This window comes from Pinus tabuliformis, chromosome 1_2, assembly GCF_031772625.1.
Source record: "Pinus tabuliformis cultivar Carrire ecotype Pingquan chromosome 1_2, CPIR1, whole genome shotgun sequence".
NCBI classification, from domain to species: Eukaryota; Viridiplantae; Streptophyta; class Pinopsida; order Pinales; family Pinaceae; genus Pinus; species Pinus tabuliformis.
The window spans coordinates 817,861,016-817,933,104 of NC_142298.1; positions in this window are offsets into that span (position 1 = coordinate 817,861,016).

Genomic DNA, 72,089 nt, shown 5'->3' on the forward strand with positions numbered 1-72,089 from the left:
TTTATAACACAGCTCGTTGCAGTATTTACAATGAAATACCTTCTCAAAAGAAAAACATCATGACAACACGACAATATAACAACCATACCACATACTGGAGCTTTATAACAAAACTCATTATGGTATTTACAATAATGCACACATATACACATGCACATTTTCTCAACCAACAAATAGAAGGATATGATGCCTACATATGAAACAAGAGAATCTAGAGGCTCACACCTCCACCCTCAAAGTAATACCAAGATTCACCTCCTTTCCATGGAGTCCATAATCCACTGCAAAGTCAAATCTGCATCCAATGTCTAGCGCTACAATCCTGCGCTACTTGTCCTCTCAGTGAACAGTTACCGACTCATTGTTCCAGGGCACACTCCCAATGTGCATCTGGTTCCATCTGGAAATGCTCATGACCAAAAAAAATCCATCCCCGACCTTCCCTTCTATGCTATACAGTCCCTCGAGAAATCTGGTGAACCCTTCCATGCAATCACTCACGTTCCAAGTTCCATTGGCACCCCCATCCCAGGCAGTGCATCCCTTGGCAATGCTTCCTCGCATCAGAAAATACAAAAACAAAGGCATATACCTGTCTCAAAACCATCATACCATTCATAGCATGTTCATGGAAATAAATGGACACAATAGGGTACAAGTGTCCCACAATGGCCCTGTTCTTGATGTGCTTTACCAACATACTGTTGCATATTCCAATTCTTTTCAATGTTGCTACTGATTCTTGCAGTTGATTTTAACCACCCAATTAGGCATTTTTGTGCTTCCTGTACCAAGCACATAACTTCCATTATATTAAAAAATAAATTGAAATAACTTCAAATCATACCTCATGGGTATCTCGTCAATAAGGTACATTTTCAATCATGTTCGCTTCCTGTTACAACAAGTCAAACTAACGGTTTGATCAAAACATTATGTATAAACATATCACATATGGTTAGCTCAAAACACAACCACCATAGATCAACATCATAAATCATATGTAACCATCATAAACTAGAATCATAGATCACATATAATCATCATATACCATAGTCATAAATCACCTGCATAATAAAACTTAAATAAAATGCGGATACTTATCCTTTCATCAATCCTTAGCTTTTACCTTTGTCTTTATTCCGTATGAACTCTAGATTAGTTGCCACACCAGAAAAACATCCAATGCCTTCTCCTCCACCAGGTGCACATATGCATAATGTGTGTCACACAAATACAACCACACATGCCATACAACACCATGCAACGCATGTACCAATACCTGACATACAACACATACACCTACACCTAGTGTACATACGTATACGTGCACAATGTAAATCACAAGACATACATCCACACACAATGTGTGACACCACAAAATGCATACATATAAACCCGATATACAAAACGACTCATACACCTACACCTGGTGTACAACACAACTCAAATACATATTTAGAATGCAACACAATGAGTGCATATGTCATGATACCATGACTACACAATGCACATACATAGTATCGCATGCCTGCAGCACAACATGTATGACATGCACTCAATCCCACATGTACCAAGCACTACATGCATAACGTGTGCACAACATCACATGTACACGACACCACCTGCACAACATGTACACAATGCCATATGTACACTGCACCAATGTACAACGTGTACACAATATCACATGTACACAGTACCACACGCATGACATGTACGCGAAATCATACGTACACATCGCCACATGCACGACATGTACACAACACCACCTACACATAGTGCCACTTGTACAATATGTACACAACACCACATTCACACAACACCACTTTTACAATCATGCACACAACACCATATATACATAGCGTCACATGTAGAACATACATGCAACACCACCTTTACATAGCACCACATATCTAACATGTACATAACATCATTTGTACACAACACCACATATCCAACGTGCACAAAGCACCATATGCACACAACTCCGCATATACATCATGCGCACAATACAATATGTACATAGCACTGCATATCCAACATCTTCATAGCACAATCCAAACCCAACATTGCATATGCAATATTCACACAACACTATCTGTACCATCATGTACATAATGTTGCATAAGCAACATTTACACACGCTCTGTATACACAACATGGCATGCACACAATATCATAGATACAACATGTATAACATATACAACATGTCCACAACAATAGTACCACACCTTGAAAACCATACTGTCTTTACCTAGAAACCTTGCCTCCAGTGTCTTATCATGCTTGTCCTAGCATGCTGCAGACCACACTGCCTTCACTTTGCTAATGTATCCCTCAGTATAAACTGTCCATAACATAAGCATAGGAAAAATGCAAGCATACAATATAAATTCATATTCACATGATACTGATCTCATATGTTTGTCATGACTACTCTTCCCACTTGATTCTGCATAGACCAGGAACCTATTCATGTCATTTTCCTACATAAGAAATCATTCCTCCACAAGAATGATTCCTGATGACCCCGTCAGACAGTGACATAGATACATAGACACATACATACATATATAATCATTAGCATAAAACAATCATCATCCTGTCAGACAACAACATACATACATACATGTATACATATAAATGTTAGCATTAATAATCATGATCCATGATGACCCTGTCAAACATGACATACATACACACCTACATGTATAAACATCAACATAATCATGATCATAACATAATTACTAAATATCAAGGTCAAGGTTAAGAGAACTTCCTTTATTCATACACAACATTGAGAAAAATTGTTCCCAACATAGCCAAGGCATCTGACACCTCAGATCCATTTACTTTAACTTTTCTTGATTACCTTTCCCATTATTTATCTGTCATCATCCATTTACCACAATCCACCCAACCAGTCCAACCGAATGTCATAGTCTTACCTTTCGTTGTGCTTACTCATATATCGAGCTTCATTCATGTCTTACATTAATGTTGGGTACCACATAGCTCTCCTCGAGCTCCATCAACTTTTCCTCTTTCCCAATCAATTCTCCAGGAAAAATGCAAGCATACAATATAAATTCATATTCACATGATACTGATCTCATATGTTTGTCATGACTACTCTTCCCACTTGATTCTGCATAGACCAGGAACCTATTCATGTCATTTTCCTACATAATAAATCATTCCTCCACAAGAATGATCCCTGATGACCCCGTCAGACAGTGACATAGATACATAGACACATACATACATATATAATCATTAACATAAAACAATCATCATCCTGTCAGACAAAAACAAACATACATACATGTATACATATAAATGTTAGCATTAATAATCATGATCCATGATGACCCTGTCAAACATGACATACATACACACCTACATGTATAAACATCAACACAATCATGATCATAACATAATTACTAAATATCAAGGTCAAGGTTAAGAGAACTTCATTTATTCATACACAACATTGAGAAAAATTGTTCCCAACATAACCAAGGCATCTGACACCTCAGATCCATTTACTTTAATTTTTCTTGATTACCTTTCCCATTATTTATCTGTCATCATCCATTTACCACAATCGACCCAACCAGTCCAACCGAATGTCATAGTCTTACCTTTCGTTGTGCTTACTCATATATCGAGCTTCATTCGTGTCTTACATTAATGTTGGGTACCACATAGCTCTCCTCGAGCTCCATCAACTTTTCCTCTTTCCCAATCAATTCTCCAGACTCAAAACATAAAAGGAAAGAACGAAAACAACAAGAAGAAGAAATCCATGAAAACCAATAACAACAAAACTTTGCAAACGAAGTGGTATGGCCATATTCTAGACATAAATAAAGTTGTAAATTAAGTGCAAGCAAATAAAAAAGGACCAAAAGAACAAGACTAACAACAAACACCATGTATCAATCCCCATGGTTCCCAGGGAAACTCAATGAGAGCCTTATTCAATATTTCATGGCAACCTCTCTTTGCCATGCAGTGCCTTGCATCAGATTGCCATAAACACATAATTTTCAGTGTATAAATAAACATAACAATACATCCGTTACCTCATCTTGTTGTGCCAAGCACGTTGCTTGCAACTGAACACATCCACGCCATCTCTCAAGGGACTCCAATCCTTTGACAGATCCACCTGTAACTAAAGACTAGCTAATATACCTGTCAAGTACATTTTCATGAATCTAGCACATATCCACATAATGTCAAACAAAATAAAGGTTAAGAAGATTCCATGTATGCAAAGCACTCGTTCATTTGGAATTAGGGTTTTCAAACATAGCCAAAGAATTCTTACCCGATTCTTTTATTTTACCTTTGCTGCAACTGAGTCTTACTATATACTATCACGTCACCCAACTGTTAGTTATATAAACACATCAATTATTACCTATTACACTCAAGTACATATCAATTGTCTTAACACATATGTTTTTGTAAAACCATCTTAAAGCAAGATCACTGGAACATATACTCATATTACAAAATTCATCAAACATTGAACCCACTTGCAAAATACCATGCTAAATAAATCTAGGCACCAAACACTCAAGCACCAAATATATGTCATAATCAAATAACCAAGCACCAAATATACAACATAAGAAAACTCATACCTTAGTGTATATCAGGGAAGGCAATCTTGTCTGCATAATCAATCTAGTTAGCATGATATAACTTCACGAGATATCAACTCAAACATAAATAAGATCATGCTATCCGTAACGATCACTTAACTAACATGTTCACATCATAAACTTATAATCAATCACCATTCACACATATGCAAAGTCAATCTAGATTAGTACATCACCATATCACAAATATGTCGGCAAATACTTGAATATCGTAACCATAACCATCTGCATAGATCAAATTAGGTTAACATAATACATATACCATCAAGATCTTCAATTCAATGAACATAACCATCACGCATATGACCAACCTAGATTACAACATCAAGATCCCAATGAAATAACCCTAATCATCAAGTTAATAGCACATAACAACAATAAGATATATATCATGCTCATCAACAACATAAAACCTAATCATCGAGTTAATTGTCATATAGCAACAACAAGTTAACCTACAACATACTCATCAGCAACATATCATATAACATAATCATCAAGTTATCTAACCTAACCAACAATAGCAATGCTTACAACCACATGTTACTATCACTCTTGACTATCTGACACATGTGCATATAACTACACTAATCAACAATCATCTATCATGTATGTAACCATGAAATCAAAAAACATGTACATAAACTTAATGTATATAACCTAATGCATATAACAATCCTTGACTTACATACTTGCATGCCAAATATACATTACTTGTATGACGATCTGCTCTTACCCCAAAGTCCAATGCTGCAACTTCATTATGATGATCTTCATCTCTTGCTTTACCTCATTCAACACATTAGCATCATAACATAAAAATAACACCATGATGACCTAAATTGCATACCATGACTTCACAAGGCATGTTTGACCTAATATTCAAACTATAACCAAAACCATACATGCATATCAACTGTATATAGACATATAACAAATGAGTACCAAACCATACACACATCATTCTAGCTAGAGCCCAGTCATGAATGCATGACCATTTCAACCACACAAACCATGACCTCATGCATGACAATAACAATCACTCCATTGTATACATTTCCACATGCAACCAACAATGTGCATAAGCTATGCCAAATCAGTCACACATGCGCATAGACACATGTAGTCGAACATAAGTAATCAATTCTTGTAATCAACCTACAAGACTGATACATGTAATCCAAAATATTCAGGAATGTAACCTAACATACAAGGATGTAAGTAGGTGACATAAAATCAATATATAATTGACATATAATCCATACATAATCAGTCACATACTTATGAAAATGCATTTCACGAAATCAATATCAAATTCTACGTGATAACCATATTATAACCATAATCGAACATCAAGCAGATGCCGCAAGTATATAAGTGTTAGAGACACACATGCAACTGACATGCATGCATGACTAACACATTCAAGCCATCTAATCCAAGAGTTGAACCATGCTCTGATACCACTCTGTAACACCCTCCTCCCACATCCACCCAAGTAACCATGCCAACTAGGGTAAACATGAGATGATAGGCTACTATGATCAGGTTGACCCTCCTAGGCGACCTTAAGGAAGTAAAATCGACGAAACGTTACACACAGTCATCCAACATCATCAACAAAACCCTCATGAGACAAGTTAGCCATCAGACAGACTATCCCCGGGTCCTACTATTGTTCTAGACCTCTGAGGCCATAGTCGCTCTCATGCTATGGGCAAGGGAGTGACCACAGACCTAAATTTGCTCTCATAGGCCTACATGCCAACGACTGTGGACCAAACTTGCTAGTTCTGTGCCAGCGACCCTGGGATTTAAGCCACTTTTTCAAGCCCAGAGCCCAGGCCACTGCCTAGAATGGAATTAAAGCTCAGAATCCAGTAAAGTACAAGGAAACAATGCTGCAAAAGTAAATAGTTGATCAAGACCTTAACCAGACCCCTACTAGCCATGACAAGAATTTCATCAAACATATTGTCAACATGTAACCTACAAGTGTAAATAACATAACTAAGTGTAGATATCTCATACTTATCTGAGAATTGCCATGAACCATTGTTTCCTCATGTATTTTGATGCCTTATCACTTATTAGGTCATAGATACAATATCCACTCAAATACAAGTAAAAACATGTTGAGAGCCAAACATAGTTGCTGCCATAAAATGTACATATAACTAGCATAATAGGAACATAAATACAATAAACATATCAACCATCAAAATCCATATATACACCAGTACATTTACACATAAAATCAATGGAATGCATTTCTCATTAATCAATACAATGAACCAACCAGTGATGGGACTACCACATTCCACCCGATCGTAGATTGGCTAAGCCAAGTCTCTCTTTAACCAATAACCCTTGTTTCATATTTTAAGAATGAATGTGGGACTCATAGAACACATCAAAAACCCCAATCAATATGGATTCCACCAAAGTTCCCACCTAAACCTTGAGGAATTTGAGTGCCTCCTAGTCTCTCGGGCTTTACCGTGCATCCACATTCCTATCCAGGGATCACTAGGCCCTACACTGAGACATACTCTCTAGGCTTTACCATGCATTCCATCCAGGAATCACTAGGCCCAACGGAGAGAAAATCCACCTCTTGGCTTTACTGTATATCCAACCATTCACCGACAACGATTCCTAGCCCCACTGAGGCACACAATCTGGCTTTACCGTAACCCACAGTCTGGTCCAGGGGTTACTAGTCCATTGGCTTCATGCATCCTTAGTTTGGTTCAAGGACCACTACACCATGTGTTTTTCAATTCCGAGATCCACCCCACTCAGCATCGAATCCAATTCGGCCATCCCACATAAACCAAATGAGAGAACCCATCTCATCAAAACTATTAAGAAATGGCAAGGCTAGGTTGAAAATACTGTCACACCTGGCAAAACCCATGCCATGGATAAAAGAAACACATGCAAACCCATGCATGACAAATCTAGAAAGGAAAATACACATGCAAGTCAATACCTACAATGAAGCCTGTTGTAGCCTCTTGATCTCGCCTTTCCCTACTTGATCTTTGCTTCCTCTTACCTTCTTTGCCTTTCTTGCTCCAAAGCCAAAGTGCTCCAAGAAAACTCTAAGTGTCCAAGATTATGACAGAGAGAGAGAGAATAATTAAATAGCTCCAAAGCTAAACTAACCAAGCTTGCCCACTGATCCTTGGAAGCCTTTTTATTAATGAGGCCTCTATTTTCTTCATTTTCCTCCTCACATGCAGCCTGTGACCTTTCACCTCCTTTTTCTCCTAATTTCCATTATTTTCATAAACAAATGTGCCAAAATACCTCATGCCTCTCCAAACCTTAGCCATTGCCTTTGCCAATTTCCTTAACCATAATAAACTGAATCAACACCCACTAGGATGTTTCCCCCACCATTCACCTTGGAATACGTGTCCCATCATCCATGGTATTTATATATTTTTACATGGAATTTTAACCAGGGCTATTACATAAATGTGTTTTCAATTTTTCTTCTAGCATAGCATTAGCTCTTGTATTACTTCATCTTATTAGTTTATGTTTTGTTTTATCTACAAATTTAGTTTGGTACATTCATGCTCATTCTATAAATCAATTGTTAATTTCATTTTCTTGCAATATGGTAAATGGTGTTCTGAATTTCATTTTGAGTGTGTATTAGCTATTTTGTAATCGAGTCACATTTTTATTTCAAGTTTGTAGGGTGATGATTTCGTAGTTGTGCTATGAAATCCAGCTACTATGAAATCCATAGCAGCGGTTATGAAAATATAAGCCTACAAAGTCATTTCACTATAATAAGTAGAATGACATTGAGCTAAGTGTGGAGTTGTGATCTCAATACACAGTACACCACATATCTGAACTAGGATTACTAAGTTGAGCCTTATTTAGACTTAGGACTCATATCACCAATGAGCTTTCTTTGAGTTAAGTTTGAGACATGTAGAAGTGGTAGGAATTTTGATACTTGTGCATGCAACACCAAGAGCATCAGAAGTCATTAGACCCTGGGTTGAAAAATTAAATAATAAGTGAAGACAACACCTCCTTAAATAGGAGTCATATATTCACACTGGCAATTTTTCATTAGAGACGAAATCATTATGAAGCACAAACAAAAATTTGTATCGAAAAAATAAAAATTTATATAATATGCCAAGTAGGAAACTATATTACACCAATGTAAAATAATTTGCAATACACTAATAAAGAAAAACTTGAACAAGTTTTCAAAAAACTCTATGGAAAAAAATTAGTTTCATTAAAAAAAGAAAAGAAAAGGATATGCATAAACTAAATGATATGCACAAAATAATTGAAGCTAATATCCAATAATCTCATTACAAGACTTAAAGAACAAGGTTGTACCAATTTTTTTTAGAGTTTTAAGGTGATTCGTGGACTTACAAATATATGTTGGTGTATCATATGACAATACATTTATGACGACATATCAAGGAGAAGGGGTGTCTTTTCACTTTTGTTGACATTTTTGGCTACCACAGTGGGTTGGATTTAACATTATTATGCTAATTAAAAACCTCAACAACATAGATAAAAAACAAATCTTAAGGGATATGCATAAACTAAATGATATGCACAAAATCATTGAAATTTATATCCAATAATCTCATTGCAAGACTTAAAGAACAAGGTTGTACCAAAAAATATTAGAGTTTTAAGGTGATTCATGGACTTACAAATATAAGTTAGTGTATCATATGGCCATACATTTATGACTACATATCAAGGAGAAGGGGTGTCTTTTCACTTTTGTTGACATTTTTGGCCACCATAGTGGGTTGGATTTAACATTATTATGCTAATTAAAAGCCTCAACAACATAGAATCTGCAAGTTAATTCATTGGAGAATGATAGTCTATGGTTGCCAATGGTAGGGTTACATTCATGTGTTCATGAACCATGTCTTTATTTTGACTCCATTATTATGTTCATAATCTTCCCTTAGAGCATAGCCTTTTATAATTTATGTTTCTCTCTACCAAGTGCACTTAACATGTTCTTACGTGCCTCCCTATCTTTTTATCATATCTATTAGGGAATGCAGTAGTGTAATCTATTCAGGTCCTTGTATCAAACTAAATAATTGAAGTTACATGCCTTCTATTCTATCCTCAAATTTTCCCATGTTCATTAGCACTAAGTATTAATTTGTTTTAAATCAATAAACTGAGTTAACTAATTACAACTCAAATATAAATCAATCTTATCTCCTTAATTTAAGGGATAACTCTTGCATGACTTTAGAAAGACTTCTAACTTGAATTTCTCCAACTAATTAATTTAAAATAAATAAATTAATTATTTCCAAGTAGCTGTTAAGACTAAATTCAATTTAATTCACAAGTTAATTCAAGGACAAATTAAATTGGAATATTCTTGTTGCCATATTTCAACACTCCCTCTATTGTCGAAATACATTGTAGTAACATGATCCTCCTCGCTACACAGTTTCTGAGATGATGATACCAGATGTCGATGTGCTTGGACCTATCATGAAATATTGGATTCTCAGAGAGTTTGATACAACTCTGATTATCACAACAAATCATGGTTGGATCCATCCTCTAATCAAACAAACCAACTAGGATTTTCCGCATCCAGATGGCCTCACATGCTGCGTGACTTGCAGCCATGTATTCTGCCTTTGCCGAGCTGAGTGTAGCCGACCTTTGTTTTCTGATGTACCAAGAAACTGTCGCTGATCCAAGGTTGAAAATCCCTCTTGATGTGCTCTTCCGATTTGATGGAGTCCCTGCACAATCTACATCAGTGAAGCCCTGTAGCTTCACTCCCTCTGTCCGTCTGTACCATAATCCATACTGAGATGTGCCTATGAGGTATCTCAATACATGCTTTGCCGCCTTCCAAAACATCTTGGTAGGCTGAACCATCGCTTGACTCAGCTGGTTCACCGCATAGCACAAATCTGGTCGTGTTTTCATTAAGTACATCAGTGAACCCATACGCTGCTTGCACACAGTAGCCTCTACCACTTCTCTTGAAGTAACAACCTCCTTCCTCCAGTTACTTGCTAGAGGAGTCTGCATGGGCTTGCACTTCTCCATGTGGAATCTCCTGAGTATCTCGTTGGCATACTTGCCCTGAGACACAAACAACTCCCCATCCTTCTGCCACACTTCCATGCCAAGGAAGTAATGCATGAGACCCATGTCTTTCATCTCGAATTCTCTTGCAAGGTCCTCCTTGCAAGACACGATCAACTGATCATCACTAGTCAATATGAGATCATCAACATAAAGTACGATGATCAACAACTTACCTTTCACCACGATGTGGTACAGGTTCACATCCGCTTCACTCTTTGTGAAGCCCAACCCAGTGAAGTAGTTGTCTATCCTAGTGTACCAAGCACGAGGTGCTTGCTTTAGCCTGTACAACACTCTCTTGAGTCGGCACACATGCGACTCACAATCGAAGGTCTCAAAACCTTCTAGTTGCTCTATGTACACCTCTTCCTCAATCTGGCCATTGAGGAATGCAGTCTTCACATCCATCTGATGGATCTTCCAACTCATCTGTGCTGATAGTGCCAACATAGATTTGATAGATGAGTACCTTGCGATAGGAGCAAAAGTCTCATCATAGTTAATCCCCTCGACCTGTGAAAATCCACGGGCAACAAATCTTGCCTTATGCTTCTCCACACTACCATCAGCAGCTTGCTTTACCTTGTAAAGCCAACGAGAACTCACAACCGACTTGTTCTCCGGTCTTGGAACTACATCCCAAACACTATTACGAACTATGGAGTCATACTCCTCCATCATAGCATCAACCCAAATCTACTGCTGCACTGCTTCCTCAAATGAAGATGGCTTAGTCTCAATACATTCCCCAGCAAGGGCCATGTATCCAGTGTACCTCTCAAGTGACCTCCTCTGTCTGCGCTGAGAATATGGTGCTCCCACATTCTCTCTCGCATCCTCCAACAATCTGTCAGCTTCTCTTGTGCGCTTCCATCCATCTCTGGAAGACTCTGCTTGAGTGGATGTCTCCACTCCTAGAACCTCTGCATGTGGCTGCTTCGCATCAGTCTGAGGCTCCTCCTCCTTAGGAACCAACAGTTCCTCCATAGCCTGTAGTTGGAGCTCCCTCTCAAGGGAAACTCGCATGGCCTTCTGCTCATCAAACTTGAGATCTCTGCGAATCACTATCTTACGACTGGTAGGCAAGTACACCTGATAGTTGTAAGGTGTATTAGTGTACCCCACAAATATCCCCAACTCTGCTGTCAGATCAAGCTTTTTCCGTGCATCCTTTGTCACATACTAATATACCGATGAGCCAAAGATCCTGAAGTGACCCACATCTAGTCTCTTACGGGAGAAAGCTTCCTCTGGTGTCTTCATCCTGAGTATGCGATGCAGGCATCTATTCTGCAAATAGATTGTTGTGTTGCATGCCTTAGCCCACAAGTGAAGTGGTAGGCCTTGGTCATGCAGCATTGCCCGTGTTGCCCCCACAATAGTTCTATTCTTCCTCTTGGCCACCCCATTCTGCTGTGGGTTATGAGGAGCCGTCAACTCTCGTTTAATTCCTTCCACTGCACAGAAGTCCTTAAACTCTTGAGAGACATATTCTCCACCATTGTCACTTCTCAAGGCCTTGATCTTCTTCCCTGACTCTTTCTTGACCAAAGATTTAAACTGAAAAAACTTTGTGAAGGTTTGGTCCTTCTTCTGTATGAAATAAATCCAGAATTTACGAGAATAGTCATCAATGAAAATCACATAATACCTTTTCTTCGCTGTGGATGCCGTCCAGAAGGTCCACACAAATCAGTATGAAATCGCTCTAAGATAGCCTCTGCTCGACTGTCTCGATCATGAAAGGAAGACTTGGTGTACTTTCCCAAGGTACAACCTTTGCATGTGTCAACTTGCTCAAGTTTACCTTTGGGAAGTCCTGTAGATATCTGCTGCATTATCTTCAAAGCCCCATGATGCAAATGGCCCAACCGCCTGTGCCACAACTCACCAATGACTTGGTTTTGCACCGATTCTGCTTTCGTACTCAATGATGCACAATCAACTACCTCTAGTTTATAGAGATTCTTCACTCGAATCCCCATCTTCTTGGTTTGACCTGTGGCTATGTGTCTTAGGAACGCCTTTCCTTTATTGGAGACAACATTGTAGCCTTTGTCCTCCAACATCGCAACCGATACCAAATTCTTCTTTAGTCTAAGCACATACATCACATGTGTCAAGGTGAGAGGAACTCCATGCTCCCTCTGAAAAGCAATCATGCCCACTCCTGAAACACTATACCTTTCGTCGTGACCCATCTCTATGCACATCTTAAGGTCTTTCTCCTCCAAGGCACTGAATAAATTTTGATCACCGGTCATGTGGAATGAGGCTCCACTGTCAAGATACCAGACACAACCCATCATCGTTGACACCATGCATGCGATGAGGGTAAAGTCCATTTCGAACTGAGAGGCTAATGCCTCACCTTCCGATCCTTCCGAGGATCCCTTCTTGGACTTCTTCGATGGGAAATTAGTCGCATAATGTCCCATCTTATGACAATTAAAGCATCTTACTTTAGACATGTCACCCCTCTTCCCTCCATGAGAAGAATTCAATTTGAAATGGGAAGCCTTCCCCTTCCCTTTCCTTGCCTTACTTGCTAAGGCCATATTTTCTTCATCATCATTCTTGCATGAAGAACCATTTTGTGTGCTCCTCTTGATCTTCTCCTGCATAAGATCCGACCACAGTCATTCCCAATCCGACAGTTTCTCCCTTCCATTCACAGAGTCCTGGTAGCTATTCCAACCCTTTGGAAGGCCAAGGAGAGCAAGGCTCACCATATCATCATCGGCAGTAGTTATTCCCACACTGCCAAGCTCATCTCTACAGGTGGTGAGATTGTTCATATATGTGGAAATAGTATCGCCCTTCTCCATCTTGATTTTTCGAAGCTTATCCTTGAGCGCCAATTTCCTCTAGTCGCTACTGTTCTGGTAGAGGTCCTTCAATGTCTTCCACATTGAAAATGGAGTATCCTTCCCACGGAGAATCAAGATAATATGGTCTCGAACTCCCTCAAGGATGATTCGTCTCGCCTTCACCACACAATTCTTCCACTCAGCCAACTCTTGTGCATTAGTTGAAGCTGGCTTTGGGATTTCTTGATCAATGAATTCCTTTAAGCCATTGTCTTCTAATACAACCTCCATTCTATCTTTCCATGCTATGTAATTCAAGCTAGCTTCCAAGGCATACTCGAGTCTCAAGCCATAGAATGCCATTGGCCAACCTTGAAGTATGATTTGAATTCGATTTGCACCTGCAACCCCGAACTTCAACTTTGAATTCTCTTCTCAGTATACTGTTCACAGCTCTAATACCATGTAGAAAATTTGTGATAGGTTAATCCGATAATGCAATATAAATCAAAGAAGAATACTATAACCTACTTCTACTATCAGTTTGCAGAAGCTTAAAGATCGAGCTGAAAAATATAACCAGAAGAAGAAGAATCAATGGCACAATACACATGAAAATACTTTGTGGAAAGTCTCAGATAAAAACCCCACACTATTGTATTATCATACATGGTGGAAATACATAGGAACTATATAAAGCCTTAGCTCTCACAGTTAGCCAACTCTCAGTACAATCCTCACAGATGCTCACAGGCAATCTTGACTTCTCTCCAACCTTCCTCTTTCCTTGCGTTGTTCCTTGTGGATGATTTTCCTATTACCAAGTGGAAAAACAAGCCTTCAAAACTGCGCAATCCTCAAGGATGAATCCTTGACTGCATGCATGAGTTTTCTCCATGAGAAAACACATGCAAATGATAGTACACTATCCTTGAACATTAATATCAACTGGGTCTTTCTCAAAATAGACATGCATGAGTTTCTGATGAGGGAATCTTCAGTTAACTGGAGTAGCACTAGTTGAGTGCATTAATGCATTAACTGGATGTTAACTCACTATTAGTTCCTCAAACAGTTTGGAACTAATTTAACAAGACTTAACTCAGTAAATTAATTTAACTAATTACAACTCAAATATAACTCAATCTTATCTCCTTAATTTAAGGGATAACTCTTGCATGACTTCAGAAAGACTTCTAACTTGAATTTCTCCAATTAATTTAAAATAAATTAATTAATTATTTCCAAGTAGCTGTTAAGACCAAATTCGATTTTAATTCACAAGCTAATTCAAGGACAAATTAAATTGGAATATTCTTGTTGCCATATTTCAAAACACTACAGGCTTTGCCGCAATCCTACCATATACCGATGAAAGGATCGTTAGGCCTTAAACAAGCATGGATGCTTGATAAAAATGGCAATGTTTGTATTAATGAAAATAAAACCCACTGGTCAGCTCCACGAAAGAGAGTCTGAACTAGGAGAGTCTGGCTCTGCATTGTTCATCAACATTACACATTAAATAGAATACATGGTTTTAGGGAAGTTAGAACAACATCCTAAGAAATAGAAACTAATTCCTATCCTGAGGCTATGTGAACCAACTCTACCTATTCTAGGATATTCTCCATTATCTTCAACACTCCCCCTTAATGGATAATGGGTTCACATATATGCCTAACATCTCCCTAAACATTTGAAATTTTACTTTTCCAAGGGGCTTAGTGAAAATGTCCGCAACATTATCACATGTATTACAATATTCCAGATGAATTTCTTTAGATTGCACTTTCTTCCATACAGAATGGAATTGAGTATCAATATGTTTCGTGTTTTTGTGAAACACCGGATTATTGGCCAGCTTGATTGAACTTTGATTGTCGCATCTGATTGTTGTTGCGACTATCTGTTCTTCCCCAACATCCTGGAGAAGTCTCCGCAACCAAAATGCCTCGCACGTTGCTGCACACATGGCTTGATACTCTGCTTCTGTTGAGGACAAGAAGACTGTGTTCTGCTTCTTGCTGCTCCAAGTGATCACCTCGGATCCAAGACTGAATGCATAACCTGTTATAGATCTGCGATCATCTACATTTCCTGCCCAATCTGAATCTGCAAATCCTACCAGTCTAACATCAAAAGAGTCAGTGTAAATAATTCCATAATCTATAGTACCTTGTAGATACCTCAAAACATTCTTCGCTGCATTCCAGTGGCTTAGACATAAATTGGCTTAACACGCTGACTGCATAAGCCAAATCAGGTCTAGTGGTGGTTAGGTAGATCAGACTCCCAACCAGCTGTCTGTAAAGTGTTGCATCCGCTGCTTTTGAGCCATCCTCACACTACAATTTGATGTTCTGCTGCAATGGTACCGGTGTCAGCTTGCACTGATCCATTCTAAACTTCTGTAATAGGCCTTTGACATACTTTGCTTGAGACATAAATGTTTGACCTGAATCTCTCCAGATCTCAAGACCTAAACAGTATCTGAGTTCACCGAGATGCTTCATCTCAAACATCCCTGACATCTGCTACTTGATTTCATCAATTAGATATATAGCATCACCTATAATTATCAAATCATCTACATATAATGAAATCAACACTAGACACCCTTGTTCATCTTTCATGGTGTAAAGATTAGGGTCATTCTTACTTCTATTGTAGCCAACTTGTAGAAAAAATGAATCAATTTTATCATACCATGACTTGGGAGCTTGTTTTAGTCCATAGAGTGCTTTCTTCAACCTATAGACTAAATGTTCTTTTCCCTTCTGAACAAACCCTTCCAGTTGCTCTAAATGAACCTCTTCTTTCAGTTCTCCATTCAGAAATGCAGAATTTACATCCAGTTGGTGCATCATCCAATGCTTCTTGGTATTTAAAGCAATTAACATTATGATCGTATTCAATTTAGCTACAGGGGTGAAGGTTTCTTCATAATCTATCCCCTCTTTTTGTGTGTACCCCTTTGCAACCAACCTAGCTTTTAGTTTTTCTATAGTTCCATCTGCATTAATTTTCGGTTTATATAACCATTTGCAACCTATGACCTGTTTTCCTCTAGGGAGTTCTACCATTTCCCAAGTGTTGTTTCTGATTATTGAATCATATTCCTGTTCCATGGCTATTTTCCATTCATTACTTTCATTTGCTTCTTTATAACTAGATGGTTCAACAAAATTCATCATACTAGTTATAAATGCATTTTCCCTATATCTTGCAGGCATTTGAGCTTTCCTACCTGATCTCCTGAGTGGTGGGGTGGTGGTTTCAAACCTTATTTCTTCCTGCTACTGCTGTTGTCGCTATTGCTATTGTTCATCCTCTGCCTTTGTTTGCTGCTGATCCTGATTGTTCTCTGCATCCTCTTCTTCAAAGTACGGAATGTCCCATCCATCATAGTGCTCATCAGTTTCTTCACTATCATGCTGATGGAATTTAACATCTCTACTAACAAAGATCTTGTGAGTAGAGGGATTAAATAATTTGTATGTTTTATATGACGAACAATACCCTATAAAAGTGCATCTGATGGCTTTTGAGTCTAATTTCTTTTTGTGTTCCTTGGGTATGTGGGCAAATGATTTACATCCAAATATTCTTAAGTGTTTTACTGCAGGCTTATATCCATACAAAGCTTCAAAAGGAGTTTTAAACTCAAGACTTCTTGTAGAACTCCTATTTTTTAAATAAATCGCAGTACTCACTACTTCAGCCCAAAAACCATTTGAAAGATTCTTACCTTTCAACATACTTCTCGCACATTCCACCAGAGTTTTGTTCTTCCTTTATGTTACTCCATTCTGCTGTGGAGTATGGGGTACTGTAAACTGCTGCAAAATTCCATGATCTTTACAATATTTGATCAGCTCATCTTTCCTATATTCTCCCCCTTGATCAGAATGGAGAATTTTTATCTATTTCCCTGTTTGTCTTTCAATCATATTTTAAAACTGCTTAAAGTATTTGAATGTATGAATCTTCTTACTTAAGAAATACACCCAAGAAAACTTCGTACAGTCATCAATAAATAGTAGGAAATACACTGCACCTCGTAATTATTTTATCTGCATGGGACCACAAAGGTCTGTGTGCACTAACTCCAGTATATCCCTCTGTTTCTTTTCTACTCTAACAGGGAATTCTTCTCTATGCATTTTTCCTAAAGTACAAGCATCACAATCATTATGTACTTGCTTTAGCATAGGAAGATCTCTTACCATTTCTTTCCTCTGTAGTAACAACAAATCATTGTAATTGATGTGGCCAAATCTCTGGTGCCAAAGCTCTTCTATAGTCAGGCTTGCTGTTGTCAATGCTCGAACTGGTGCAGGTCTCACAAAAAACTTGTACAGTCCTCCTGTTCGGATTCCTATACCAATTGTCTTCATTCCATCTAGCAGATCTCTAATGTAACAGTTAGATTTTAAAAATTCAACTTTCAAATCTTGATCTGTAATCATAGATATAGAAATCAAGTTCTTTGTTATGCCAGGCACATACATCACATTATAAATTTGTTTGATATTACCATCAGGTAGAATGACAGAAACTTTCCCACATCCTTTGATTTGATGACTTCTGTCATCTCCTAGGTAAATCTATGCACCTTCATTGATCTCTTTAAAATCCTCCAGCTAGTGCTTGTTCCCTGTCATGTGTGTTGACACTCCTGAATCTACATACCAAATGTTTGCATCAACATTTTCATCATGATCTGCCATGAACAATCTCAAATTCTGCACCTGATCACTATTCACGAGATGACCTGCATGTCTCTTTGGCTTCTGCTGTTCTTCATGATACTTCTTTTTCCTACATTCCCTGGCAATATGACCCAATTTTCCGCAATAAAAACATTTAGTTTCAGAGTAGTTTTTATTCGGATGCATACCTTGGGTTAGATTTGGCCGTTTATGTGAACTTGCTCCGTTTTGCTGTTGTGGACCTCCTTTCCCTTTGTGGAAGTTTTTCCTCGCCATCAATGCAGGATCAGCACTCTAGGGCTTTAGAGTCGATCTCCTCTCTTCTTCCTGCATCAATATACTTGTCAACTCTTCAAAAATGCGGGATCTTTTCTCTGGCATTTATCCCTATGATGAACATCTGATAATCGTCAGTGACACCATTCATTGTAATGGTCACAAGATCTATATCGTCCATTGTATGACCAATAGCTGCTAATTTGGTTTTCAGATCCTTGATCCTTGCTACGAATGAAGCAATTGTTTCATTCTCCTCCATCTTCATGGACATAATCTTACTCTTGAGAAATAGAAGACGATTTGAATTTTTGATCTCGTATAGTTCCTTCATAATTCCCCAGATCTCGTTAGCTAACTTACCTTCTCTGATGTGCGGTATAATGCAGTATTTCACTGACATCTTTAACATTTTCCTTACTCTTCTTTCTCCTTTCTCCCAATCTGGGACCGATGCTGATCCAGCCGCGGGCCTCGGCTCATCCCCATTCATAATCATCCAAGCACTCCGCGCTTCTAGCAGAGTCTGCATCTTAAACTTCCAATTATAATTGGAACCATTGAGCTTGTTATGCTCGTTCATGCATGCTTCAAAAATATTTTTATTCATCTTGGCGATTTAGCAAAAAAAATTTGACAGGTAAAAGATGTTAAATTTACCCCAGATCTGTGACAGAGACAGATCACTGTTGTTTGATCTTGCAACACACGCACAGATCTCCGTGGCTTTCTTCCCAACCTCCAGACAACCTCCTGTTGTTAGCTACAGCCTTGTTCTTGGCTTCCCCACTTAGCTTCTTTGACAACTACAGCCTTGTTCTTGGCTCCCTTTGCAATTTCTTTGATTTACACGATCGTCGCAGATATACACCAATTTTCTGAGACTAGTTGCAACTGTCGCAGAAATACACCAATTTTTTGAGACTAGTCGCAGATAAACACCCAATATCCGAGACTGTTGCAGAAAAACACCAATTTTCTGAGACGAGTCACAATCTCCACCCTCTAAGATTTACTGTGTATCCCACCATTACCAGCCAAGGGATTCTTGGGCCTACGAGGATATTCACAACCAAGCTTTACCATGTATCCTGCCATTACCGGTTAAGGGATTCCTAGGATTTGAGATCAACCCACTCAGTTTCGAAACCATCCAACAATCTAGCTCAACTAAGTAAAAGAACCCCATCTCACCATGTCTATCAGGAAATGGCAAGGCAAGGCTGAAAACCACTGTCACACCAAAAAAAAAACCCATGCCAATGACAACAATAGAACCAAATACACACATGCATGTACCATGCATGCCAAAAATAGCAAGGAAATCATACATGCAACTCGATACCTGCAAGTAATCCCATTATAGCCGCTTGATCAAACTCTTCCTTGCTTGATCATTGCTTCCCTTTGCCTTCTTTTTCCTTCCTTTTCTTTCCTTGATCCAATGCTAGAGTGCTCTAAGAAAACTCTAAGTGTGCAAGAGTATGATAGAGAGAAATAAAGAGAGCTCCAAACTAAAGCTGACAAAGGTTATGAACTGATCCTCAGAAACTTTTCTATCAATGAGGCCTCTATTTTCTTTATTTCCCATCATTTTCCTTCATTTTCTTTCTCACATGCAACCTGTGACCTTTCACCTTCCTTTTCTCCTAATTTCCATTATTTTCATAAATAAAATGTCAATTAATGCCTCTTTCCTTTTCAAAGCCTTTTCCATTGCCTTTGCCAATTTCCCTTAGCCATAATAAACCAAATGAACACCCACACTAGGATGTTTTTCCCAACATTCAACTTGGAATACGTGTCCTATGCCCATGGTATTATTTTTCCTTTGTCAACTTTATTGCATGGATTTTTAACTCGAGGTTATTATAGACCCATCCCCCTTAGAGGAATACCATCCTCGGTGTTAAATGACACCTATAATCAACAAGACCACTAAAAAACAAAACATACTTCCCATAGAGATTTATAAGACAATACGTTGTAGCATTTATAATTACATCTTGCTGAAAAGATGACAATCATACCATTTGCTAGAGATTTATAACACAATTCATTACAAAATTTAGAATGACAACCACATATACTTATGCACATTTGCTTCAATCGACAAATAATGATACTTTTTACTGAGATTTATAAATCCAACTCGATACAGTATTTACAATAATATACACATATACACATATGTACATTTTCTCAAATAACGAATAAAATGATACAGTTCCTGCATCCGCAACAATGGAATCCAGAGGCTCACACCTCCACCTTCAAAAGCAATACTAGGATTCACCTCCTTCCTAGGAAGTCCAGAATCCACTTCCAAAGTCAAACCTACATCTAATGCCCAATGCTACAATCCTATGCCACTTATCATCTCAGTGAATAGGTACCAGCTCATTGTTCCAAGGCACACTCCCAATGTGCATCTGATTCCATCTAGAAATGATAATGACCAAAAAGACGAGTATCATTCGATCATGTCATGTTAAATCCAAAAGGTGAAAGGTACATGATGAAAAAGTGTTTTCCACTGCCGAAGAGGTATGCTGTTATTTTGTAATCATTAAAGGGTTAAATCTTTGTTTTACCCGTCAATCAATTATCTAACACATGCCTGAAAACCATTGTTTTCCCATATGGTAATTATCCCTTTTCAATTGTTAATTTTGTTAACTTTAATAACTAGAAACCCATTCGGTTGAAGTTACTTGGCGGATATTCAGGATCGAATCCAAATCCTTTCTTTTGCGTGATCACCAAACTGTAAAGATAATGGAGAAAAGCAGGAGGTTAAACAAAACTGAACCAAAGGTGCACAATCTTCTTGATATTTACCCTAACATTTAGCAACAGTTTCAACAGGCTGGATGGGAGGATTTTTTCAAATGAAACACCAACTTCCACGACGAGATTGCATGACCATTTGCCCAAGGTTTCCATGGCCAATGTGTGGAAGTTGGAGGGATTTCGTTCCAGGTAATATAGGACTTGATTTCAGAGGTCACAACTTTGCCTACAGATGGAGAAAGAGATTTTAGGAGCCATGTGTTAGCTGGGATCAACGTGGCTTTCTTCCTAAAGGCCAAATTCAAAGAAATAAATTGCAAGACAAGGATTCAAAGATCTTGGCTGGAAGACAAATGGAATTGGCTACTACAAATTACCTAATCATATTTCACATGTGAAGGTCGCTATAACCGATTAAACTTGTACCATTTTCATTTCTTAGATCATCTGGCAAGACAATTGAGAATGAATGCATGCTTTTTTTTATTAGAAAGCATGAAACATATGGTTTCTTGAGTTGGGCTAGGGCCGACCTATCTCCACACTTCATTTATCACAAGGCTCTGATTAAATTATTAATCGACCATCAAGTAGCAAAGGTTGGAAGAACATGGGGTCATTTTTTGTTCTGGGGAGGGTTTTAACCCCAAACTCCTAAGGCTAAACAATAAATGAAAAATGGAACACAACAAACCAAGAACCCTCAGGCAGGAACCTCCTCTCAGGGCACTTCCACTGAGAAAACCAGAAACTGAAAGAAGGAATATAAACCCTCACCTTATGTTCCTAAAATACCCAAAGTGTATTCTAGAAGAAGTGACAGGCTTAGAAGAGAAAATCCTACTATAAACCCTCCTCCTACCACAAATCTTTCTCCTACTGAAAATCCTCATGGTGAAGGTCCACCTAATGAAAATCCCCCTACAGAAATCCAACTATCAGAGCAAACCAAAAGAAAGAGAGTTGAACCCCATGTTGAAGGGGTTCCAGTTGAAAAAGAGCCCACATTGTTTGATATGTTTGAATGAGGTAAAAACCCTCACACTAGGCCTTTACACAAATTGAGACTGAATATAAAGTTGAAACAAAACCCTCACCTTGCTAAAGAGGTCATAGATGTGGATAATGTTCCACTAAACTACCAAATCATAAACAAGGGTAAAGCTACAAGTTCAAAAGGGTCAAAGAAAACAAAGGAAACCAAGGAGAAAATCTCCATGGAGACTAGCCAGAGAAAATTACAAAGGATGGCTAAGGTGGACGTTCTACTGGAATCAACCAGTACCCTTAGCTGAGACCTAGTTGCCATCTTTTTGAACTTTTGATCTTTCACTATCAAAGTGAAATTTTGATTTGTCACTGATAAAGCGCTTGCCAACATTTTAACGCAAAAGAGCGCAGATGAGTGCTGACAATCTCATTGTTAGTTTATTTTGGAAAATAGTTTGAAAGAAAGTGTTGACATTTGGCCCATCAACGAAATCATCATTTCTGACAACTAAAGAATTGATGGTTTCATTATCAACAAATTTCAAGAGGATACCCGAGAAGGAAGGAGCGACAACAAAAGACCGATTTTGAAGGGATGACAATGAAGGAGGCATAACAATGATACATTTTCTCAGCGTCCTTTTTAGCACAATTTTCAGCAAGTTCTTTTAATTGAAAATTAGATATGTTTAGAAGATATTTTTACATGCATGTATATAAGAGATATGTACTATTATTTTTGGATTATTGTAATTAATTTTAGCTACAAACCTATTTAGTTATTATTATCTATATAATAAGTGACTGTAGAAGGAAAAAGGGTTGGAACCTTTTGGAAAAAATAACATCTTGTGTGTATTATTGATAAAATTTTAATGAAAGGTGTCTTCATGAGAAGTTTTCATAAATTCTTGTGTTATGATTCCCTGCCTGTCTTCTTAGTGTAATATTTTCCTCATGTCTAAAATACCGAGTGTTTGAAATTGGGACTCATATGTTTATGCTCCTGTTTCATTATTTTCAGAAATTCAAAAAATTGACTTTTCACTTAACCACTATACTGATTTCCTTCATTTTTTTCCAAATTCCTTAAAGTGTCAAAGGAATTATTACTACCTTTCTTTTATGTTTTTCTCACTTAAATTTGATATTATATAAGCATGATTGGGTTAGAATCCATGCCTAATAGTGGATTTTCTCATACTCCAACCAAGGTCATTCATTCTTGAATAAATCTGGTTATAGGACTTAATTGTAAACCTTCTACTACTATGACCTTGAGTAGTTGATTTTAGGGAGAGATCCCTCTCTAGGTTGAATGTCCATCAATCAACCTCAAAGCAGTTAGAAGTTACCTTATATTTTTTCCCTTACATCCAGGGTTTTCTCTAAGAGATAACACAATGGAAACTATTTGGTACCAATATCCCACAACGGCCCTGCTCCTGAAGCACTTTACGAACATACTGTTGCCTCTTCCAATTCCTTTTCACTATTGTTGCTAACATTACGCATTTAGTTCCGACCACCCAACCGAGCATTTTCCATGCTCTCCTATACCAAGTACATAACTTCCATTAGATTCAAAATAAATTAAAATAAATTCACATCATACCTCATCGGTGACTCGTCAATAAGGTACACTTGCAATTTGTTCACTTCCTATCACAACAAGTCAAACTAGTTGTTTGATCAAATCATCATGTATGAACATATCTCATTTGGTTAGCTCAAAGCACAACCATCATAATCAAAATCATAGATCACATGTAACAATCATAAACTAGAATCATAGATCACATGTAATCATCATAAACCAAAATCATAGATCACATGCATAGCTAAAACTAAAATAAAATATTGATACTTATCCTTTATCGATCCAAAACTTCTACCTATATCCTGTGTCCTTTCTTTACACACACCGGATCGATTGCCACACCCGAAAAAAACCTAATACCTTCTCTTCAACAACGTACACATACACATACACATAGTGTGCATCACACATGACATACAACACCATACAATACATGCAACTACACCTAACATACAACACAAACACCTACACCTGGCATACAACACAACACAACACATACACATACATTCAATGTACAACACAACACAATACATACAAAGAGTACAACACACCGAATACACATGTCATGATACCACAACTACACAATGCACATACACAGTACCACACATCCTAAAAACAAGACATACACACTAGACAATAGTACAATAGTACTACATGTACAACATGTACACACTACCACTTGTACATAGAACCACTTGGACAACATGTACACAACACCACATGTAGACACCACCACATGCATGACATGAACATAGAGCCACCACACACAACACCCCATGTACAATATATACACAACACCACATGCACACAACACCATATGTCCACAGAACCACATATCCAACATGCACACATCACCATCTATACATATCATTGTATAAAAAACATGCACACAACACCATCTATACATAACATTGCATAAACAACATGTATACAACACCATATGTACATAACACTTCATAAACAATATGTACACAACACCATATATACACAACACCACATGAACACAACATCACAGGTGCAACATGTACAACATGTACAACATATATACAATAATAGTACTACACATACATAGACCACACACTGACTCTACCAAGCAGCCTTTCCACTATTCATGCATGTTTCATCATATCACCAATCACACTACTTCCAGTCCGTTGATGTATCCCTCAACATTACCTGTCTATAACATAATCATAGGCATAGTACAAGCATATAATATCAATTCATATCCACATGATACTGACCTTGTATATCTGTCATGGTTACTCTTCCCACTTGATTCCTCATAAACCAAGAAGCTCTTCATGTCATTCACTTGCATAAGCAATCATTCCTCCACAAAAATGATTCCTAATGACCCTGTAAAAAATGACATACATACATACATACATATTTACATATAAAAATCATCATAAAACAATCATGATACCTGACGATCCTGTCAGATAACAACGTACGTACATACATATATACATATATAGACATCATCATAATCATAATCACAACATAATTACTAGATATCATAATTTTAAGGTTAAGAGAACTCCCTTTATTGGTGCACAAATGCACAACATTGAGAACAATGATTCCCAACTTAGCTAAGGCATCTATTACCTTAAGCCTGTTTACTTTACCTTTCATGTTACCTTTCTCATGACTATTCTGCCAACCTCCATTTATCCCAATGGACCTAACCAACTCAACTGATTGCCATACTCTTTCCTTTCGCTACCCTTTACTCATGCACTAAGCTTCATTACGGGTCTTATATTACCTTTGGGTTTCATCTAGCTCTTCCCGAACTCCATTAAATTTCATCTTTCCCAACCAATTCCCAAGACCCTCAAAACATAAGAGGAAAGAAAAAAATAAAACAATAAGAAAACCATGAAAACCAATAGAAATATGACACCTCAAACAAAGAGGCATGATCATGCACTAGAAATAAACAAAGGCGCAATCAATCACAACAACTCACAAAAGACCAAAAGCACAAGAATAACAACAAACACCATGACTCCATCCCCATGGTTCCCAAGGAAAGCTCAACTAGAACCTTCTTCAAGGTTTTATGGCAGTCTCTTTTTCCATGCAATCCCCTGCATCATATTGCCACAAACACATAAATGTCAATGCATAAGTAAATATAAAATTATACTTGTTATATTACCTTGCTGTATCGAGCGCGCTGCCCTGTAAATGAACGCGCACATATATCATCTCTCAAGGGATTCCAATTCCTTAGTGAATCCAACAAAAACTGAAAACCAACTATTGTACCTATCAAATACATGTTCATGAATATATCACATATCCACGTAAAGTCAGACAAAATTAAGGTTAAGAGGACTTTATTTATTCATGCAAAACACTCATTCATTTGGAATTGTGGTTTCAAAACATAGCCAAAGGAATTCTCACCTAATTCATTTATTTTACCTTTCACCTTGCGGTAATTGAGTCTTATTATGTACTGTTACATCACCCAACTGTTAGTTATATATACAATTCAACTACTACCTTGTCATGTTAATGCCAAGCATGTTGCTCTGTAACTGCTCACACATGTCAGTCACACATTCCAAATATCAAGACATCATGTCTATTAATTTGAAATCAACCTTTTCCAAGACTCATAGCCATGTCATAACCAACAATCAACTCACAGCCATTATTCATATTACTATAACAAGCACCCACTTACACTCAAGTGCATATAAATTATGTGAATGCATAATGCATTAGTACATCCATCTTAAAACAAAATAATTCCTTCATGCAACCTTATAGAAACATACTAAAATCATGCAATTAATCAAACATTCAAACAACTTGTAAACATGAAATGTTAGATAAACCCAATAGACAACATAATAAAACTCATACCTCAATGTATTTCAAGGGAGGCTATCACATCTACAAAAACCAGTCCAGATTAGTACGACACAATATCACAAATATATTAATTCGTACTTGAATAGCATAACCATAACCATCTGCACATTCTAATCCAGATGAGCATGATACATATAACATCAATATCTTAGTTTCAATGACCATAATCATCATGTGTATGACCACAATGCATATAACAACAAGTTACTATCACGAATGACTATCTTACACATGTACATATGACCACACTAAACAACTAGCATATATCATGCATGCAACTACAACAGTAATAGAATGGCAGACATGTACATAACCGTACTACTTATAATAACCATTAACCAACATACCTGCATGCTCAACATAGAAAATTGTATGAGAATGTGCTCTTACCCCGAGGTCTAGTGTTGCAACCCCACCTTGATAATTTTCTTCTCTTGCTCTATCTCATCTAACACATAAGCATCATAACATACCAACAACATCATTATGACACAAACTACATAATGACCACCACGATGCATGCCTGACCTACCATGCATGCATAACCACAATGATGAAAATGCATGCATAACAACATATAGACACTGACATGCATAACAAATGCATATACAACCAACATGCATTCATGACAAACACATCCCAACATCAACGTTATCAACTTCTACATGAAAATACAACTGTAACAATGAACATCACCATCCATACATAACAAGCACATACACGACCTACATGCATTCATGACAACCACATTCCTCCCATTGAGTTCAAGGGTTGAACCATTCTCTAATACACTCTGTAACACTCTCCTCCCACATCTACAAAAGCTAACTGGTCCACTGGGGTAAACACGTGATGAACAATTACTATGATATAATTCAACTCCCCAAGTACAGTTAAGGAAGTGGAATCGACAAACCAAAACCAAACTGACCTTCCTCAAAGGCTACAAGACCCCTAGGGCCTAACCAACCACTCCAAGTGCCAAACCCTTGAATTAACCTACTTTCTTACTAAACTAAACCATCCGTTGCACCCATGACAAGCCCTCCATGCAGTTGAAACTCTCGAGTCGCATGCATAACAAGGGAATCCATGCGACTGCAAACTTTTTCAAGTAGTTTTGTGCTAGTGACCCCGGGTTCTGAGCCACTTTTTCCGGTCCAAGGCTCGGGCCATTGCCCATAACTTGATGAAACTCTCAAAAGTGATAAATAACAAGATGTCAAGTCCTCTAATGTAAAACTTGAATAAGGACCTGACCTGACAAGGCCTAGCCATGACAAACATTCTGTCAAACACATCATGAACATGTAATATACAGGTCATATAAACACATCTGAGCATAGGGACTTCATACTTATATGAGAATCGTCAAGAAGGTCGGATGCCATCTCATAATCGCTGCAATATCCTCTATTAAGTCATGCATTCATTAACATTTCATTTACAAAACAAAACAAGGTGAGATCCATAACTCAAGTCTGTCATAAACCATGCTTATAACTAGTAGATCAACAACGATAGAAAAACCATTATAACCACATAATAACAAACACATTTACACATAATACATAAGAGGAAAAGAACTATTATTAACATATGCGAAATGAAACCAGGTCAGGCACTTTCACGTACCACCCGACCATAGATTAGGTTGAATCAAATATTTCTTTCATCCAATCACCCCATGAATATTCCAAGCATGAATGTGGGACTCACAACAAAACCAACGAGGGCTTCCTCAAACTTTACCAATAATTTCCCTGAGCCATAATAAACCAAATGAACACCCACACTAGGATTTTTTTCCCAACATTCAGCTTGGAATACGTGTCGCATGACCTTGGTCTTATTTTGTCTTTATTAACTTTATTACATGGATTTTTAACTCGGGATTGTTACAAGTCCCTCGGGGAAGTTTTCTTGGTATGGGTTCGATAAAGAAGATATCTCAATGAAGCAATGGAGAGAGAGTTATGTGATTACATTCTTATACTAATTGGAGTGTGAGGATTTATCTTTGATAGTGAAGAAGCAATGTCTTCTTCTAATATTTAAACAAAATGAAAAACATGAGGATGAAGTAGAAAGTGAACACATATCTTGGACCTTGATTAGGGTGTTGAAGGTCTTAGGTGGTATTTATTAGTACAAGTTTAGCCTTGAGAAACTATATTTTAAGCAAGATGCAAAATGAGGGAAATCAGTGAGTGCATAATACAAAATTTATACATCAATCCTCTGTAGCTATCACATCAACTAATTAGGAATTTGATAAAAGTTTGGAAAATATGCAGTTTCTTAAGAATGATTAAATAATTTATCTTGTTTTTAAAGACTTGTTAAAATGTGTCATAAAACCAAGTGAGGCAAAATTCAACAAATATGAAATACTAAAATAGATAAACAATTATGTGATCAAATGATATCATTTATGTGTAAAACAAAGGACTTCCTTTATATAACAATTTTACTATTTAGATTACAAAGATGTACTTCAAAAAATTTAGGAGATAGTATTCACAAGTTGGTTAATTTAGAAAAAATAGATTCACCCATTTTTCAAAAAATGATTCACTTAATTATTATATTATAAAACTATTTTGACTTAAAAATCGCCAAAATTTTATACAAGCTAATATAAAATCGTTAAAAATCTAAATAATTTTACAAAAAAATCACCAAACATTTGACAAATTTTATATTAAAGACTAGTAAGATTCCCCAAGGTTCTAAACTTAGATAAACTTCCATCTTTAAAATTTTCAAAAAGGTGTTCATGATCTACCTCTCTAAATTTGAATCTATACCTTACAAAAAAAACTCAAATTGTACATATTTCCCACTCAAATTGTACATATTTCAACTTTAAAAAATATTCACTATTAGAATACAAGAGCCATGTGGTAGCATGCCACTGCTCATTTGTACACATGAACTGTATGCATATAGTTTTTAGTTTATTTTGTTAAAATGATATATGTGAAGATGAAATTATTTGAAATAAAAAATCTTTATTGAAATTTTGTATATTTAAAATTTCAATTATATTTTTATATTAAAATGAATTAATAAATTCAAATAAGGTTTTAGATATAATTAAGTTTGAAATATTTTTATTTAAAAATAATTTTAAATGATTACCTAATTAAACTTCTACAATTTGACTACTTAAATATAAAATCAAATATATTCTTAACTACATATTTATGTTTAAATATAAATTATATTTTTTTAAATAAAAAAAATATATTAAAATATTGATATATTTGCCATTTAAATTACATTTTATTTTTATTTGATTTTATTAATAACTTTTATAAATATTTATTTTATTTTAAATATATTAGAAAATAAATATTAATATTAATTTGATTGATATTTTTATAAAAAAATATTTTATTTAAAAATGTTATTAAAACTAATTTTAATTAAATTTAATATAAAAGAGTATTGTGAAGTTCGAAAGAAAAAATTAAAAATAATTAAAATAAATATTTTTTCAATTGAATTTATTTTGGGTGAGGTTAAGGAATGATTATTATCTTTTTTATATAGATTCAATTATTGTAAATGGCATGTAAAGTTCATATAACCTATGAGGTGTACACCTGTTGTTTTAGTGGGGTTTAGTCAAGTTTCATGTTCAAATTTATACGAAGAAGGGTTAAAAATGGAAGCCATTTTTTTTGGAGAAATTAATTATTTGTATCCAAACTTAACTTAACTTCACCTAATCTTTACATAATAAGTAGATAATTCTACTTCAGATAACTCTGATAACTTCACCTAATCTTTACATAATAAGTAGATAATTCTACTTCAGATAACTCTGATAATAACATCCCACTAGTAAATAGATATAACATAATTTCACATAATTACAAATAAAAAACAAAATTATGTGTAACTAAGTTAAAACTCTATAAACCCCAAATATAAATAAAAATAAATACACCTTAAAAGTTGATAACAAAGAAGTCGCTAGCGTGTTGAATTGTAAGTTTATGCGTCATTTGGATATAGATATTTCTGCCTGGTAATCATAAATGTAAACACAAATTCAAAATTCATGGAAAGTAACTTAATTTCTTTTTGGTAAACGACTTGTAAAACATTATATAAAATGCAAGATGAATTGCCTTTCTTTTTCCTTTTCCTTTTGAGAGAGTGAAAATAATGAAAGGAGTAGCGAGCGATGATTGTTCATCTCTCTCGTCGAAGTGGCTTCAGATTGTGTCAAGATTTGAAACAAGTATTATTAGTAATTTAAAACAAAGTTAAATGTATTTTCTAATTATAAATAAATAACGGTGGACCAACACAATAATGACCTAATCTTAGCTATGCTTCTCTTCACCAAAGATTTGAAACAAGTATTATTAGTAATTTAAAACAAAGTTAAATGTACTTTCTAATTATAAATAAATAAAGGTGGACCAACACAATAACGACCTAATCTTAGCTATGCTTCTCTTCACCATAAATTAATGAGGAAGACTAATAGGCCAATGAGGAAGACGTTTGTGAGGGTACCGTCTTTATATATTATGAGGCTACTGTCATCCTTTTGTGAGCGGTTCCCAAAGGTGGTATGCATATCGGCGGTGTTAACATTGGAAGTCTACTGCGGGCTTGGCTGGTGGATCTTCACGGTAACTATTGTTTGGTTGTTTCCACCACCTGTGACTTTCCAAATTCTTCTATTGTTCATTTGTGCAGTATATATCGTGTTCTTAATCTATCAGTTACATTTCAAACACTCCTTGAGGGTTCCAAATGCGAGGTTGGCGGGCCATTCTCATTAAACGGCGTGTGTTAGAGATCGATACCCTGTCAAAATGACGGCCCATTTCAAATTGAACCTGTCAAAATCTATAATACCCGTCTTAACCTACAAGCGCCTCTAAATTGGCAACCAATATGTCCAACAGTCTAGTGTTTACAGCTCCAGACAGTACCTATCAGTACCAGGCTATCTTGACAGTACCCTGCCAACCCATGCGTATAGTTATTCCTAAAACATGGTCATCCTGCCATCATATGTTTTGACACATATTCCAGTTCACAACCACCGGTGAGTCACTTGACGTTCCAAATTCCAATGCGCGTAACCCAATTTCGTTAACTCACGGTTATGGTATCGTGATTCCAACGTAAGTTGCCTTTGTCCTGGACGATAGAATTTAACTGAAGTTGGTGAATTCAAAATTTGAAAATTGAAATGGGGAAAGGATATTCGCGCTATTCACCCAGCATAAATCATCTAAAATAGCAAGCATGGTCCATCCGTAGGAAGTATGATTGTGGGGTTAGTCCAACATTGTGCAGGAGTCTGTGGGAGCAGGATTAGAGATGGAACCATTTGCGCAACAGCGAAATCCCAATCTCTCCCAGAATTCGAATGAATGGAGGAGCCTGCTGTTGCAGAGCAGGTATCCAGACAATGGTTTAGTATCCAGATTGCACGCTGCAATTAAGTCCAGTTACTAGTTGCTGCTCTTCACCTAACCTACTGCTTATTACTTTATTTTCTGTTCTCTTTCTTTATTGGTTCCAGAGGCAGAGATTTTTGATATATAATTTTAATAATACTCTTTACAGAAGTGAATTCATATGAGACAAAAATAAATATTATTTACACATTGTTGTTAAAGTTTGATTTGCTTTGTCTAAATTGGTGTTTCTGATTATTTATATAGATTCAACATACTTAAAAATTTATAGGGCATTTCAATTGTAAAAAGTTCACCCGTTAAACTTGTGATTTCAATGAATCTCTACTAAATCATAGACAAATTAGATAAGAAAATAAACAGGGAAACTTTTCAAAATGTGACACTAGTCTTATATTCATCCAACCATGAAAGATTATAAAAAAATTGAATTTCTATTAAAAAGTATATGTTAAATAAATTCTTCTTTAAAAAATGCCAAAATAAAAATAATAAAAAAAGATTGAGACTCATAAATTTGAATAAAACTTAAAATAAAAGACATAAAAAATACAAAAAACTTCATCAAATTTTCATTTGACAGGTAAAAAAATTTGAAATTCCAAACCTGATTGGTGCTCTATTTTCTTTCTTTCCTCATCATTTATGATCATTCAGGTGGCATGCTCAGTATCACTAGGATACATTTAATTTTAATATATCGGTGGGATCCTTCTCCGTATATCTCGAGGTCTATTTACTGCAGGGCTGACATATTTTGGTGGGATTTGACGTCCATTTTCGAAAGATGGTCTTCAAATATTTTTTGGAATGGTCTATAATGCGATTTTTTTGGAGATGGATGTCGACATTACCATAGATGATGGTCATAGATAACATATACAGATTACCGGCTCTCTCGATTTTCCGGCAGCTCCTTTTTCTCTGCTACGGTCGTGTGCAGGTCTGACAACAAACAGCGAACAGGAGCCGCCGCCACTGTCCTGCCAGGACGACTCAATTAAAGCACTGAATGAATTTTTCTCTGCTACGGTCGTTTGCAGGTCTGACAACAAACAGCGAACAGGAGCCGCCGCCACTGTCCTGCCAGGACGACTCAATTAAAGCACTGAATGAATGAAACATACCGTGTGCTGCACACTCATCTATGTCAAATTTGAAATTTGAGCGCGCCCAACAAAACATTATTTCAAATTTGAAAATTGAGAGCGCTCAACAAAGCATTACATGAATGCCCATGTCGAGGAGGTTGGCTTCTTGGTGTGTTTCTTCTGGCTGCTATTGGACGATTACACCTTCAGTCTTTTCTAAATGTATATTGAATTTCTGCAATATTATAGCTATTTTGTTGTTGCTCTTGCATTGATCGATTGTTGGTTTCGTCGAAAGGACTTATCTACCTGTCTGGCGGCAACGATGAGCATGGCAAACATTGTAGCTACTACAGAAGTTTACAATGTGGAAGAAGACACGTGGACAATATTGCCTTCCATGACTCAAAACTGTGAAGAATATAGAGTTTTCATGGGGATAAAAATTATGGTAATAAGTGGAACCAACAGGGATGGTTGCATCCTGCAGCATACAGAAGTGCAGAAGTTTTTGATGCGGAGACGGGTACTTGGAACACGTTGGAAGACATGTGGACGTCTATTGCTTTCGTCGAGGGACGTTTTTCCATTTATCTCGTCTGTTGCCCAGTGGTGAGATCAGATTTTTGTGAGTGGTATTAATGGTGATCCGATCTCTTACTTATTTCAACCGTCAATTAGGCAGTGAATTGCAATTGAGAACGTGGAAGGCTTTGCTGGTTGTGTTAATAAGGTGCCGCAACGTTGGAGATTTGATGATTCTCTTTAAAATATTTTATTTTTAGCATCTTCAATATTTTTAATGCAGCTCATAGTTCAGTGATTCTGCTTCAGAAATGAATCATGCGTGGATGTATAAAATTTATTGTTTCTTATTTGTAGTCCCTGCTTAGCATTTACGAATTGGAACACATTATTTTCGCCAGTTGTCTATAACGCGATTTTTTGAAAGCTTTTTCGGCGGGTTTTTCTGGTCGAAATCCGACAAGAATTTATTGGAATCGCAAGTTTGATAGCTAGTTTCTGCACAATGAAAGCGTCCCAGGGGTTTTTCAGGGTGCTGAATCCAAATTTGCAGTTAAAAAACCTTTTTAACTGCAACAAATCAAGATTTAACCTCAATTTCTTCCGCCGGATTCCGTGAATCTCCAAAAAGTCGCATTATAGACAACTCCATTATTTTCTATTGAGTGGTTTGTTTTAGATGAAATAATATAGTTTTAATAGTTTTAATTGCCCTATACATTTAATAAGGTGTGATGGGATATATAGAGTTAATGAATAAATAAAAAAGTATACGAGAGAAGTGAAACAATGTTTTAGTATTTTTACTTTAGTAATTTCTGTTTGGAGTGTTATTGAAAATGTGCATTCAATTTTACTAACTAATGGTTGTGACAATTAAAAAATTATTTTTAATAATTTTCTTTTAATTTTTTTTACTATGAATTTTTAATAGATTCTACTATTTTATTTGTTTTGTTATGATTTTTTAATAGATTTTACCATATTAGAATATTTGTGATGAATTGATAATTTACTATTTTTCCAAAGTTTGGTAACTTTAACTTAAAAAAAATTGTGATGGGATATATAGAGTTAATGAATGAATAAAAAAGTAATTGAGAAAAGTGAAACAATGTTTTAGTATTTTTACTTTAGTAATTTCTGTTTGGAGTGCCAGTGAATATGTGCATTCATCTCTACTAACTAATAGTTGTGACAATTAAAAGTTTATTTTTAATTATTTTCTTTTAATTTTTATTTTTTATTATTATGATTTTTTAATAGATTCTACCATTTTATTTTATTTTTATGAATTTTTAATAGATTCTACCATATTAGAATATTTGTGATGAATTGATGTTTTATCATTTTTCCAGAGTTTGGTAACTTTAACTTAAAAGGTGTGATGGGATATATAGAGTTAATGAATGAATAGAATAGTAGTTGAGAAAAGTGAAACAATGTTTTAGTATTTTTACTTTAGTAATTTCAGTTTGGAGTGCCAGTGAAAATGTGCATTCATCACTACTAACTAATCGTTGTGATAATTAAAAGTTTATTTTTAATTTTTTTCATTTTCATTTTAATTTTTTATTATTATGAATTTTTAATAAATTCTACTATTTTACATTTTTTGTTATGAATTTTTAATAAATTTTACCATATTAGAATATTTGTGTTATTCATCACTACATAGTTATATTTGAAATTGGACATAAAACTTAGGTTATATATATATATATATATCCTACTAATACTTTATAAAAAATAATAATATGACACTTAAAGTCCACATTACTTGTAAATGTTATGTCACATTCCTTGATCATTTTTCAACATTTACAATAAACTAATTTATATATTTTACATGGCTTGAACTACAATATAAATTGGATTTCTTCTTTCCAAAGCGAAATCTCTCATGGCATCCCACACTACAAAAGATTAGCACATGTTGGCAATAGAATTTTTATAGTTGGAGTTCTAATTTAGTTGTAAATTAAAGTATCATTAATTTTTTTGCAAACATCTAAAATTAATTATATTTTCCTCATATTTTCATAGCAATTATTTGGCATGTTTCCATGGTAACAAATCATTAAAACTTAGTCTCCTACCAATAGAATTTATGAAAATTGGATGGAAATAATTCCTTGAATACTCAAAATTATAAAAAGTATGTTAGATGTCCATAGACATCTCAAAGTGTACCCCATGAGACACCTCACATTATCAAAAAGAATAAAGAATAAAAAATTAATTAAATTATAACTTTATTTTAAATAATTTTAATATTATTAATAATTGATCCACGGGGCACTCTACAAACAACTCCTAACTAATAGAAACAGAATCCTTTACATAGCAAGAATCACAACTGAGACAAGTAGGAATTACATTTTCCAAAAAACCCCCTTAATGACTACTTGTCTCGATATCAATTTGCAAAGTCTAGTCGTGGTCAAACACAACAAGAGAATATATCGATGTCCATATAAAGGAACAAGCATCCATCGGAATGCATGGGTGCCCAATCGCTGCAACCACCAATTTAGTAGGATGTCCTTTGCATACATGGTTTTGTCAGCCATTATAATTGCACACATGTACATGTACCTATAAAACCCCCTCCAACATCATCATCATGGGTTTTATCGGATTACCCATAACCATGCTCTGGGTTTTATCGGATAACCCTCAACCATGCCGCCAAGGGCTCTCAGCCACCAAGGCTCTCAGTCCAGCCACCAAGGCTCTGCACTGCCACCAAGGCTAAACTCAACCACGAAGGCTCAACACAGCCACCAAGGCTCAACTCAGCCATGAAGGCTCAACACAGCCACGAAGGCTCAAATCAGCCATGAAGGCTCTAACACAACCACGAAGGCTCAACTCAACCACCAAGGGCCTCAAATCTGCCACTATGGGCCACAAATCTGCCACTAAGGCACTCCAACCATTAAGGCTCACGAGAGACTCGACTCAACCAGAACCAAGGTTTTCTCGGCTCACCCACAACCATGCCAAGGGTTTTGTCGGCTGACCCTAAACCATGCCTATAGGAATCCTTGTTCACTTCATTCTTACACATGGTTTCTGGCTTACCACAAATCGACACAGCAAAATGGTTTCCGGCTAACCAAAAACCTTCAATTACAAAGTGGTTTTAAGATTACCACGAACTTTATGGGGATACACATGCCTCATCAAGCTTACATTTCACACTCCAACTCTTGGAGTTACCAAGTACATACTTTGCAAAGACCACTGCAAAACATCCTAGACTTGCTTACAGTTAATATGTGTGACTCATAATAATATTGAGTTTGGTTTATTTCAACATATACTCCTTTACCTTATTTGTGCATCTATTGCGGCATCAACCAACTTCTTCTAGAATAATACTTAAAGCCTTCATCTTGAATTTTTCTAACTTCAATTAGCAATTGCTAGGGTGATCAATTCTAACTAATTGCATTTACATGCTGAGTTGATCAGGCTCAACGTGTTTCACTTACAAAACTCAAAATTTAAGAACACTAGTATGCAACATTATGGAAAAGTTGGTTTCTCGATCTTCACCCATGTAGAATGAGTTTTCCTCTTTAATCCTTCAACTCTCATAAGTTACTTCTGAAACTATGGGTTGTCTTGTAGTGGGAGCACCAGATGTTACAGTATTGAATTTGAAAAATTACAGGTTACCTGTAACAACAACGGCCCATCCATAGGGAACTGAATCATGACCAACAAGGATCTTCAATATACAATTCTGAAAAACAATGAGAGAACGAGCAAACCCTCTCGGAAAAAAAAATGGTGCCACAGGGTGCTGCCTACTACCTATGGAATCACAACACTGCCTTGTTGATCCTTGCAATAAATAGAACTCAACTCAATATAAAGCTGTAATTGCCATGGTTTCTTCTCCTCGATTGTGGGGGTTCGCATCAGCAGCCACACCAGCTCCATGATGAGATCAAACAAATTAGAGAAAAGACTATCCAACACCATCCCAACAATTGATGGATCCTCTACTCCATACAGAAGGCTTGTCATAGAATAATTTTAGTTGGTATATACGGTCATCATGTACTGAATTATGTGGCCCAATGATTGTCCCTGTCTAAGAGCTCATATTGATATCATCTATGAAAATCCCATCCCTAAAGCCTTTCTTTCCTCCTTTTAGCTCTTGCAGTAATCGAAGATTTCTTGGAACAATAACAGTTGAGTGGTTGGCCATCAGAGCCAATCCGATCTAAAACGTTGACAGTGGTGAAGACCCTCCATTCTTCGCTCCTTCTCCCACTCCACAGGAAAATGTTGCTCCGACTGATGGCTCGATCTAATCATTGGTTCGACGTTGGCCCCTGAACCACTACTCTTATGCACTGTCGCTAAACCTCTGCTCTTCTCCCACTGGAGCTCCACCATTTCCGTGTCCATGTCCAGAGACTTCTGCCTGGACAATCTCTGTCGCTGCTAAAAAAAAACCATAGTCTGCATAGAAATTAATAAATTACTTCCAACACTTCAATTTTCTTCACCACGCCATGCCATTAAAATCCCTAACAGGCTTCGTCTTCACTCCTCCAATGAGCACACAAATTCAACCCATCAAAGTGGATTAGGAGCCCTTCAACACTGTGGATGCGTAGTGAGACACCATGGCTGGAAACACAAAAGGTCCTATGCATAAAGGAGGTCAAAGGAGGTCATAGGAGCCTACTCCCTCGGATTCAAAACCTCACCAGTCACCAAACCCTTTTGAGAAGAAACTACGTCAGGAAAATAAGTAGTGCACATAGGATTGACCTCATGGATTGTGTACTACTGTATCATCATACACCGCTGAGCTTGGCAAGCCATATCTAATGGGTTGTTTTCTGCAGCTCTTTTATCACACAAGCGGAATGATCAAAATAAAAATCTCGCCACTAACACGCTCACTTCCATCGATCTCGAAGGACGACTCCCTTCACAACTTACATCGTAGCTCTTTCTACATCCGGCAGGTTAGTCCATAATTCTCCAGTTGAAGCAGATCTCAGGGGTGAATCTCCATAACGACCTGTGCCCTGGCCAATAGGCAAAGAGTGATGGACAAATAAATATTCAAAAAACTTGTCTTTCCCTCGGGCCAGGATGGGTGAAGGACCAGGCCCTCACGGGCTCTGATACCATGTTAAATTTCCATAAGGAAATCTATATTATCTTTAATCAAATAATGTTACAAATAAATATATGAAGTGTTGTTTCAAAAGAGGGAAATTATCTTGGACACACAATCACTTGGTTGAGAGAATATCTCAACCACACACCAATCTAGGAAACAACTCCTAACTAATAGGAAACAAACTACTTTACATGGCAAGAATCACAAATGAGACAAGTAGGAATTACATTTTATGAATTTTTAATAGATTCTATCATTTTATTTTTTTGTTATGAATTTTTAATAGATTCTACCATATTAGAATATTTGTGATGAATTTATGTTTTATCATTTTTCCTAAATTTGGTAACTTTAACTTAAAAGGTGTGATGGGATATATAGAGTTAATGAATGTTTTAGTATTTTTACTTTAGTAATTTATGTTTGGAGTGCTCGTGAAAATGTGCATTCAACTCTACCAACAAATAGTTGTGACAATTATATATATATATATATATATATATTTTAACCGCGTAGTCTAACTAGGTGGAGGAGTTGCCCGGAAAGTTATGGAAATTCCGGTCATATTTAGAGAAAATCCGGCAAGGATTTTTGTAAATCCAAGTTATAGTTGTTAAACTTTAAAATTTTAGGTGTCCTAAATGTTTTTGATGGTGCTAAATCCATTTCTACCATCAAAAACACGATTCAAACACTACTTCTACAAGATTTTTTGAAATTTTTCTGCTCGGATTCCGACCACTTTTTTAACTTTTATTTGTTTATTATGATTTTTTATTAGATTCTACCATTTTACATTTTTTGTTATGAATTTTTAATAAATTCTACCATATTAGAATATTTGTGTTATTCATCACTACACAGTTATATTTGAAATTTGACATAAGTTTTAGGATTTAATCATATATATATATATATATATATATATATATATATATATATAAAGGTATCTTACTAATACTTTATAAACAATAATAATATGACATTTAAAGTCCACATTACTTGTAAATGCTATGTCACATTCCTTGATCATTTTTCAACATTTACAATAAAATATTTATATCTTTTACATGGCTTGAACTACAATATAAATTGGATTTCTTCTTTCCAAAGAGAAATCCCTAAGGGCATTCCACACTACAAATGATTAACACATGTTGACAATATAATTTTTATAGTTGGGACTCTAAGTTTTTTAGTTGTAAATTAAAGTATCATTAAATTTTTTTCAATCTTCTAAAATTAATTATATTTTCCTCATAATTTCATAGCAATTACTTAAGATGTTTCCATGGTAATAAATCATTAAAACTTAGTCTCCTACCAATAGAAATTTATAAAAATTGAATGGAAATAGCTCCTTGAATACTCAAAATTATAAAAATTATCTTAAATGTCCATAGACATCTCAAAGTGTACCCCATGAGACACCTCACATTATCAAAAATAATAAAAATTAATTAAATTATAATTTTATTTTAAATTATTTTAATATTATTAATAATTGCTCAATGAGGCTCTCTACAACCTAGTATGGGGAGATGTGTAGGGTTAGATGTTAGATGTGTGGGAGTTAAGTATGTGATTTTTTTTTAAATGTAACGTTCATAAATATATTTGGTCAAATTACATAAACAAAAAGGTTTGAGTAAATAAATAAATATAAATTTAATAATTAATAATTAATAATTAATAATTAAAGTAAACTGAGATAAAACAACAAATTTCAAAACTCATAGTTTTCCCCATGGTATTCTTATCTAATTATTAAATTAGATTAAAATTTAAAAATTTAAAAAAATTAAGAAACAAAATAAATTAATAATTAATAATTAAAATAAAAATGAGATAAAATAGTAAATTTATGGGTGGAGGTTTGTCTCTAGGTTTTCACAACTCATGGTTTTGTTTGTGATATTCTTCTCTAATGTAGCCTATTCAAATTTCTCTTAGCTAATGTGAGACATTAATTGCAATAAAAGTTTTTATCTAGAGCAAAGTTTCTATCTTTGTTACATTGCCTTCAAAGATTGTGTTTTTCTAAGTTGTTTTGTACGACAATAAACCATGGATAGTTAACACAGAGGTATATATTTTTATTGGTTTTATAGAGCTTATTAGGTTTTATGGTTTACAAACGAGCTTGGACTAGTGAGATTATATGTTTCAAACCATCATAGATCCATCTTAACTCTCGATGTATTAAGTGTCTAGCGATCTAAGTGCTCGGATGGATTAGATCTCTCCAGGTGAAAACATGTCCTCAACTTTTGCACTCAAATAAGATGTTTGCACCATGAAAAATTAGATCCCTCTTGGCTACAAAGTTAAGTTGGATCTAGGCTAATATTATTAATTCTATAAAGTATTATTATATGAGTTTAACATATATATTTTTAACAAACATCTAATATTATTAACCATGGAAATTTACTCCCCTTTACCATGGATATTCAATAAATAAACTTTGTTACAATACTATCTGCCATGGTTTACTAACACTAAATACCCAAAAAATAATAATTCATGTTCATATGGCACATACTCATATCACATTTTTTCAATTAATCAATTTAGTTAAAAATAAAAAAAAATAACATAATATTATCAATTTAATTTAATTAAAATAACGGTATATAATTAATAAAACTAAAATTAAAATAAACTCAAAATAAAAATAAACTAATATTTTACTTCCGTTGAGTTATAGGCCTTTTGTTAGAATAACTATATATAATTAATAAAACCAAAATTAAAAAAACTCAAACTAAACTAATATATTACTTCCGTTGGATTTTATATATATATATATCAATATCATAATTAATTTTATAGTTTTTAAATAATATATTTTCAGCTTATAACCATTTAATTATATAAATAAACATTATATATATATATATATAATTAACTTTATAGTTTTTAAATAATATATTTTTAGCTTATAACCATTTAATTATATCAATAAATAAATAAACATTATTAGTATGGAAATAAAATTTCGATTTATAGTTTTTAAATAATATATTTTCAGGTTATAACCATTTAATTATATAAATAAACATTATTAGTATGGAAATAAACTTTCGATAAAAAGTAAATTCAATTACTTAAAATAAAGTTACTATGTCAAATTTAAAGGAGCGCTGTCTTATAGTTTTATATCACTAAGGAAGTTTGTTTTATATAGCTAAGGAAGTTTGGGAAACATACGATTACAAACATAATATTTAAGTTTGTGAATCGTTTTTATTTTATCATGTTCCAAATTTTATAATTAAATGATATATTTAGGGGATAAAAGGATATGTTTAAAGGATGTAACTATTATAGTTGGAATTTTATTTTATTTTTTATTTTTTATTTTTTTTCTTCTTCTCAATTTATTAAGTATTTTAAAATTTGATATTAAGTATTTTAAAACTTGATATTAAGTATTTTGAAATTTAAATGTAAAAATATTATATATAAACAATTAGTGTGTATATATTATTGTTATTTTTTATATTTATAAATATGTAAATGGTTTTTTAGTTATATCTTTTTTTAATAGGTGTTGATGGATTAATTTTAAAAGTGGATAAAGAAAAAAATATCAAAGTTTTTTCAGTTATTCATTTCTAAGAATTGTTCAATAAAATATATAAATTTAGAATCTATATAATTATATATTTCTAAGAATATTAAGATGTTGTAATTATAAGAAAAAATAGTTGTGTTAGCATATAATTTTATATTACGTAATATAATCATCTTCTCAAACTAAAAGATAAGCATCTTGCAAGTAATAGGTTCTTTCACATGTACATCCCCTCTTATATCCATGGAATGTGCCATAACATAATTATATATTGTGCTATCAATTAGTGAATAATGTCCATGGTTTAACTTTCTAGTTAAATAATGTTTTTTATCAACCATAAAATAAAATTTTAATGTTAATTCCCAAGCCTAACCAACTAGATACATATTGGTGTCTCTGTCACTTCTAAAAAATGATTACAATAAGCATGGGTTCAATGTTGCACACTTACAACTTAAACAAGACAATATGCCTTTGCCTTTAATACTAATGAATTTAAGACATGAGTGAAATTTAGGAGAATACTAAGATTCTTAATTGGAATGTAGTTATTACATTTAGTTTATTTACTTTATCTTAAGAATTAATAAAGTTAATACCTACATAAAAATAATAATAATAATAAAATACATTTATGACTAAAATGAACACCACAAAGTAATGAAAAAATTATGAAAATAAATAATGAAGAAATTAAGAACACTAGGTTGGAGACTTATTACACCCTTTAGTTGAAATGAATCTAAATTATTTCAAATATGAAAGAATTTTGATTTTAATTTTAATTTTTTAACCGTGAATGATACACTTCATAGGTTTCAAATAAGAGTACATTCACACTTATGATAAGCATGTCATGGAAGAGGCTAATTGATTGGAGTTTTGCAATCATGCCCTACAAAAAGCTAATTAATGAGAATTTTTCTATCAAGTCACTTTTGGAGCAAAGGGAATCGAAGTTCCGCGTCGATTCTCCCTATTGTGCTAACTTATTCTCAATGAATCAAGAAATGTAGCTTCCAGAAAGTATGAATCACCCTACTAATACCTTTCCCTCCCTAAATTAATCAAGATAGGCATAATGCCTTAAAGATGAGTGAACTTTATTTGTTTTAAAGATTTTCTTTCTTAATTTTTTGAAAGTAAGATTTTTTTCTAGTTTTATATTTGTTTTAAAGATTTTCTTTCTTAATTTTTTGAAAGTAAGATTTTTTTCTAGTTTTATACTTCTATATTGGATAAGATATTTTTCTTCTATGTTATGATGGGTAAAAGATTTTTATATTCATATTTTGGAATAAGAGATTTTTCTTCATACTTAATGATATATTTTTATATTAAAAAGTGAAATATTTTTCTTCTGAAAGATTGATATATTGATATCATTGGAAATCCTACTGTCACAAGGAAACATGGGCTAACCATTAATCTGGTGAAGCAATATTGTATGAAAAACACTTATACTAGACAAGGTTGCTTCTGCTTCAACTTTTCCCTTTGATTGTGCTCATGAAGATTGAACAAATGTCTAGTTGGTAGTGCCATTTTCATTTTCATTCCGCTTTCACAACACAAAATCAATATCTTTATGTAATGCATTAAGTACATGGAATTTTTTTCATGTAAAATGAACATTAAACTTGGGATAAAAATTATTTAAAGTTCACAAGCCTTATTTCTTGATATATGGATTAAACCATATTATAAGGAGAATTATAATGATTGAATGAACATGAGAGAAGTTCCCATTTTAAGGAAATGACAGTGCAATTAAATACAATTAAGATTATTTAGTCCTTAAAGAGTCACTCCATCTTCCTATTTCTTTTCCATTTATAGGTTCAACATTTGAAACATGCAGTAACCTTCCATAAACCATAAAAAATACCTATCCATGGAAAATAAATTCACATAGCAAGCATTACTGCAGTACACTAGAATTCCATTGGGAGGTGTTGATTTTTCAAGCGTAATGTAGACTAGCCTAATATTTATGAAATATTGATAATTAATTTTGATATTGATCTTCTTTTATTTCCTTCCTCTTGCAATCATTATTTCCTTCCAAGTGTCAATGTCTGCCCCTCCCGACCTCTGGCTTATCCCTCACCCTAGGGTTTATCCTTTTACTTAGCATTTCTCTCATTTCATGCTTGATTTTCCCTAGCCTTTTCCCTGTGCCTGCAACTAGAAGGTTTGTTTTGTCTTAAACTTGATCACCTCACCGTTATTAGGAAGCCTAAAGTCCATCCCTCTGAGGGTGACCCTGGCCTCCCAAAGCCATTTAGGGCCATCTCTGAGATTTTCTAAGCCGTAGTCGTGCGTCCCGCGGCTGCGATACCATTCCCCACGCGACTTCACGACTTCGCAACCTCCGACGGGTTGCGACTTGCGACCACAATCTGTTGTGTGACCTGTGACCAGATTTCATGCATCGCGACCTTGCATTTACACCACGACCTATGATCTCAGTCGCTCAGTCACATTCTTGAAATCTGCGACCATGTGACTTGCATTCCCTGCGACCTTCCTGTCACCGGCTAAGTCTCCTTTTTGTTTTGCAGTTTCAATTGATTGTCATGCCATCTCTCTCATCGTGGGACTATGTTTTTGACATGCTAGGTGACATCGAGCTTGAGTGCATATCCATTTCTTCTTTCGAAGATGAAATGGGCCACCCAACGGCTAAAGCTGCTCAAGGAACCTTGGGAAGCGGGGCATGGGAGGCCGATCCAGAAGAACAACCACCTATCTTCAGAGACACTGCTTGCAACATAAGTAAAACCACCAGGCTCTCCTGGTATACAATCTACGAGGAATTTGCTAAGAAGGATATTCTAGAAACACAGGAAGACTTCCAGGTATATATCAACATCAAGAAGTCAAAATTACATAAAGTAGTGGCACATCCACCAGTATTCCCATGCATGGAAACCATCGAATGGATCTTGTAGTGTACAAGTACAGATGACTGGATGATCAGGGGTCATGATGGGGCACCCATAGCCACCATCTCTTCAACAGACATCAACACCTACTACAAATTTCCTGAGAAGCAACAAACTTTTAACACCAAGTGGCTCGTCGGGTTCACAACCCCAACGAAAGACATCTTGAGGGATTGGTGGCAAGAACCTGCAAAATTCTGAGTCAGGATAGACCAAGCTTACAAGACAGAGGGGCTACACAAAGTATATCATTTAATCATTGTGATGATGTGCCGGTTATATGGCAAGTGAGACTGTGATGTCTTTTTTGGCACATGGGTTCCTCTGATGTATGATGTTGCCACTCATGGAACTATTTTTAATTGAGCAAGCATCCTCTCATCATCTTCAAGGACAAACATATCCGCTGCCCAAAGCCCACCATTCGAATAGCCTTCGGAAGTTTATATGTTGTCATACCTCCTTGATGTTGTCTGTTCGAGGTGCTAGTCATCACGGATAGGACACTTCTGTGAGAGGTCTGTTACGAGATGACACAGGGTTTCTCGAAGGTTTTGAACAAAGGAAAGAGGAAACCATGGCCACCTTTTCCTCTCACTATTGGGGCATATGTGATAGAAAAATTCAAACAAGTAGAAGCAGAAGCTGAAGAGCTGGATGGGAGCCATTTCATGACCCTAAATTACCAAACATATGATCCCGAGAAAGTCGTAGCTGCCCATTGCAAGAAGGTGAAATTCAGTTGGTCTTATGCCCACACCAAGAAGGACCTTGAGGATGGGATTAGGAATTGGTATAACTCCACGAGGGAAATCAGCCCAAGTGAGCAGCAGGCCATAGAAGATGAGCTCCTCGATGATTCCCAGGAGGACATAAGCCTCAGAGAAAGAGCTTCAACCATGAAGAAACAACGACACAAAACACCAAAGGGAGCCGAGGAATCAAGGAAGCACAAAGGAAAAGAGGTTGAAGACCCCCTAAGTGACAGTGAGGAAGAAGAAGTTACGCTCATACAAAGAAATGCCAAATTGGCAAGGAAGAAGTGAGAGCTAAAGAGGCAAAGAGAACTGGAAAGCAAACAATCGCAGGACTCCGATGACCAGAGCCAAAATGAGAAAAGGAGAAAACAAGCAGAAGAGAAAAGGTGACAGGAAGAAGAAAAGAAAGCACAGGACGAGATAGAGAGGAAAAGGCAAGAAGATGAGAAAAGGAAGCAGGAAGAAGAAAAGAAAGCACAGGACGAGATAGAGAGGAAAAGGCAAGAAGAAGTTGAAAAGAAGAAACAAGCAGAAGAAGCTGAAAAGAGAAAACAAGAGGAACACAAAAGATTAGAACAAGAACTGAAGAACATGGAGGAGGAACTAGAAAGGCAATGGGCACTAGCAGAAGGAGAAAAGAGGTAGCAGGAAGAAGAGCTTAGGATAAACAAGGAAAAGGAAGCTGAGAAAAATGAACAAGGGGAGACAAGAAAAGAAGTCGACTTTGGCTTAGGACAAGGTGAGCTTCCTCCTTTGGATGTACCTCCTGCTACTCCCCTCACTGGTGGACACCTTCCCCTCTGAGAGCTGGGCATCCTAGCAGATCAAGACAAGGAGGTCTTAGATCTAACTAAAGTCACATTTGATGAAGTAAACCTCAAAATTATACAGGAGGGGAAGAAATTTTGCAGCAGGAACCCAGTTGACCCATTGTTAGGAACTACGGCAACGGATATCGTGCCCAATATCATGAAAAATCCTCAAATGATCACCTCCGCCAGCACAACTTTTGTGGCTGCCACAAAACACAACGTAACCCGGATGAGTAAACAAATTGTAGACTTGCAAAACAGGCTATATGCATCCAAGCAAAGGGCCACCATTGCAGAACAGGAGAAGAAAAGGATGGAGGAGGAAAACGCGACACTCTGCTTATTACACACAAGCTCAACAGAATTCCAAGTGGTAATCACATCAGAAACAGAGACCCTGGGGGAGACAATGGCAGTAGTGTATGAAGAAATGGAAAAATTGCACCACACTATAACACCCATCGTGACCATTCAAACTCACTCAAAAGAGAGGGTCGCCATGCTCAAAGAGGCCATGACCACTTTGCATAGAATACATGAATGGTCTGAAAAGTACTCCGAAGCCCCGGCAGTGGTCCCTAGGAAAGATTGGATCGCTATGAAAAATACTAGGGTCCAAGTTCGTATCGAATTCAGTCGAGAGGACAATTGGACAAAGATGCGGAGAGGGTACTGGCCTCTTACCGACAGTTGTTCAACAATTTGGAATCAGTGATCCAACTACATGGGCCCCCTTCTATAGGAGAGATTGGACAGGTGAAAAATCAGGGGGAGATCAACAATGAAGTGCATGCATTTGTAGAGAAATAAAGACAAGCAGCCCGTATGGGAGATATGCTAATCACAAGAGAGAATATCAAGAATTACGTAGTAGAACTAGTGAGGCTCTACACCAAGTTGGGTACCTTGAATAATTATGTGCATGCCAAATGAAACACCCTCCTCCTGGATTCACTTGAGTGCTTACACCGACATGATGAAGGCCAGCCACAAATCTCTCCTATTGCGGCAAAATACAACATATGGCGCGCTTACCTGACAGAAAATCTCGGGCTCAACATTCCAGAACTTTCCATCTGTAGATTAGTCAATTAGGATGGTAGTCATTTTTGTGACATTGTGTACTACGGTAGCACAGAATTCCCTGTGAACGTGAAAGGCCACGTAGAATGCCAAGAGTCATCTAGTAGATGAAAGGTCATGAGGTAGCCCAAGAGTCAAGCGTATATCAAGGGTCACCCTTATCCTATAAATGTAACCTCATGCCTCATTTGCAGGGGATTTTTGCTGAGGACTATTTTGGAGATACATATATATATATTACTTGAGAGAATTGAGGTCCTTCTAATTAATACAAGAGTTGATTGTACGTCTTCACTATTGAATTCTTCAAATTTCTATGTGCTTGTGCCATGAGTATTTTCCTCACTTGACGGATCGAATGTTCCTGAAAGCTATTTGATGTGTGGTCTCCTCACATGCTATTTCATGCTTCAAATCTAGTTTTTCTACATATGAATGGTATTTGGCTTACTAACTCTATGCTCGTGCCGGTGAACTATTTCTTTTGGTATTAGTATAATCTGTCTTGACTGCACATTTATGTACGCTTATAAATGGTTGATTGTTGTGAACTGATTTGCAATTGTTAAGCATTATTTATCTAGTATACATAAGTCTTATCTAAAGTCCTACTAACAGTAACTTTATATAAGATTGTGTTGTTTACATTTTGGCTATAAATGGTACAGGATATTTGTCAATTATTCTCTTTAGTTTATTAAAGCTCATACATTCGATTAAGTTCATATCCCACCTCTGTTTGAAGCTAGCTCTACAAAACTGAACAACAATCGGGCCTACATACCTAAAGGGATCTCCAACACACACAGTGCATGCTCTAGTTGGGAACCCACACTGGAGAGATCCCCTTGACTTTTGGTGTAAAATTCCAACCCATTAACAAAAGTGTATAATTCACAGTTAAGAAACAAAAATAAAAATTCTTTCAGAATTGAAATACTTCAGATTCATTTCACCTAAAGTGTGTAATAAGTCTCCAACCTAGTGTTCTTAATTTCTTCATTATTTATTTTCATAATTTTATTATTACTTTGTGGCGTCATAAATGTATTTTATTATTATTATTATTTTTATGTAGGTATTAATTTTATTGATGCTTAAGATAAAGTAAATAAACTGAATATAATAACTACATTCCAATTAAGAATCTTAGCATTCTCCTAAATTTCACTCGTGTCTTAAATTCATTTAGTATTAAAGGCAAGGGCATATTGTTTTGTTTAAGTTGAAAGTGTACCACATTGAACCCATGCTTATTGTAATCATTTTTTACAAGTGACACAGACACCAATATGTATCCAGTTCGTTAGGATTGGGCCTTAACATTAAAAAATTATTTTGTTGTTAATAAAGAATATTATTTAACTAGAAAGTTAAAGCATGGACATTATTCATCAATTGATAGTACAATGTATAATTATGTTATGGCACATTCCATGGATATAAGAGGAGATGTACATGTCAAAGAACCTATTACTTGCAAGAGGCTTATTTTTGGTTTGAGAAAACCATTATATTACAAATATAAAATTATATGCTAACAAAACTATTTTTACTTGTAATTATTACATCTTAATATTCTTAGAGATCTGTAATTATGTAGATTCTAAATTTATATATTTTATTGAACAATTCTTAAAAATAAATAACCAAAAAAAATCTTGATATATTTTTCTTTATCCACTTTTAAAATTAATCTATAAAAAAACATTTAGAAACAAATATAACTAAAAAACTATTTACATATTTATAAATATAAAAAATAATAATATACACACACTAATTCTTTATATATAATACTTTTACATTTAAATTTCAAAATACTAAATATCAAATTTTAAAATACTCAATATAAAATAAATATAACTTAAAAACCATTTACATATTTATAAATATAAAAAATAACAATAATATATACACACTTTTACATTTAAATTTCAAAATACTTAATATCAAATTTCAAAATACTCCATATAAAATAAATTTAGAAAAAATAAAAAAATATTAGAAAAAATAAAAAAATATTCCCAAATACAATAGTTACCTCCTCTGAACATATCTTTTATTCACTCGATATATCATTTAATTATAAATTTGGAGCATGGTATTTGGAAAATTATAAAAATAAAAACAATTCACAAACTTAAATATTATGTTTTTAATGTATGTTCCCTTAACTTATAAGAAAGTGCTCCTTCAAATTTGACATAGTGACTTTATTTTAAGTAATTTTTTTTTTAATTATCAAAAGTTTATTTCCATATTAATAATGTTTATTTATATAATTAAATGGTTATAAGAGGAAAATATATTATTTAAAAATTTAAAGCTAATTATGATATATATAGGCATGCGAAAAAAAAGGCCTATAGCCCAACGGAAGTAAAATATTAGTTTATTTGTACTGTGAGTTTTTTTAGTTTTAGTTTTATTAATTATATATAGTTATTTTAATAAGAGGGCTATAATTCAATGGAAGTAAAATATTAGTTTATTTGTATTTTGATTTTGTTTTAATTTTAGTATTATTAATTATATATAGTTATTTTAACATTAAACTTAATTGATAATAAACGTAGATATTTATAATTGTATATGGTGTTTTTTTCTATTTTGAAATCTGGTTTTTAAGATTTTAATTTTATTATTAATTATTATTGAGTAAATAGTATCTATTTAGTTTTGATATAATATTTTAAAATATTCTTAATCGTATTTATAGATCAAAGATTGAGATTTATCTTCAAAGTAGTTATGCTCTTTCTTCATTTTTAATTAAATTGATTAATTGAAAAGATGTGATATGAGCATGTGCTATATGGACATGAATTACAATTTTTTGGGCATTTAGTGTTAGTAAACCATGGCAGATAGTATTGTAGCAAAGCTTATTTATTGAATATCCATGGTAAAGGGGAGTAGATCTCCATAGTTAATAATATTAGATGTTTGTTAAAAATATATATGTTAAACTCATATAATAATACTTTATAGAATTAAGGATAGTGTTGTAGCAGAACTTATTTATTGAATATCCATGGTAATGGGGAGTAGATCTCCATAGTTAATAATATTAGATGTTTGTTAAAAATATATATGTTAAACTCATATAATAATACTTTATAGAATTAATAATATTAGCCTAGATCCAACTTAACTTTGTAGCCAAGAGAGATCTAATTTGTCGTGGTGAAAACCTCTTATTTGAGTGCAAAATTTGAGGAAAGGTTTTCACCTTGAGAGATCGACACTTAATACATCCAGAGTTAAGATGGATCTAGGATGGTTTGAAACATATAAGCTCACTAGTTCGCTCTGTTTGTAAACCACAAAACCTAATAAGCTCTATAAAAACCAATAAAAATATACACATTTGTCTTAACTATCCCTGGTTTAAACCACAAAACCTAATAAGCTCTATAAAAACCAATAAAAATATACACATTTGTCTTAACTATCCCTGGTTTAATATCATACAAAACAACCTAGAAAAGCATAATCTTTGAAGTCAATGTAACAAAGTGAAAAAGTTCCCAAGATTTAACTTTGCTCTAGATAAAAACTTTTATTGCAATTAATGTTGCTAAGAGCACCTTTGAATAGCCTACATTAGAGAAGAATATCACAGGGAAAACCGTGAGTTGTGAAAACCTGGAGCTCATAAACCTCCATCCATAAATTTACTATTTTATCTCAAATTTATTTTAATTATTAATTATTAATTATTCCATAAATTTACTATTTTATCTCAAATTTATTTTAATTATTAATTATTATGATTTTTTACTATTTTATCTCAAATTTATTTTAATTATTAATTATTAATTATTAATTTATTTTGTTTCCTATTTTTTTTTAAAGTTTCCATAAATTTACTATTTTATCTCAAATTTATTTTAATTATTAATTATTATGGTAAAAATCATGAGTTTTGAAATTTATTTTTTTATCTCAATCTTTTTTTTTATTCACCCCATTTCCGGGGAGGGTAGCACAAGAATCCAACCCAAGATCTCCGGTTAGGTGAGACAACTTCATTTCCACAACCATTGCCACTTGAGTTACCCCTTGCGGACTGTCAATTTATTTTAATGATTAATTATTAATTTTTAAATTTATATTTATTTATTTACTTAAAACTTTTTTAATGTAATTTGACCAAATTTATTTGTGAGCCTTACATTTAAAAAATATTCACATATTTAACTCCCACACATCTAACATCTAACACCTACATATCTAACATCTAACCCTACACATCTCCCCATACTTGGTTGTAGTGCCTCATGGAGTAATTATTAATAATATTAAGATAATTTAAAATAAAGTTATAATTTAATTAATTTTATTATTTTTAATAATGTGAGGTGTCACATGGGGTACACTTTGAGATGTCTATGGACGTTTAAGATACTTTTTATAATTTTGAGTATTCAAAGAGGTATTCCTATTCAATTTTCATACATAGGAGACTAAGTTTCAATGATTTATTACCATGGAAACATGTCAAGTAATTGCTATGAAATTATGAGAAAAATATAATTAATTTTAGATGTTTGCAAAAAAATTAATGATATTTTAATTTACAACTAAAAAACTTAGAGCCCCAACTATAGAAATTCTATTGCCAACATGTGCTAATCCTTTGTAGTGTGGGATACCATGAGGGTTTTCTCTTTGGAAAGGAAAAAGTCCAATTTATATTGTAGTTCAAGCCATGTAAAAGATATAAATTAGTTTATTGTAAATGTTGAAAAATATCCAGGAATGTGACATAGCATTTACAAGTAATGTGGATTTTAAGTGTCATATTATTATTTTTTATAATATATATATATATATATATATATATATATATATATATATATAAAATTTAAGTCAAATTTCAAATATAACAATGTAGCGATGAATAACACAAATATTATAATATAGTAAAATTTATTAAAAATTCATTAAAAAAATAAAATAATAAAATTTATTAAAATTAAAAAATTAAAAAATTAAAACTTAAAAATAAACTTTTAATTGTCACAACAATTAGTTAATAGAATTGAATGCACATTTTCATTCGCACTCTAAACAGAAATTACTAAAATAAAAATACTAAAACATTGGTTCACTTTTCTCAACTACTTTTCTATTCATTCATTAACTTTATATATCCCATCACACCTTATTTTAAGTTAAAATCCCATCACACCTTATTTTAAGTTAAAATTACCAAAATAAAGGAAAAATGGTAAATCATCAATAACATAAAAGCATTGCCAACATGAGCAGATCTCCAATTTGATATTATATTAACAACCACTTCATATGAAGAAAAATAAAACATAAATGTATATGGTAATTAAAACTATTTAAACGATATAATTTCATCTAAAACAAACCACTCAATAGAAAATAATGTGTTCGAATTCACAAATGCTAAGCAGGGACTACAAATAAAAAACAATAAATTTTATATATCTAGGCATGATTCATTTATGAAGCAGAACCACTGAGCTATGAGCTGGAAAAAAACAATAAATTTTATATATCCAGGCATGATTCATTTCTGAAGCAGAATCACTAAACTATGAGCTGGATTAAAAATATTGAAGATGTTGAAAATAAAATATTTTAAAGAGAGAATCATCAAATCTCCAACGTTGGGGCACCTTATTAACACAACCAGCAAAGGCTTCCACGTTCTCAATTGCAATTCACTGCCTACTTGACTGTTGAAATAAGTAAGAGATCGAATCACCATGAATACCAGTCACAAAAATCTGATCTCGCCACGGGGAAACAGACGTGATAAATGGAAAAACTTCCCTCGACCAAAGCAATAGATGTCCAAAGTTTTTTCTGAGCATCATACTTTTTCACTCGTTCCACATCGATCGCCTACAAATTCCCACTTCCAGAGAAAATTTTCTCACAACGTCCTATAGGTATATTTGAAATCCACATGTCTTCCAACGTGTTCCAAGTACCCGTCTCCGCATCAAAAACTTTCGCACTTCTGTATGTTGCAGGATGCATCCATCCCTGTTGGTTCCACTTATTACCATAAGTTTTATCTCCATGAAAACTCTGTGTTCTTCGTAGTTTTGAGTCGTGGAAGACAATATTCTCCACGTGTCTTCTTCCACATTGTAAACTTCTATAGTAGCTACAATGTTGCCATGCTCATCGTTGCTGCGAGGGACGTAGATAAGTCCTTTCGACGAAACCGAATATGCAAAAAATAATCGAGCACACAACACGTCAGCTCCATGGCGCCATTCACTACGTTGAAAAGCTTGAGTCCGATGCACCAGTATCATCTTCCCGCTGGACGCTGTTATTGAAAAACTTTCCTCCTGTATCATTTCTCAAGTGTTCAACCCTACATAAAAACCAACAATCGATCAATGCAAGAGCAACAACATAATAGCTACAGTATTGCAGAAATTCAATATACATTTAGAAAAGAATGAAAGTGTAATCGTCCAATAGCAGCCAGAACAAACACACCAAGAAGCCAACCTCAAGGACATGGGTATTCATGTAATGCTTTGTCGATCACTCTCAACTTTTAATGCTTTGTTGGGCGCGCTCAAATTTTAAATAGACTGTGCGGCACGCACACGGTATGTTTCATTCAGTGCTTTAATTGAGTCGTCCTGGCAGGACAGTGGCTGCGGCTCCTGTTCGCTACTTGTTATCAGACCTCAGAGATCCAAACAATCCTAGGTAATTTTTATCAGGTTAACTATGACCATCTGCCATAGCAATGTCGCATCCATCTCCCAAAAAGTCGTATTGTGGACTACTCCATATTTTTTTGCCCGTCCAATGAAAATCTAAAGACGAGTGCTTGTTTTCCATGCCCGTCAATTTACGTTTCCAGTAAATTTAAGACTATCATTTTTTTGGGTTACATATTAGTTACATATTAAAAAACTCACATTTATGACTGTCATTTTTTTTTGTGTTACATATTAAAAAAATCACATTTCTAACGGTTTTACTTAATAATAAATTTCTACAATGGAGTATGGAGTCGGCCAAAAAGGCATTCCATTCAAATTCAATCGGACATGGCTACAAGATTCATCTTTCAACAACCTGGTCTCAATTTTTTGGCACTCGGGTGATTAACCAAGTTGTGCGTCTGCCATGGGAAACTTCTCTCAGGAACCATCCCTTCTAAAAGGTCGGGTTAGGGTGTGGGAGAGGGAAAAAAAAGGCATCTTTACTCATGGAGCTCCGAGAAGTTAGGGTGTGGGAGAGGGAAAAAAAGGCATCTTTACTAATGGAGCTCCGAGATATCCATGCTGATATTCATTTTCTTGGGGAACAACTTTCCACTAGGTCACCACCATCTCACATCATGGACCAGCTAAAACATTTGGAGGCTCAAAAAAAAAATTGTATATACAAGAATCCACGTGGTGACTTAAGAGTTGGGCGACTTAGATCCAGGTGGGGGATAGCAACACAAAAAAATTTCACAATTTTGCTAACTAGCGGCGAAACCAAAATGCCATATGGAACATTAAGGGATCTAACGGCTTAATTGTATTCAAGGACGAGGATATTGTCGGGAGGTTGTACTTTATTTCTAGGATATTTTCAAAGCCAGTTAGGAGACTCAGATGGAAGACCTCTTAAGGGGTTTGGAGAATTGCCCCACGATGTTCGATGCAGTGCAAACGAGTTGATATACCTGTTGGAATTTAATTCCAACTGCAACAATGAACAGCTGTACATGAATCTGATTTGCAGTAAATGTTAAAGGTGTTCAGTGCAGCCAAGTCGCCTTTGATATTTCTGGACATTAATATGCATTAAAGTTTGAGTTGATTTCCCCTGCAGACAGCCGACTTGTTTTTGATAAAGGCATCACCGCCTTGCTGCAATAAATTCTGAGATAAACATTAAAAGATATTTTGTAATATTTTATTGTTTTAATCAGATATCTTTCAGCATATAAATACCGCACAACAGTTCTGTTTTAATGTTAGTAGAAGAGGCAGCAGCAGCTGAAGAATCACACAGAGCAGAGGAAAGCACGCAGCAGCGTGAAGAGGAAGAAGAATAATTTCAGAACAGTGAAATGCACAGCAGTGCAGAAATTTGAATGTAATTTGTTTTTTATGTTCATCTGTGTGGAACAGAATCGTTCCTTAGTGAATTTCTGAAGTAGATGTTCAGCAATAGAAGTTTTGAAATTCCCTCTGTATGAGGAAGACAAATCTGTAACAGTTAGTTTATTTTGATAAATACAAGTAAATTTTTCCTGTTTCTGTTACTCCGTCACCGTTGCTGAAACACCTCGTAACTCAAAAATTACTTGACGTCAAAAGTTTACGTTGCTGAAACACGACGATCAGCGTTGCTGAAACACCTGTTTCAGCAACTGAAAAAAAAACTGTGTTGCTGAAACACCGTTTCCAGCAAGCGAATTTTTCTGTTTTTCTGTGTAAAAACAGAGTGCGATTTTTGTCTGTTTGTTATGGGATTTATCAGAAAATTCCAACATGGTATCAGAGCTAGTCTAGGCACTCAGTGAGTCAAAAACAGAGATTGTTTTTCACTGTAGGAGCTGTAAGAAGTTTGTTAAGCAGATTTTTCTAGCAGAGAAAGTTTTTGCTTGTTTTTCAAAATACAGTCAGTATCTTTTCTTTACCAGTACAGGTTAAGATGGCAGATGCTGGAACATGTTTGACAAATCCCCAACTGCCTCAGTTTAATGGGAAAAATTACAGTTATTGGTCCATAACAATGAAAGCATTGTTTGCTTCTCAAGGAATATGGGAGCAGGTTGAAACAGGGTATGCTGAACCTGCAGATGCAACAGCACTGGCTGCTTTGACAGCAGCAGAAAGAGACCAGTTGAAGAGTGACAAGAAGAAGGATGCCAAAGCCCTCTTTTTCCTCTTCCAATCAGTACATGAAAGTGTTTTTCCGTGGATTGCAGCAGCAACAAAATCTAAGGAGGCATGTGATATTCTCCAAACTGCCTACCAAGGCATGGAGAAGGTGAAGACTGTAAAGTTGCAGATGTTGAGAAGAGACTTTGAAAATCTCAGCATGAAGGAATCTGATACAATAGATTCATTCTTCACCCAGGTTATTGGCTTGATAACCCAGATAAGATCTCATGGTGAGATTCTTGAAGATAGAAGGGTTGTAGAGAAAATCTTGAGATGTTTACCCTCAAGGTTTGAATCTATTGTGGTGGCAATAGAAGAAACAAAAGATCTCTCACAGTTCACGGTAGATGAGCTGAGTGCTTCTCTGTTGTCTCATGAACACAGACTGAGTAGAGGAACAGATTCCTCTTTTGAGCAAGCATTCAAGACTCAGATGTCTTTTGGCCAAAGAAGAGGTGGAGGCAGAGCAAATTACAGAGGTCGTGGAAGAAGCCAAAACAGAGGTAGAAATTATCCAGCTAGCACAAGCGGAAGGAGCTGCAATCAGAACCAAGCTGAAGGTTCAAGCAAACAGCAAGGTCATGGACAAATGTATGACAAATCCCAAGTCCAATGTCATTATTGTAAAAAATTTGGGCACTATGCCAATGAATGCAAGGAAAAACAAAATGACATGAACAATAGGCAGAATGTTAATTTTGCAAATGAAGAAGATAAGAACCCAAAGAATGTGCTGTTAACATGTAACATAGCACAAGACAAACAAGATGATTTTTGGTTCTTAGACTCAGGTTGTAGTAATCACATGACTGGAAATATTGCAATGTTTGCCAATCTGGATGAAAATGTGAAATCTGAGGTAAAAACAGGGACTGATGATAGGATAACTGTCAAGGGTAAGGGCAGTGTCAATATCTGAGCAAAGAATGGAGAACAGATGACTGTGCAAGCTGTATACTATGTACCTGGTCTGAAATGTAATCTTTTGAGCATTGGACAGCTCATGAACAAAGGTTACAACATGTTCTTCAAAGATGATTTGTGTACTATCAGAGACATACCTCCAAGTAAGAAGATCATTGCACAGGTGCAGATGACCAGCAATAGAATGTTTCCTCTCAAACTCAGGGCAGATTTGAAGGAAGGCAGAACTATTGCGGCTGTAACACAAGAAGTCTTTCAAGAACAGGTGAAAGATGTGAATTGGTTGTGGCATTTGAGATTTGGACATCTCAATTTCGGAGGCCTGAATTTGTTGCACAGAAAGGGCATGGTAAAGGGATTGCCGTTGATTGAGAAACCGGACAACCTTTGTGAAGGCTGCATCTTGGGCAAGCAACATAAAGAAAGCTTTCCAGCAGGAAAGAGTATAAGGGCAAAAGCACCCTTGGAAATTGTTCACTCTGATGTGTGTGGACCGATGCAAATACCATCATTTGCTGGAAATAGATATGTTTTAACTTTTATTGATGATTACACCAGAAAGACATGGGTGTATATGCTGAAACAGAAGAGTGAAGTGTTTGAGAAATTCCGCCACTTCAAAACTCTTGTTGAAAAGCAGAGTGGGCATTATATCAAAATGCTCAGAACAGATAGAGGAGGAGAGTACATCTCCCAAGAATTTCTGCGTTTTTGCAGAGAGAATGGCATACAAAAGCAGTTCACAGCAAGGTATACACCTCAGCAAAACGGTGTCGCTGAAAGAAAGAATAGGACCATTCTTGACATGGTCAGAAGTATGCTAAAGGCAAAACACTTGCCGTATGAGTATTGGGCAGAAGCTGTTACTTGCGCAGTTTACATCTTGAATAGATGCCCAACTAAAGCTGTCATGAACAGAATACCAGAAGAGGCATGGAGTGGTCAAAAGCAAACTGTCACTCACATGAGAGTATTCGGTTGTGTGGCATATGCACATATACCGAATCAGCTAAGGAAAAAGCTTGATAGTAAGGGGGAGAAGTGTGTCTTTATTGGCTATTGTGATGAGTCAAAAGCATACAAACTCTATAATCCATCCACCAAGAAGTTGATAGTAAGCAGAGATGTGCAGTTCATTGAAGATGAAGCTTGGGATGGAAGCTTGGAAAAAACAGTGAATGTGAAGACAATTGTGTCTCATGAAGAAGAAGAGGAAGGGACAGCAGCAAATAATCTTTCCTTGGTGGCTCCTCCTACACCACAGCAAGTACAACAAACCACACCACAAGCTAGAATCCGAACAGCCTTGAGAAGTCAAGGAAGAACAGTTGCTGTTACACCACAAACAACAACTGCTGAAACACCACAGGGATCAAATACACCCTCAAGTTCGGATGGAACTCCAAGCACACCAAGAAGACCAAGATTCAGAAATCTGAATGAGATTTATGAGCAAGGAGAGGTAAGTAACAATACCGGTCTGAATTCATTATTTGCTTTGTATTGTCATATTGATGACCCAATCCATTTTGAAGATGCTGTAAATGAAGATAAATGGATTGAAGCAATGAATGAAGAAATTGGTGCAATTGAGAAGAGTAAAACATGGGAGTTAGTGCACCTCCCTGAAGGCAAGGATGCCATTGGAGTTAAGTGGGTCTATAAGACCAAAAGTAATGCTGAAGGTAAGATTGAAAGGCACAAAGCAAGACTTGTTGTGAAAGGCTACAAGCAGCAACAAGGCAGAGACTATGATGAAACCTTTGCACCAGTAGCAAGGATGGAAACAATCAGAACAATGTTGTCTATTGCAGCACAACACAAATGGAAGATTTATCAGATGGATGTTAAATCTGCATTCCTGAATGGAGTGTTAAAAGAAGAGGTTTATGTTGATCAACCTCCGGGCTATGAAGTTGAAGGACAAGAGCATAAAGTTTGTAAACTGAAGAAGGCTCTTTATGGGCTGAAGCAAGCTCCAAGAGCATGGTACAGCAGAATTGATGCTTATCTGATTGAGAATGGGTTTGCTAAGTGTGATGGTGAACCCACACTCTACATAAAGCAGAATGACGGTAAGATTATTATTGTTGTTTTATATGTAGATGATCTGATTTTTACTAGCAATGATGCTTCTCTCATTGCTGATTTTAAAGCAGTCATGAAGAGTGAATTTGAAATGACTGACTTGGGCTTCTTAAGATATTTTCTTGGAATTGAAGTAGACCAAAGTGAAAATGGTGTTTTCATTTCTCAAGATAAATATGTAGAAGCTGTTTTGAAGAGATTTAACATGCAGAACAGCAAGGCTGCTGTGACTCCAACAGTAGTGGGGCTGAAATTAACCAAAGAAGACAGCAGCAAATATTTTGATCCAAAATTGTACAAGAGCATAGTTGGCAGCCTTATGTACTTGACTGCAACTAGGCCGGACATTATGCACGCTGTGAGTTTAATCTCCAGATTTATGGAAAGACCGAAAGAGACTCATTGGCAGACAGCCAAGAGAATTCTAAGGTATGTGAATGGAACGAAGGGGTTTGGTATTTTATACTCCTCTTCTGAAAGTTTCATGTTGACAGGTTACACTGACAGTGATTGGGCTGGAAGTGTTGATGATAGGAAAAGCACATCGGGATATGTGTTTCATATGGGATCGGGAGCCATCTCATGGGCTTCCAAGAAGCAACCAGTTGTGGCTTTGTCAACAGCAGAGGCAGAGTATGTGGCAGCAACAGCAGCAGCATGCCAAGCAGTATGGCTGAGAAGAGTTCTCAAAGATTTGTGTCATGAACAAGAAAATGGCACAACCATTTACTGTGACAATAGCTCAGCAATAGCATTGTCTAAAAACTCTGTTTTTCATAAAAGAACAAAGCACATAGACACCAAATATCACTTCATACGTGAATTGGTTAACAATGGTGAGATTGTTTTGCAGCACTGCAGAACAGAGGATCAGCTTGCAGACATCTTGACAAAACCATTAGCAAAGAAAGGTTTTGATCATTTCAGAAAATGTCTGGGTATGCAGCAGTTGAAATTAAGGGGGAGTGTTGGAATTTAATTCCAACTGCAACAATGAACAGCTGTACATGAATCTGATTTGCAGTAAATGTTAAAGGTGTTCGGTGCAGCCAAGTCGCCTTTGATATTTCTGGACATTAATATGCATTAAAGTTTGAGTTGATTTCCCCTGCAGACAACCGACTTGTTTTTGATAAAGGCATCACCGCCTTGCTGCAATAAATTCTAAGATAAACATTAAAAGATATTTTGTAATATTTTATTGTTTTAAATCAGATATCTTTCATCATATAAATACCACACAACAGTTCTGTTTTAATGTTAGTAGAAGAGGCAGCAGCAGCTGAAGAATCACACAGAGCAGAGGAAAGCACGCAGTAGCATGAAGAGGAAGAAGAATAATTTCAGAACAGTGAAATGCACAGCAGTGCAGAAATTTGAATGTAATTTGTTTTTTATGTTCATCTGTGTGGAACAGAATCGTTCCTTAGTAAATTTCTGAAGTAGATGTTCAGCAATAGAAGTTTTGAAATTCCCTCTGTATGAGGAAGACAAATCTGTAACAGTTAGTTTATTTTGATAAATACAAGTAAATTTTTCCTGTTTCTGTTACTCCGTCACCGTTGCTGAAACACCTCGTAACTCAAAATTACTTGACGTCAAAAGTTTACGTTGCTGAAACACGACGATCAGCGTTGCTGAAACACCTGTTTCAGCAACTGAAAAAAAACTGTGTTGCTGAAACACCGTTTCCAACAAGCGAATTTTTCTGTTTTTCTGTGTAAAAACAGAGTGCAATTTTTGTCTGTTTGTTATGGGATTTATCAGAAAATTCCAACAATACCGCACCGTCACTCTATAAGAAATACATGTTATGTTAATTTCCTTCTGCAAGGATATATTCCCAGCACCGAACGACTGGATGGTTGACCTCTTCTCACATTTCTTTGATCTTATGAATATTAAGCTAGTGGGGATGGTGGAGAAATATCGCACTCGGTGACACATACTGGGCTCTATCAAATGCATGTTTATTGCACTTATCCCAATGGTAACTTATCCATCCACATTTTCTGAATTTCGGTCGATGTCCCTCTGCAACATGACTTACAAAATTATATATAAAGTGATAACAGAGTGGATCAAGGTATATTTATCTTGTCATATCTCTGCCAAGCAATTTGGTTTTCTACCTAACTGGTCCATCCATGATGCGATTACTATCGCTCAAGAATGTATCCACTCAATTCAGAGAAAAAAAACTTGAAGCTTTGGTGATGAAGATTGATTTACAACCGGCTTATGATTGCATGTCTTCGACATTTATTTGTCTTGTATTACAAAATATTGGGCTATCAATCCAGATTAGGATGATGGCGTGTGTATCAAATACTTGGTTGGCGGTGCTCATTAATGGTTTTCCTATTGAGTTCTTTAGGGAAGGTCAGGGATTACATCAATGTTGTTCTCTATGGTCGCTATTGTTCATTCTTATCATGGATTGGATCAGTTAGAATATCTAATTGGCTAAATCAGGTAGCACCTTCAAGGGCATTCAAATATGTCGTTAGGTGGCAGCTTCAAGGGCATTCAAATATGTCGTTAGGTTTGCGCCACTCGCTTATTTTTCATTGATGATATTTTGACTTTTGGCATGTTGTCATTGCCATAATGGGAACTCTATTTCACTTATTCTGATGTTATGGTCTTGCATATGGTTTAATTGCAAATGGAAAAATTTAGTGCCCTTATATTCTTTTGGAGACACAAATGATATCCATATTATTTCTGCTACATTTGGGGTCAACTCCAAACCCCTTCATGATGGTTTTACATACTTGGGCTACAAAATGAGGCCTAATAACTACCGTTTCCAGGACTGGACTTGGTTGCTCTAGAAATTTCATAACAAACTAAGAAATTGGACTCATCAGGCTCTATCTTTTGGTGGTCGCTTCGCCTTGGTCCAATTTGTACACCAACAGTTGGCCATCTATTGGATGCACTTATTTATTTATTTTGCCCATGTTATTACTGAAATTCAGTCAATAATGGTTCGCTTCTTATGGTCTGGTTCTATGGGAGATGGTAATTTTTACCTGGTTAAATGGGCCGACATAGCTAGGCCATGGGAACTTGATGGGTGGGGCGCTCTCAACACAAATATTTTTGGTAAATACCTTATTATAAATTCTATGTGGAGAGCCCTCTTCAACACTGGCATATTACATCAGATATTTCATTTCAAATACTTAAAATAAAAGCATCTCTCTGACTGGATTTGCAGGGGTGAAATAGGTATCAGAGGTGGACCGTATATATGGCTTAGTTTCCAGAAATCCAAACATTTGTTCCTTCAATGTATTAAGCAGACCTTTGGGGGGGGAACAGGATCATGAATGGAAGGGACGATATATTGGGTGTGCATGCAGATTCTTGTCCCAGAGGAAATTTATTAGAGACAATTCATCAACGTGGTTTGTTTTTATTGTCACATATAATATCAGAATGGTAGGTGTTAGAGCCTAAATCTGCCTTAGGCTGAAGGAAGGAAAAATTCAGGATAACCACAAACCACGCTCAGCCTCGTAGCTAGCCCTACGAGGATAGGAGAGGGCTCTCTCCGGGTCAATCTCAGCGAAAAGTGTTTCAATGGGGCTTGAGATGACTTAAAATGGGAAACTGATTTTAGGCTAGTAAATAGATATGAAAGAGGTAATTTATTGAATGACTGAATTTTCTGGGCTGTATGGGACCAAAGGACAACATGAGCTGGGAAATTAAATCAAAGACACAGAGTATTTCGTGAGGCAAGATAGGCAGGAGGTTTAGCAATCAAACTTAAATAATATGGAGTGGAAAGACTATTGAGAGGTTGAAAAGGGCATAGTAAATGAATCCTTTTCAAACAGAAGAAGAGACACAAAGCGTGAATGCCTTCCCAAGGCAGAGCAGTAAACTGGATTCTACCTCTGTCACTTAACAACATTCAACTAGAAATGATTATGAATGGACGGTAAAACATAACAAAATACATATGCAACAGAAAGAGGACACATATGCCAAACTCATACCACATGAATCTCATGAATCAGAGCTGCATCATTTCATTAATTCTCTGCCAAAACTGTATAGTGAAAGTGTTGGGTTTTCCTCCACACTTCTCCCAGAAACTCCAACCTTTTACAAATGATTTACAATACAATGAATAATTTAGAGGTGGGAAAACAGATCGATGGAAATACAGAGCTGTTTCAACTAAAATCATGAAGATAGAAAAAGAGCTGTCCATCTGTTCTAAAGACAGAACAACGTTACATTATTCCACTCAAATCTGTTGATGACCAATGAAGAGGTGAAATCTGTAGGTGTAAATCCCTTTGAATCACAACTGAAGACAAGAATAGGCCATCTGTTCCTATCTCTCTGATGTAGTAGATATCTCCGTTTAATTTAGGCTTTCGGACTATTCGCTTCCCCTTACCGTTTGAATAAAACCAATTTTAATAAAAATAACTTTGACCGAAGGTTTTGACCGAAGAAGCGAAGGGAAAAAGGTATTTTAAATGGGGAAAGGGGAAAGAAGATGGGCAAAACAGGCATATTAATTGCAATCGGCATGGATGCGCGAAAGGGATATAACATGTAATGTGAATGACTTTTACACGGGAAAAGGAATTTTGTAATGATTGACGAAGAAGTTAAATGGTGGGACCGGGGGTATGAATAAGAGGATATGAGCGATTGGAGGAGGACTGAATTTGTTGAAAGTTTGGAAGCAAATGATAAAAGAAATGGCATATCAGGCCTATGCGCCACGCACACACCCAATGCGCCGCGCACGTCTAGCCTATGCGCCAAGCACCTTCATTTTACCACATTTCAACCTGTTAAACGCTGTTTCATAACAATTGCAAAACTTCATAAACCTGCTTGGAGCATAGGAGACTGGGTTGATTTGAAATTTATTAAGTGATGGCAAAGTTTTGGTGTTCCGGCCCTGTGCGCCGCGCGCGAGCCCAACGCGCCGCGCTCGTGGGAAAATACACAGTGGCAGGAGGCCCTATGTGCCGCGACCTCCCAATGCGTCGCACCTTCTCCCAATGCGTCGCGCGCATTCCAAACACACAGTTTCACCTCGGCTTCTTTGATGTAAAGATGCCATTTGAAAAACGCCCGACAGAGGTGCCAAGTGAGTCCATTGCAACATAATTCATCAAAGTATTTTGGGATTGGCACAAGATGGCTGTTTCTGGTGAGTTTAGCTTTTCAATTTGGCAGTGAATGTATATTTGACTAGGAACAACTGTCTGGCGTCTCCTCAATGGGTTGAATCTTGAGCAGAAACAGAATGCTTTAAATCGAGCTTCATTGCCATTTGAGTCCAAAATATTGCCTTACCAACTAGACATGTGAGGCCACCGTGCGTTTTTGGGCGATTTGGGCGAGTTCTAGCAATTTTTGAACCCTCTGTCTGTATGCGCCGCGTGGCCAGCCCAATGCGCCACACCCTCCCAGTGAACCGCGCCCTTGTTAATTTACACTGTGCAACGCGGCCCAATGCACCGCGCCGGTCAGCCAATGCGCCGCGCACCTGTTTTTGACCGATTTCTCCTAATTTCTCTTGCTTACCTCCAAACACAACTTTGCTTTGCTTCCAAGAGGGCAAATGAACTTTGCAATTTGAAGAAATGGCATATAAACAAGGAGGTTTAAATTTTTGGCTCATGAAACCCACTTTCATAATATTTGCAGAACTTTGGCACTTTCACCTTTAATACAAACTCTGTTTTTGTTTCCATTTTGACTTTTGAGATGAATGATGAAACTCTTGTCTTTTTGTGCAGGGATAGCTATCATTGGATTCGGCAAAGGAGACCAGGGCTGCGCTTGAAGAATTTCACCACTGAAGGAGCTTTGAGAATTACATATTCATTACAGAAAACAAATTTGACGATTTCTTCTTCAAAACAGAGTTTTGAAGAAGAATCATTCTCGAGCATTATTGATGATGAAAATTCTGAAATGAAAACTTATTGGAGACATCCTCATGGCCTACTGGCATTATTTGACATTCTGAAGACCAAACCCTAGACCTAATGACTAAAATGACTCTTGTTTGACCAAGAGACCATCCATGACTGTAAAGGACTGAAATCAATTTTGATGAATTTTGACCAAACCAGCAGGTACAAATATGAGGGGTAATGAGTGACAAGGCCCTTCCATCAGATTATGGCATGCCCCTAGTGGAATGCAACTGATTGAATCGAGCGAGACACCTAAAAATGAAATGCAGAAAGAGTTTTGATCTCTGACGGAGGACTGACAAGACCGACTCTAACAGTAGGGACCATTTCTGGTTTGGCAGGATGCTTCACGGATTGGATTGACGGGGAATTTAGCCCAAAAATGGTCTCACTTTGTCCAATGTTTGAGAAATATTGGTGTTTGTCGTTATCGAGGTGACTCTATCACTTGGGGGCGAAAGATCATAAAACACTTGGTGGTAGTATCTCACTATTATTATTTTTTCTCACATATTAATACTTCTTACTCTCCTCGGTCCTAGTTTCTCCCTATCTGGAAATCCCACGCTCCTCTCAAAATTATAATTTTCTATTGGTTGGCTTGGAGAAATTATATCCTTACTTGGGACAACTTATGTAAACGGGGCTCCTCTGGGCTGGGTTGTTGCATTATGTGTTGTGAGGGGGTGAAATCGGTAATCCATCTTCTCATTCACTGTAAAACTGCTTTACATATTTGGTCTATTATATTGTCTTTTTGCAGGTTACCCTCCACCACATTTCTGTCTATTGAACATTGTCTGAGATGGGGAGCATTCGGGGTGGGTCTTCAGGCCTACATCCCACTGTTCACTTTCTGGGAGATTTGGAAAGCCCACAACCACTACATTTTCCAAGGGGTGCTGATTAACACTCACTCCATTGTTTCAAAGGTCCTCTCATGGCTGGACTGTATGGATTGTATGCCTCCACAGTGTGTGGACATCGAGGACATGTCCAAAAGATTCACTTCACCACACATTTCTTTACTAGTTGGATATTTTGATGGTGCTTCCCAACAGGGTCTGTGTAGATGCGAGGCTTGGCTCCATATTGATGCACTCTCATATTACATGCTACACTGGAAGGGTGGGAGGGGCTCAAATACCAGAGCTGAGATAATTGCCTTTTGGGGACTACTTTGGTTCGCACTATCATAGAATATCCTGAACATAAGCATATATGGGGATTCTAAGACCATCATTGATGGCTTCTCGGGCACATCAAAGTTCGATCCACCCGAACTTTGGGGATGGAGAGTGGATCAGGAACCTACTGCGTTAGTTTCAGAGGTTCACGATCACCCACATCTACACAAAGTCCAACTGTGTTGCAAATTGTCTCTCCAAGTTGGACATTCAAGATCCATATGGCTTCATGTATTTCTCTTTTTTTTTTTTTATTGTAGGCAACATCTCAGAAGATGGTAGGATTGTCATTCCGTAGTGGTGTTTTTTGGTTTATACTATTCTCCATGATACTTTTTATCTAGATATTCTCAATGTTTTAAATTATGTAGCATTCTCCCAGGAACATTCTCACTATTTTGAAACTCTACTCTACCGTTAGCATTTAAGTTTTAAAAATCTGGTTTATGCCTGTACAGTGGCTAATGACTTTTGAAAGCATATGTTACCTGTAAGATATAACTGGTTTGGTTCAAATATTAATATACTAGTTAGTATTTTTCCCTCTGAAAAAAATAACATAACTTTAATGAATGATTTAGCAATATGGGGATAAGTACAATGAAGTTTAACTACTATAGCACTACATGAGAACTTTAGGGGAACGTGTTATTCATGGATTTTCATTGTACACATGATACGACAATTCCACGAGAGCACTGACCCTCGCCAATCAATAAATGATTCTGTCATTGTCCTTATCATGGGTACAACTAAGTACGTTCATTCTATTTTAGCTCTCTCCACTAGTGTTCAAAATTGAACATGTTACAACCCGTCTATGGTAATTTTACTTGTGAAAAGAAATTTAAATTTTGATTTTTACAAGTCTTTTTTTTAAAATTTAAATAATATTATAAAAATTCCATTTGAAGGGATACTAACATTTTTGAAAATTTCGGGCTATCTATTATCCCCGACAGAAGATTTTTCCATTTCAGAAAGGATAAGTTATGGCTATTAAAGAAAGAACCAGATGAATGGCCATGTGAGCACTAGGCTGCCAACAATGACATCTTGTAATGAGATGGAGTGAGAAATGCACAGGCCCAGAACAACATGAAGGCCATGAAAGTTGCAGACCTCTTCTTTTTCTACCACAATAGCAAGAAAGACAAGTAGATTGTAGGGAATGCCAAAGTCATTAAGGAGTTCTATGCAAACCCATCTGACCCCTTTGGCAAATACAGGGTGGTTGACGTGGACATCGTGTCTCAGTTTGAAAAGCTTGTAACCCTCACACAAATCAAGCAGGATGAAGAGCTTAAGGACTTTGTAACTCTCCAACAATGTTCCATGTTAGCATACAAAAAGCTCCCGCAGAGGCTTTGGATATCTATCTAGATAGCATAATCCACCATACATTTCATCTTTTGAAATTCATCAACTAGGTAAGGCAAATCCCAATCTTTCATATCTATTTTCTTTGAATATTTTTTTCAAATTAAAAAAATCATTTCATTTGAAAGATTGATTCACTTGTTTTTCTTATTTTATTTTTCAATATTCAAGTATGATATTAATATTTATTGTTTTCACCATCAACCTCTGGTATAAATTTACATGTCAGAGTTTCAAGGACATAGTTCTTCCACACCTATGGTTTTATAAGGTTTTTGAGCCATACCTAGGGGTTTCTAAAGTGTCTAAAATGACCCAAAACCTTGAAAATTTCAAAACCGATTTATAATTATGCTCTTTTTTCAAAAATTTTTTCTCCACCAAATTTTGGTCATGATGAAATTCTTTATACTATTTTAGATAATCCATATGATATGCTACTTTTTCCTATGATATAGATTATCTAAAACTACCCATCTACCAATTTTGCGATCAAATTTCATGCTATAATTTAGATGCTTGGTATATGTTGACATGTCAGAAATCTAAAGACATAGTTACTTTATGCCCCAAGGGTTTTCTAGGACTTTGAAACCTGCTATAACCTTGGAAAATATTGAAGCTGCCTATATCTGTACCTTCTGTGAATTTTTTATTTCATAAGATTTTGATGACAATGATATTTTCTTAAATGTTTTGGATGACCCATATAGTTTATATGCCACCTCTGTGTGGAATAAAAATTACCCAAAACTATGTATGCAAAAATTGATATCCCAGTTGTAAATTTATGGTTCAAGGTTTAAAGAGCGTAATTCTTCCACACCCCAATTGATTTTCAATGATTTCGAAGCCTTTGAAGTGACCCCAAACCTTCAAAAATGTTGAAATGAGCAAGATCTATACAACCTTCTTAAAAAAACTTAGAACATCAAAATCCAATCACAATGAAATTTTCTAAGTTGTTATGGACCACCAACATAAGATACCCTCCACCTCTTGGTGTCCTAGTTTTTAACTCAAAATATGTTGGATCTTATTTTTTTAGTCGTGGTCTTCGTTTTAATTTCAATCCACCTTGAATAAAACCTTTGACCACAATTCTATTATGTGAAAATACCATGGGCGTATTGTTAATTTTTGTTATGGGATGAAATTGAATGTATTTCCTGTTTAGGATGGAATAAAATTTGTTTCGCTAATTAACTTTTAAGTTTTTTAATAACATGGTAAAATTATTAACCTGAAATATAAGTTCTTCCTCTTTTTACAACTTTTTGCTAAAAGCTATCATTCCACATCACTCATATGTTGTTAATTTGTGTTATCATAAGAAATTGAATATATTTTCATTTTTTCTTAGAAAAAGTAATCACAACAAACGGTACAATATTGGCCTTTAAGATCATCTAGGGTTATTGAAATTAAAACTGTTCTTAGAGGAGGGAACAAACTTGGTTTTTGCATCAAAATTTCTTAATAAAATTAAACATAATTAAATGTTAAATTCCCTGATAACATTATATATATTTTGGCCAAAAGATATCTTTCTGTGTGCTAATTTAGCAAAGACAATCAATTAGAGTCCCGAAAGGAAATAGGGCATGCACACTAGGTTACTGCAGGGCTTCTTGTTGTTCCAAACATTTTGCCAAGATTTCAAACTATCGTAGCCCATGGAAATGAGTGGTTTGATCTTTGGGAAGAAATGGATGGATTAGTGGAATATCTTCAACATACTACTCGATGAGAGAATGATGGAAAATAAAATTAGAGAAGCCATATAGTTGATAGTGGAAATTTCTTTATTGTTTTAACTTTTGCCCTCAAATTGACTCTTCTAAATTTACAATAAGTACAAAAGGCTAATTGAATTCTTATTTGTAAATAGAAATGTATTTTATTAATATGTATAATTTAGAAAAAAACATAAATACTAAATTAAAACAATTTGTAGAGATTGTTTAAAATTATAACGCCAACATGATAAACATGGCCAAAGATTATGATAACAAATTTGAAAACATAAAATTTTGATGTTATTCTTGTTTTCCATACTTCTAAACTATTTAAACAAATTTATAATATGTTTTTTCTCTTAATGATGTTTAATGTTTAACCTAGAACCATGTTTCCTCTCATCACTTGATCTTTACAAAATCATAATGATAATTCTGTGATTTGTTTTAGGATTCACTATTATGAAGTTTTCCATTTATAAAAACAAGAATTTTAATATCACATTAAAATAACATATAAATATAATTTTATTAAAATAAAATAAAAATTAATTAATTAAAATTTTAATTAAAAATAAATTAATTAATATCACATTAGATATTGCGTTCATTTTCCATTTAAGAAAATGAGCATTTTAATATCACATTATATATTGCATTCATTTTATGTAGTTTTAATCAAATGAATTTAAAGTATTAGTAATTATTATATTCCTTTTTATTAGCCATAATTAAAAATTTATAAAAATAACATATAAATAGAAAGTTATCAAAATAAAATAAAAATAAATTAATTGAATATTTAATTAAAAATAAATTAATTAAATATTTAATATCACATTAGATATTGTGTTAATTTTTCGTGGTTTTTTGCTTAGGTTTTTTTTATTCTATGGATTTGTTGGTCTACTCTCTTCCTCTCTTTTGACATCTCTCCAATATATATTCCCTCATTCCCTTCTCTTCTTTGCACATTAGTCCTGAAGACGAGTCTTGTTATAGACTTGAAAAGTAGACTGGAAAATGGAGGCTGCGGACAATCCAAATAAAAAATCTCAAAATTGTCACCACAAAAATCTACAAACTCTCATAACAAATATTTACTATTAACATTGAATAATAATAACAATAATTATGAACTTTTCCCACATAAAAATATAAAACTTTAACACCAAGTAAGTCCAATTTAATGCTTTAATTCATAAGAAAGTCCAATTTAATGCTTTAACACACATGTGACAATTTAATGCTTTAATTCATAAGATGCCCATTATTACAAAACTCTAAACTTTCCCACTAGACCATGAAAATTTTCGAATATGAATAACTCCATGGTCAACAAATTTCATGAATCCTTCGGTGGCAAGGAACGAGATGATAGGCACAAAGGACCACAAACAACACAAGACAAGAGATAGCAAATCACAAACAAGAATGAAAAACCGAAAACACAAGCTTTTCATTACTGGAAGGCCTTTCATTGGCTTGGATTCTAAGGCTCAGGAAAATACAAATTGATAGATGAGACCAGAGCTGATAACAATTAGATACATGTGAAATTCATGTGTGTTAGG